This window comes from Haliotis asinina, chromosome 11 (assembly GCF_037392515.1).
Source record: "Haliotis asinina isolate JCU_RB_2024 chromosome 11, JCU_Hal_asi_v2, whole genome shotgun sequence".
Lineage (NCBI taxonomy): Eukaryota > Metazoa > Mollusca > Gastropoda > Lepetellida > Haliotidae > Haliotis > Haliotis asinina.
Genome location: NC_090290.1, coordinates 45,108,111 through 45,167,954, shown reverse-complemented (window position 1 = coordinate 45,167,954; position 59,844 = coordinate 45,108,111). Strand labels below are relative to the sequence as shown.

Below are 59,844 nucleotides of genomic sequence, written 5' to 3'. Positions count from 1 at the left end.
TGACACGTTTCTACATTTCAGTATATTTTGCTTAGTTTCTGCATTCAAATTTCCGGCTTGTGAATTACAGTCGAGCATCGTTGTGTCGAACTCTGATAACTCGATACCTCGGTTGTCTCGATATACCATCTCGGTCCCTTTAAAATCCTTCATAATCTATCATGGTTCAAGTTCTTTAACTCGATACTGGTGTCTCGATATTGGATAACTCCATATAATTGCATGGTTCCAACAAGCAAAATTACTCTTTTAACTCGACATTTACAAAGAAACTCGATATTCACATTGCACATGCCTTTCATGGGCAAGTATCCCTCTGAACGATGTATTTTTGGGGGGACGTTTATAAACTATGTCATAACAATAAACACACTAAACATGAAAGAGTGAGTGAATGAGTGAGTTTAGTTTTACGCCGCACTCAGCAACATTCCATCTGTATGGCGGCGTCTGTAAATAATTGAGTCTGGACCAGGCAATCCAGTGATCAACACCATGAGCATCGATCTGCGCGATTGGGAACCGATGACATGTGTCAACCAAGTGAGCGAGCCTGACCACCCAATCCCGTTAGCCACCTTTTATGGCAAGCATGGTTTGCTGAAGGCCTATTCTACCCCGGGACCTTCACAGGTCAAACATGAAAGAGGACCATATTTCCCCTTTCTGCGAAAAGCTAAAACTGAAAAGTCGCCCTGCTGCGAATGAACCCTCTGAACGTTTATACACAGTGGGGCATGAATGAAGGGGGTGTGGTAGCCTAAATAACTTGAGATTAACCGCTCGCTCGCTCACTTACTCACTCACTCACTTCTCTGGATACAGAAAAACACAAGAGAACACATGGTGACATCAGTGCTTTATTCCATTTATTCTAATTATACCTGCATACAAAAATAACCTGGTACATATACTGGACAAAATTAGTTAGTGATATTGGTATTTTGATGACTGATAATTTAACACTATGACAATGAATAAATACATTATTATTCATAATTTCAAAATTTACATATATCCCTTACTATTTGTGTCCAGTATATTTAGATATATTTGGAGAAATAGTGTTGGTTTTAACAACATTGATTAAACAACAAAAACAACATATGTTATTGGTAACAAAACTGAATATAGATTAAGGATGTCATTCATAAATGAATTTGAGCATCAAAGGAATTATGCACAAAAAGTAAATATTGCAGCAAGACTTAGTTTGATTGTTTCTTTATACAGGATTGCACACTTGGATTATTACTTATATTAAATACTGTCACATACTCATGAAAACAAATAAGGGAACACATGAAAGTACAAGTGTTCCTTTATCCTTTTCTACAATTTCACCCACAGTGTACTTATATAGCGAAGAATAAGTAAAGAACACTTGTATTTTCGTGTGTTCCCTTATTTGTTTCCATGAGTATATCACCAAGAAGGTGTTTCGAACTACCACAAATAGCATACAATATATACTAGTATTAGTGATAAGACTGTTTTTCATATTTTAAAGAAATTTTTCAGTCATGTTTAATTTCTGGTTAAAATAAGATGATTTCGAGCTATAAATTAATGTCAGAGAAAAATGTTTTATTCTTTTCTGAGCACCACACAATACTACTTATGACACTAACCCCAATAGCGTACACACAAAATTCAAATATATCTTTGCCATTTTACTAAACTATAAGCTGCATTGACATCCCATAAGCTTATGTAAATGATAGTTTGTGGTCTCAGAAACAGTATAAAAGATGGAATTCATACAGGGAAAGACAGAGGAAAAACCTTGTAAGACACCCTCATTCAAACACGAAGAAAAAAGAAAAAATATACTCCAAATAGTCCCTGTATTGCTAACTAACAAAAACACATAATGATCTTTTCCCTGACACCATGCATAGCATTAAGTATGGATAAAGTATAACATAACTAGGCTTTGACACCATACTTAGCATTAAGTATGGATAAAAGTACATAATGACCTTGGCTATGACACCATACTTAGCATGAAGTATGGATAAAGTACAATATGGTTTGGCTTTGACACCATACTTAGCATGAAGTATGGATAAGAAGACATAAAGGCCTTGACATCATGTTTAGCATTAGTCATGGATAAATATATATATGAAGTTCTCAAATAACAGCACAAAACTTGTACAGATAACAATGCAACAAGAATATATTAAATGTTAAAAATACTGTAGTGTTACACAATTCTGTATAAACACGGCAATTACACAACAATAATTAAATGTAAAAATTGCAAGCAACAAATAATTTTTTCAATCTTTCTATCTTTCATGGTGCCACAAAACCAACAAGTAAATATGAAGAGAAGCTGTATACATACGTACTGCATACCTTTTCATCAAAGTTATTGAATCTATTTCAACTAACCTAGATGCAACTGCTACTTTTGTCAGTGATTAGGCAGTGAGTTTAGTTTTATGCCACTTTTATGCTGTCGTATAGCTGAAGTATAGCTGGGTTCAGTCCAAAAAATCACAAATAGACAAAAAATGTTATGTCTGGAGACAAAAGACAAAGCAAATCACCAACAAACATGTAGGCTCATTCACGACACTTTCTCTCATCTGCATCTCGATATGCAGTTTGTCATGATGGAATAGTGCGCTTTATGTCGCTTTTAGAAATACTCCAGCAATATCATGGTGGTTCTGTAAGCAGCTCGTTCATCCAATGGAATTTCCTTAAATTGTTGAAAATAGCAGTACAGAAATGTCAGAAACTGTAGTTACATGAAGATATCATCTAGAATTAAATTGCATGGAATATTTGTGATGACATTCCAATAGTAATGAGCATACTGTGGGTAACATGATATTTTCGGTACAAAAACCAAATGTACCATATTTTCTAAGTGAATTTCGGTGTACCAAGCCGAAAACAAAATACTGAGGTATGAATACACCATGGTGTACTGTTTCAGCCTTACAGAAAACAAATGATTAATCACTGGCCACTTTTTAATGGGAAATCAACAAATTCCATATATGTAAATACATTAAACGGACAAAAACGACAAAGATTGTCTAAAAGACTAAGTTAAACAATCCAAAAGACTGTAGCACGCTATGTCCCATCTCCAGCTATTGCAGACATGTTGAATTCCGAGATGGCCACATGACGACCATATTGTTTTTCTGTTTGATCCTTTAAAAGCATGTAACCTCATGGACCAAATGAGTGAGGTTTTATGCTGCTTTTAGCAATATCATGGCAGGAGACACCAGAAATGGGCTTCCCACAGTGTACCTACGTGGGGAATTGAAACTGGGTCTTCAGCGTGTCAAGCAAACGCTTTAACAACTAGGCTACCCTACTGTCCCCCTTGGACCAAGCTATCATCACACCAATAGACAGAGATAGTCAGTGTTCTATGAAGTGAACTGAGCTACGAAAGGCACTGGAGCTCACCTGTACTATGAAGACAATATTCGTGCGAAGTGTTTGAGTGGCATTTGAATAGATACACATAAAGACTGCAACATTTCAGAGCATATTCTAACTCCTATGTGAATGAAAGTTGTTGAGAGCTTTATATAATATTATATTCTGAACAGCAAAAGAAGTACAAGTTTAGAAACATGTTTATGTCCTCTACTTAATGACTTCATAAAAACACAATGTTGCATTTCCTTTGCTGTTCAGTATACATGTGAAAAAAATGGTCGTAAAATCACAAGGAGAGAATGTGTTCAGTTTTAAACCATTTTAGCAATATTCCTGCAAATGTCACCAGAAATGGGCATGACCACGTGTACCCCAATGGGGACTCAAATTATACCTAGACCCTAATTATCAAATGTGGATTCCTTGCAAAGCTGAACCGTAAAGGCCCAGGGTAGAATATGCCTTCAGCAACCCATGCTTGCCAGGAAAAGGTGACTATGCCTGTCCTAAGAGGTGACTAACCAGAGGCTTGCTGACCTGCTTGATACATGTCATTGGTTCCCAGTTGCGCAGATCGATGCTCATGTTGTTGATCATGGGATTGTCTGGTCCAGACTCGATTAATTAATTACAGACCACAACCATATAGCTGAAATACTGCTGAGGGCAGCATAAAACTAAACTCACTCACTCACTAATTAACTACAATATCTATAGCTTTCACTTACATGAAGAAAGAGTGAAAATATACTCTGAAATGACTGTGTACCTTATAACCAAAACCATGACATATGTAAATGCTTGCAAAGGAAATAAACAGCGAGTGACATTAGTTTCACATAGCTTCCAGCAATATTCCAGCAACATAAAGTATGGAGTCAAGAAACAGTCTTCATACATTGCACCCAACTGGGTATGCAGCATGACAAGCCATTGCTTTAAACCTCAAGACTGCACCCATGAAAGTAAACAGGCAAGTTTGAAAATATATTGCTTTTTTAAAGAGTAAATACTGATTAGACCTTTATAACGTATGATAACAGCAACTCAAAATATGAACAAATGAAATTGGCTAAAACAGTGGAAGCTGTCTAAACTGGCACTAATCGGGACTGAAGAAATAATCCAGTTTAAACCTGTCAGCTTACAGAGCTCACAATAAATGTTCAAGTCACGTACGAGATTTTGTGCCAGTGTTGACAACATGCTGGACCGGACAGATGCCGGTTTTGACAGCCCTCATTGTGTGTACAATGAAAATGGAATATTTACTTTAACAAATTCTACAATGACCTATAATCAATAACTGATTCTGTATGAATATATTAATACACAGATTGTGATACTATTGAAAACATCAAGTACATTTGTACAAAGGAATTGCCTCAAATAGATGTGGTAACAGTACACAAAATCAACAATAACACATTCAGATATTCAACAAGACATATACCATTTGAGTCATATATTTGTTTCTGGTGTGTTCAGCTGACTTCCAGACTAATGGTGCATGGTACTGACAGGATTGCACTTGTTTTTGTCTTGTTCAAACCCCTCTGCAAGGTCCCAGGACACCACAACCAAGAGAAGGCATCTCTAAACATCAACCTCAAAACTCACTGTGCATGCAATCGTTCACATGGTGAAGACATAAGTGCTGTCCAGTAAATGCTCTAAAACGAATTCCACATTGACTAATTTTACCATACCAATACATCCTCTGTATTATCAGTTCATTCCACCTGTCTGGTTTTCCTGCATGTAAACATCATCCAAATATTATCTGGACACAAATGTACCCATTCAATGAAATGATTAACTCTCTACAATAATGTTTATGTTAAATCATGAGTTTTGATCTGTTGCAATTGTCTTGTCAAGCTGGGCTGTAGTCAATATGACACATTTGTAATATGGACACAACTGGACCCAATTCCACAAAGGGATATGCTATGACAGCTCTTAGTTTACATTAAAGTATGGGAGTCATGAACACCTTAGCAATACAATTGCTTTGAGAAGTCAAGCACTGATTGACATGGCATGCAGTTTGCATTATGACATACTGATAAAAAGACTGATGGTACCAGTCCGTTGTGAAGACAAAACATGAAAGTGACCGAGTCAAGTTAGGACATAATTATAAGAAAAGGTCAAGGATTATTTAGGGAATATATTTAAGGATTTAAGGAATATATAGTGAAAACATAAGTACCATCTCACTACCTTTATTAATCTTGAGGGACTGTGTGGTAATATTAAAGCAATATCACAAAATGGGATTTACAAACTGTAAACACGTTGTTGGGAACTGAACCAAGGTCTGAGGCCTGACAAGTGAAATCTTTACCCTCACAGCTACTGAACTGCCCCACTAAAGATCAACAAGGCTGTTTAGTTGGGCTAACATTGCACATGTTCTACAATTTTTACAGGTTTCATGATTCACAGGCTCATCCTTTGTTGCATGAAGTGTACGTAAATATAAGCTTAAAAAGTTCATATGCATAGGCGATTTCAGAAGGGGGTGCAGGAATGCAAGACCTGCTTTTGTCCAGAAAGGTTATTAACATGTTGACTGCCTATCACGAGGATACTTGTATCAATTCTGGCAGAGTCTGCCACTACGACTTATCTCATAGCTACATCAGTGGTATTTTAAAGCAAGTTTCACATGTTGGCAAAATAGGCACAAGAAGTAATCATCTCCTGCCATTCTTTGTTACTGGTTCCATTCTCATGAAAACAGGTGAATATGAACTGTGCAAATCCCTCTTCTGAACTGTGAACTGTACACCCCCCATTTCCTAAAAGTTATATCAGTCAGAGGCGTGTGATAAAACCTTGATCATCATAAAATCGGACAAAGGAATCCCAAGTGCATTTCCATTTAAAACAGATCTTCCACTTTATAAACCACTTTATAAACCACTTTATAAACCACTTTATAAACCAGACATTATCATTAGACAGGAATAGAAATGGATTGATGAAATTCCTGCAATGACATGTCCATTATCATATAATTTCTTGTATCACAGATGTGCTAACAATTTCATTAAATTTCTTAAAAAGAATTAACGATTAATCATTTTTTTAAAATTCAAGTATAAAACTTATGATACATTTCTTACATCAATTTGACATAGCATTTTTTTAACACATTTTTTTTCACTGTATTCCCTGTCATTATTAACCAATATGATGTGATCCAACCAATCAAGAATAACCAATGCTAATGCCATAATCAACAAATGTCCAAGGTCATGTTCCATTTTGAAAACATTGAATGATGTCAGATAAGACATCCTTTGATCGGTAAGCGATGACACCAGGGACAGAGTTGCCGCCTTCGTTGGAAGAAAACTGGTACTGAACTTGGTTCAGTTGATCAGCACCATGAATCAAGTCAATATCTGTGAACGGAACGATCCCTCCACCAAGAGACAACAGGACAGCATGGGGTGCACAGCAGTCCCACTTATAGATTGTCGGTCGGCTCAGCACGTAGCCATCAACATGGCCCCAGGCGGCACTCAATATCTTGTAGCCTGCACCAGCCGCGGAGTACAGGGTAAACTTCCTGGATAGTTTTTGTTTGACGTCATCTGACTCACTCGAGCTGATGATGATGCTGTGTTTGTTGGAACTGGATGGCTTGACAGAGGAGAGGCTGACACCTTTGTAACACACAGACCAAGTCTTGTCGTGCAGCCATCTATACAGAGAAGAATGAATAATGTTTTTTATGACAAAATTGATATTTTGTATTTATCCTGACTAATGCTCACTGGTTATCTTCCTTCTCCTTTCAGTGGTTAAGTGGAAACTTTAATCCTTTTGAATTCATGGAAGCAATCATAATATCACCACCATGAGTAGTCTCCCTTTTCTCGTTAAAACGGTCCCACATGACCAATGTCTAGCTCTCATAACTCTCTCTCGCCCAAGCAGACAGTTTCATGTTTTTCATATAGGTGTGGTCAAATCCTTTTTTGCTCATTCCCTTCAAACATGTTTTTTGTTGTTGTAGAGTTACCCGCTGTTTTCAGCAATATTGAGGATACCAGAATTTGCCGTCACACATTGTACCATGTGGGAAATCAAATCCAGGTCTTCAGCATGATAAGCAAACACCTTAACTACTAGGCCACCCCTCGTCTTCAGCATGATAAGCAAATACCTTAACTACTAGGCCACCCCTCGTCTTCAGCATGATAAGCAAACACCTTAAGTACTTGGCTATTCCTCGTCTTCAGCATAATAACCAAACGTCTTCAGCATAATAAGCAAACACCTTAACTACTAGGCTAGCCCTCGTCTTCAGCATGATAAGCATACACCTTAAGTACTAGGCTACCCCTCGTCTTCAGCATGATAAGCATACACCTTAAGTACTAGGCTACCCCTCGTCTTCAGCATGATAAGCATACACCTTAAGTACTAGGCTACCCCTCGTCTTCAGCATGATAAGCATACACCTTAAGTACTAGGCTACCCCTCGTCTTCAGCATGATAAGCATACACCTTAACTTCTAGGCTACCCCTCGTCTTCAGCATGATAAGCAAACACCTTAACTACTAGGCTACCCCTCGTCTTCAGCATGATAAGCATACACCTTAAGTACTAGGCTACCCCTCGTCTTCAGCATGATAAGCAAACACCTTAAGTACTAGGCTACCCCTCGTCTTCAGCATGATAAGCATACACCTTAAGTACTAGGCTACCCCTCGTCTTCAGCATGATAAGCATACACCTTAACTACTAGGCCACCCCTCGTCTTCAGCATGATAAGCAAACACCTTAACTACTTGGCTACTCCTCGTCTTCAGCATGATAAGCATACACCTTAACTACTAGGCTACCCCTCGTCTTCAGCATGATAAGCAAACACCTTACCTACTAGGCTACCCCTCGTCTTCAGCATGATAAGCATACACCTTAACTACTAGGCTACAACTCGTCTTCAGCATGATAAGCAAATACCTTAACTACTAGGCCACCCCTCGTCTTCATCATGATAAGCAAACACCTTAACTACTTGGCTACTCCTCGTCTTCAGCATAATAAGCAAACGTCTTCAGCATAATAAGCAAACACTTTAACTACTAGGCTACCCCTCGTCTTCAGCATGATAAGCATACACCTTAACTACTAGGCCACCCCTCATTTTCAGCATGATAAGCAAACACCTTAACTACTTGGCTACTCCTCGTCTTCAGCATAATAAGCAAACGTCTTCAGCATAATAAGCAAACACCTTAACTACTAGGCTACCCCTCGTCTTCAGCATGATAAGCAAACACCTTAACTACTAGGCCACCCCTCGTCTTCAGCATGATAAGCAAATACCTTAACTACTAGGCCACCCCTCGTCTTCAGCATGATAAGCATACGCCTTAACTACTAGGCCACCCCTCGTCTTCAGCATGATAAGCAAACACCTTAACTACTAGGCTACCCCTCGTCTTCAGCATGATAAGCAAACACCTTAACTACTAGGCCACCCCTCCTCTTCAGCATGATAAGCATACACCTTAAGTACTAGGCTACCCCTCCTCTTCAGCATGATAAGCAAACACCTTAACTACTTGGCTACTCCTCGTCTTCAGCATAATAAGCAAACGTCTTCAGCATGATAAGCAAACACCTTAAGTACTAGGCTACCCCTCGTCTTCAGCATGATAAGCAAACACCTTAACTACTAGGCCACCCCTCGTCTTCAGCATGATAAGCAAACACCTTAAGTACTAGGCTACCCCTCGTCTTCAGCATGATAAGCAAACACCTTAACTACTAGGCCACCCCTCGTCTTCAGCATAATAAGCAAACACCTTAACTACTAGGCTACCCCTCGTCTTCAGCATGATAAGCAAACACCTTAACTACTAGGCCACCCCTCGTCTTCAGCATGATAAGCAAACACCTTTACTACTTGGCTACTCCTCGTCTTCAGCATAATAAGCAAACGTCTTCAGCATGATAAGCAAACACCTTAACTACTAGGCCACCCCTCCTCTTCAGCATGATAAGCAAACACCTTAACTACTTGGCTACTCCTCGTCTTCAGCATAATAAGCAAACGTCTTCAGCATGATAAGCAAACACCTTAACTACTAGGCCACCCCTCGTCTTCAGCATGATAAGCATACACCTTAACTACTAGGCCACCCCTCGTCTTCAGCATGATAAGCAAACACCTTAACTACTAGGCCACCCCTCGTCTTCAGCATGATAAGCATACACCTTAACTACTAGGCCACCCCTCGTCTTCAGCATGATAAGCATACACCTTAACTACTAGGCCACCCCTCGTCTTCAGCATGATAAGCATACACCTTAACTACTAGGCCACCCCTCGTCTTCAGCATGATAAGCAAACACCTTAACTACTAGGCCACCCCTCGTCTTCAGCATGATAAGCAAACACCTTAAGTACTAGGCTACCCCTCGTCTTCAGCATGATAAGCAAACACCTTAACTACTAGGCCACCCCTCGTCTTCAGCATGATAAGCATACACCTTAAGTACTAGGCTACCCCTCGTCTTCAGCATGATAAGCAAACACCTTAACTACTAGGCCACCCCTCGTCTTCAGCATGATAAGCAAACACCTTAACTACTAGGCTACCCCTCGTCTTCAGCATGATAAGCAAACACCTTAACTACTAGGCCACCCCTCGTCTTCAGCATGATAAGCAAACACTTTAAGTATAGTATTCCCAGAAATTATTGAGAATCATGTTGCGTCATGTAACTCATTACGTTTATTAACTTCTGGCGTTTTACTTACATAAACATGTTAAAACATCATCCTTTTACAGTCTCAGTCTTGTTTTAGTACTTTGTTAGACCTCCTCGCTCAGCAATGCATGCCTGAATACGCCTAGGCACACTACCCATCAAAGTTTGTAGGTAATCGTGTGACAGGGTATCCCAATATTGGACCACCTCGGCCTTCATATCTTCAATATTTCTCAGTCCCTTTTGGTTTATTCTGTCCTTCATGACTCCCCACACATTCTCAATAGGGTTTAGGTCTGGGCTGTAACTGGGCCAGTCTAAAACTTGAACATTTTCGCCCGACAACAACTGTTTTGTGTAGCGCGCAGTGTGTTTTGGGTCATTATCATGCTGGAAAATCCAATCATCTTCATACAATGTTTGTGCTGTCGGAAGAAGGTGACCATTTAGAATGTCAACGTATCTTTCTTTTGTCAAGTTTCCCGTGAAAACACACAATGGCGTCACTCCGCGAGCCGATATGCCACCCCACATGTAAAACTTCGGGCTATGTTTTGGTCGCTGGTAGATAGGTTTGACAGTATCTTTGGTCCAAATTTTCACACAATTAGGGAAAAGCCAAACAGAACTTTCATCCGAAAAGAAAACATTATCCCAATCTTGAGTTTCATGAACCCGACACCAGTTTAAACGTTTTTCCTTTTGTGCATCTTTCATCAACGGCGAGGGAATTCCACGTTTTTTCACCCAATTAAGTGTCTGTAATTCCTGCCTAACTGTTTCATTGCATACCTGAGGACTTCCTCGGCTAATCATTTCATTTCTGATGTTCTCAACACTTTTCAATTTGCCCCTACTCACAATCTGCCCAAGTCTTCGGCGATCCACAACACTGAATTTCCTAGGCCGACCTGCCCCTGCTTTGTGCTCTATCCCGGTTCCTGTTTGAATATTCTTCAAAGTTCTGTATACTGTAGACAGAGGAATACCATGTCTACAAGCTAACACTTTAGCATCAGCCTCACCCCTTTCAAAATCATCTAGAATGGGCTTTCTTTTCTCTCTTGCTGTAAATTCTGCCATGTCAACACAGGAAGCTGTCTGCTCAGACAAGGGAGATAACTCTTGACGTAATGAGCTGCCTTCTAAGCCTTCAAGAGTTGTCTCCCTTATTTAGTATGCTTAGTGCATCATGAAAGCCCTTTTTCCAATCTTAGCATCATTAGAAAAAAAACAAAGATTTTCTCAATAATTTCTGGGAACACTGTACTAGGCTACCCCTCGTCTTCAGCATGATAAGCAAACACCTTAACTACTAGGCTACCCCTCGTCTTCAGCATGATAAGCAAACACCTTAACTACTAGGCCACCCCTCAGTTCCACACATGATCAATAGGACTGACTCAAAGTCTTTTATCAATTTCATTTTCTGATCAAAAGTAATTTCACAACATGCCTGCTGGGCTGGCTTTACCCAGCTGGAACAAGGAGTGACCGTTGGTGTTCAAAAGCCGTCTCCTATTTAACATTCCTCATAAGTCACACATGTCAGCTCACTAATTACATATACAAGAACACCCATACTGAACTAAGGTTAAATTAGCTTTATTGGCAACCATGTAGTTTCAAAGCAGGATTGGACACAATACACATCTGTGCAATTCCTTACCATGTGCCAGTTTAGATGGCGCTGATTACTGCATAAACATATTCAGGCAGCTCATTTCATGGCAGTGTCTGGAACTGACAGCTGCCATATTACAAGATTTTGCACCAGTTTGGTGAAACTTGTCAGACTGGACAGTTGCTGGTTTAGAAAGTTTCCATACATTTATCATACATGTATAATTATTTCACATGCCATTGTATGTTTGACTTACTGCTGAGTTTCTGTATCCCATGATGCAAAGGGCTGGACACAGACTCCCGCTATTGGCTGGCCAGACTGTTTGTCAAATGCACCAATTAGAACAGTGACACACTGGAGACCCTCATCAACAATACCGTCGTTGTTGGGAGCTCCAGTCTGGCCACGAATGAACTGAGCAGTAGAGTCTGTAACAGAAGACAGTGAGTGAATGAGTGAGTTTAGTTTTACTCCAGACTCAGCAATACTCCAGCTATTTGGCACAGGTCTGAAATAATCCAGTCTAGACTGGACAATCCAATGATCAACAGCATGAGGATTGATCTATGCAACTGGGATATAATGACAAGTGTCAAGCATGTCAGCTAGTCTGACCCCACGATTAGCTGCCTCTTATGACATGTACGGGTTACTGAAGACGAATTCTAAGCCAGATATTCACAGCTTGAATCGCACACTGCCATCCATCCATCCATCATGGATCATAATGTCGATCAATGTCACGCTGACAAAATACTGTGGCTCACAAAACACTAACACAAAATGCAAAGAACTTAACTAACTAAGGTTGACAACATACTTCCCTCCCTTCAGACCGAAAAATATTTTTCATGTCAAAATAGAATATCATCACCATCAAAGGTACTCTCCCATTTCCTCACTTGGTTATGCTCTCAGATTTCCTACACCATGTTTAATAATTACTGACTTGAAATATGTTTTATTCAACATTTTAAGCGCCACTCGTAGTATTCAGATCGTTTTTTGCCTCCATTACCCCTGCCAGCTTCCGGTTGAACGGAGTGACGGAACAAGAATAAGCAGAAATTGAAAAGAAATACCATATTGTCTAATTTCATTATGAACCTGTTGGAGTTTATTTGTCTTATTTGTTGTCTCTAATTTTAGAATTTTTGTAACATTTATTCTACATAAAACACTTCTGGCGTAAAGGGCAAATGAAGTAGGGGAGGTAACTGTAAGTATTCCATATGGAATAATACTCTCCTGTTCCTTCACTCCGTTGAACCGGAAGCTGGAAGGGGGAATGCAGGCGAAGAACGGTCTGATATACCACAGAGTTGCACTTAAAATGTTGAATAAACAATACAGTGGAAACCGCCTAGGTAAAAATAGCTTAACTAAACATACCAGATAAGTAAACATTTTTCTTTGGACCCGTCAAACTTCTTCATTAATTAACACTGTTTGAGTCCGGTGCACTAAAATCGGATAAGTAAACAATACCGCTTAAGTAAATAATTTTTGCAAAGTCCCTGGAAGTAAATTACTGAACAAATGAGACCGGATGACTAAATTAGCGATCATAATCCAATATGAGAGACATGTGTCAGTCACTCATGTAATTTACTGTTCACCATAGCGCTGGAGATGTAAGAGCACAACCCAGTGTGGACATGGATATATGCCTTTGATGGTGGCGATAATGCAATTTTCTGAATAAAATTGATGTTTCATACTTATCCAGCTTAATTGCTTATCTCCTCCTCCCTGGCGAAGGTAGTGGAATACCTGAAATCCCTTGAAGTTCCCTTCTAAAAGGAGTGGACGTTAATACACTCACCCACCGGTAGCTTCCAGACAAACTGGTCACATGTCGTCATGAGTGAGAATAAGTATAAAATATATATAACTCAATTTTATTCAGAAAATTACATATTTTTCCTTATCCAGACTCATGCTTAATTGCTTACAGAATCCGACAGAAACGGTGTTGAGGCAGGCCACGTTGGATTCTGCTTGCTGTCAAAATTACGTCCAGTATTTTCCCCCCCTAACGGGAACATGTAGCGGCGATAATTCAGTCCTGTTCTTACAATATTATTAAAATCTAAATATTTTAGATATTTAAATACTTACCTTACCATAGGTCTTATGCATATTACCTCAAGCTTCGCTAGTAGAGATCAGACAGACGTTGATTCGCCATTCCCTGAATGGCTACCTCGTATAATCTACGGATGTAGTCACGGAAGTGACGTGATCTCCCTACTCGCGGGAAAGCGAGCCATCCCAAAATTCACTTTTACTGGCAGCAGGAAAGAAAGGTCCGATGAGTCCAAAGTGGGGAGGAGCATCCAGCGTTGGGAGGGAGTCACCGCCCTATGGTAAGGTAAGTATTTAAATATCTAAAATATTTAGATTTTAATAAATTTTTAACTTACCTTACCATAGGTCTTATGCATATGGCTTCGACAGAGAGGACGGTGGTGTGGACTCCGGAGGACCTTCACATCTTCAGCAGACCAAGCACATGCACAGGAGACCCGGGAGACCAATGCCAACGTCACAGGGCAAACCTGGAAACAGGACAAAGGATAACCCAAGGGAACTCCAAAGAGAAACCGACGCACCCAGAGGGTGAGGTTAATCTTAAGACCAAAGGTAAGAACAACACAATTACCTAATGGGCGGAAGGCTGGGTAAGTTGCTGTGCAACCACCAACGGGCCAAAAGACTGAAGCCCCTCCATGTCCTCGACAGCCAAGTCCCTCAGGTAGTGTGAGGCAAAAACGGTGGACGACTTCCAAAAACAACCCTCCATAATCCGTGGCACCGTACAGTTCCTGTGGAGGGCCATAGTGGACGCCAGGGCTCTAATTTCATGGGGGTTGTTCGCCGTCGGATGGGGGAGTTTCTTGGCATCGTACGCCGCCAGGATAGTCGCACGAAGCCACAGAGCAATAGTGTTTCTATTAACTTCCCCCTTGCACGATGAAGAAAAAGGGATAAACAGTCTCTTTCGGGAATGTCTCTTCAAGGCAGACCTCTGGATGTAATATCTAAGGGCCCTGACTGGACACAGGAACTCCTCCTCCGTATCATGTCGTCCGAGGATGGTCGATAAAGGCGGGATGGAGAACCGTCTATCTGGTTGCCCGGGAAGCTGATTCTTGGCAATGAAGTCCCACAGCAATCCCAAGTGGACTCGACCATGCCTAGCTTGTTCAAAACGCACTTGTGTGACATCCAGGGCATGAATCTCACTAACTCTAGCTGCCGTAGCTAGGGCAAGTAAGAAGACCGTCTTCCTGGACAACAGCTCGAAGGAAGCATCCTCTAGGGGCTCATATGGGGAGCCTCTCAAGTGTTGCAAAACAACATTCAGATCCCAAGCTGGAGGGCGGAACTTGACCTTCTGGTCCTCCAACTTGAACGCCTTCAGCAGGGCAACCAGTTCTGGAACTTTAGAAATCTGACGATCCGTCTTGACCGCCAAGACGGAGTTCAACGCTGACAAGTAGGTACCCAACGTACTCCCTTTGAGATGCTTGGAATTACGTAGAAACATCAAAAAATTCGCCACGAACTGTGGGGAAGCTGTCATGGGATCCTGTGATCTCTGAGCACAAAAGCTTTCAAATGAGCGCCACTTGTCATCATAGAGGGATCTGGTGGATGTCCGATGAGCTCGGGTTATGGCATTCGCCACATGCAAGGAATAGCCTTTCGCCCTTAATGCCTTCTGTAAATGGTCCAGCCGTGCAGATGGAATCTCAGCGGATCTGGATGGAGTTGTTGGCTGTGCGGATGACGAAGGAGGTGTGGCCAATCTGGAAGCTGAACCGGATCTCCGCTGACGAGGCGTCGCAGATCGGGGAACCACGGTCTGGCTGGCCACCAGGGCGCGACCAAAAGCAGTCTCAGGTTCTGTGTCTGCTTGATCTTGCCAATCACTTCTGGGAGAAGAACGGGTGGTGGAAAAGCGTACGCGTCTAGACCCTCCCACGACAGAGATAGAGCGTCGACTGCCCAAGCCTGTGGATCCGGTACGGGAGACACGTAAGTTGGTAGCTGATGGTTGAAGCTGGTGGCGAAGAGGTCCACCAAGGGTCTCCCGTGGCGAAGGCAAATCTGACGAAACACGTCTGGATGAAGCATCCATTCCGTCGGTGAAGGTCTGCCTGGGCGCGACAACGCGTCTGCCAGAATGTTCTTGCAGCCGGGTATGTGTCGAACCCTGATTGTGATCCTGTTGCTGTCTAGCAGATCTGCTAACACGAACATCTGGTCTAGAAGTTGCTTGGACCTGGTCGTGCCCTGATTCCGGATAACCCAGACGACTGTGGAGTTGTCCGACGCCACCAGGAGCTTGGTGTTGGACAAAATCGGTAGCCAGCGGCGAACTGCTAGAATGACAGCTTGCAATTCCAGGTTGTTGATGTGCCACAACCTTTCGGCGTCGGACCACAGCCCTGAGGTCGTTCGGCCCGCCAGATGGGCGCCCCACCCTAGTAGAGACGCATCCACGAACAACTCGTGGTCGTGACTGGAGTCTTCCAAACAGACGCCGACGCAGACATTCGATTCTACCATCCACCACCGGAGATACTGATGTAGATGTGGAGGTAGAAGAACCCGTGACTTGAGGTCGTTCATCTGGATGAATGGTGACAGAAACCTCTGTAAGGGCCGTAGCATAAGGCGCCCTCTGAGAGTAAGATCCTGCGCCGATGTCAAAAGACCCAACAGAGACTGCCACTCTCTGAGGGTCATGGGTTGAGAGAGACCTCGATCCGCAAACGCCAGAATCTTTAGCCATCGATCTGGAGGGACCCTGACAAGATTGTCTTTTGTTAAAAATAATCCCCCGATGAAGGTCAGTTCTTGAGTTGGTTCCAGATGTGACTTGTTGGTGTTGACCATCCAACCCAGTTGATGCAGCAGGCGGGTGGAGAAGTCCAAGTGTTTGCGTAGCAGTAGAGGACTGCCGTGGTTGAGAAGGCAGTCGTCTATGTATGGATCGAAGTCCACTCCCCTTAGATGAAGAAACCTGGTAACCGGAAGCGTGATGCGTGTGAAAAGCCACGGGGCCGTAGAAATGCCAAACGGAAGCACCCTCCACTGGTAATGTATTCCGTTGAAGACGAACCTCAGGTACTTCCTGTGACGCGGATGTATGGGAACATGTAGGTAAGCGTCCTGTAGGTCCAGACTGGCTAGCCAAGCCCCGGGAGACAATTTGGCTCGAATCTGCTCTAGGGACGTCATTCGGAAATGAGGAGGGTCGGCCAGATACTGTCTGTTGAAGACCGCCATGTTGTGAATCATGCGCATCTTGTCGGAATCTTTCTTTGGCACCAGGAAGATGGGTGAGTAGAACCCCGGGGAGCGGTGGGGTTCCAGCACTGTCTCTATGGCTCTCTTGGATAACAGAATGTCGATATTGGACTCTAGGAGAGCTAGTTGGTGTTGAGGATATATCCGCGACTGGGGAGTAGATGTCAGCGGTGGAGTCTCGACCAATGGTAGTTTGTAGCCGGACTTCAGAATCTTGCTTACAAACGGATCCTCTAGGAATGACCAGTTGGGCCAGAAGATCCCTAGTCTCCCACCTACTGGAGTCGGATGGACAGGTACGACTGGGGGTGGGAGGTCCCAGTCGGAGACATCCACGGCTTCAGCGACCAGAGTAGGGGCGCTTGCCTCTGCCTCGCCCTGGCATCGAGGGGGTGTCCCGGCTGCGCTCCTGGGGCTTCCGCTGAGTGTCATTATCCTTGGTGCGGCCCCGTCCCCTCCCAAAGGAGGAGCGGATGGATTCCCTCCTGGGAATATAGCGCTTCTTTCCACTTCCTCTGGCTCTGCCACGAAAGGCAGAACCAAGCGCCTCAAAGGTAGACAGCGCGACTTCAGTGTTCGTTAATTCCGCGTGCGACTTGTAAATATCTGGAATCTTGTCGGCGAACAGAAACTTGGAAGTGAAGGGAGCCCGAAGTAATTGGCGCTTAAATTCCTCCTGCCAATTACATGTATCCAGGAAGCCGGAACGGCGAACCGAAGTTGTCATAGCCAACGCTGCACGTAAGTGACCGAGTAAGTCATGAAGAACTTTGCCCTGCCACTGGAAGATCGTCGTGAGATGATCCACCCTGGAGGCGTTGTCTTCTGATAGGTCTGCTGCAGCCGCTGAAGTAGCTGAGGCTAACGCCGAAATGGGTTTAAGCATACGCTTGAGTTCCGTGTCAATAGCTGCTAATTTGGAGTCCTGCACTTTATAAGCTGAGAGTGAAGAACTTGACAAGCGCTTGAGTGAGTCGTCCTGGGCTGCACCATTATCTGTGAAGTCTAGGCTGTGGATCTTGTAATCCGACTTCCTTGACTTAGACGCCTTGATCGTAGGATTCAGAGACAGCTTGGCAAAATCCTCGTCCAGGAGAGACACTGCCTCCGCCACCATAGGATGAGGTGGAATTAGTAGTTCCGGGGACAAACGGATGGACGCCGGATTATTAGGATCGACTGACGGAGAAGGACAGTCAGGTAGCCTGTCAGCAATCCACTCAAACACTGCCGATAGTGGTAGATAGGTGCCATCATCCTCGCCTACACCTGCCTCTTCTTCATAGTCAGGGCAGAAGTGTTGCTCCTCCAAATCTTCCCAAGAGACTGAAGTCGATTCCCGCCGCTGGGTGGAAGAGGTAGAAGGCGTCCGAGTAGAAGAATCCTTCAGTGAAACTCGCGAGGCCTCTGGTGAACGTGAACGCCGGGTTCTGGAAGAGCGCCGAGGAGATCTGGATCGCGAACGGAAGCGCCGTCGTCTAGGAGAGCGTGAGCATGAGCGCGAGCGCCGGCGCCGACTACGGTGAGGAGAACGGGAGCGCCGATTCCTTGGAGATCTGGACCATGATCTGCGTCTCGAGCGCTCAGCTTCTAAGCGCCGAGCGCGCTCCTCGTCTAGCTGACGTTGTAGCACCTCTTCTCTAGATAGCGTGTGAGAGATCCTGGGGATCCGGTAAGGCGCTGGCGGAGGCACAGGAGCCGGCGTCTGAACAAGCGCTGGCGTAGGTATAGGTGCTGGTATTGGAACCAGTGAAGGTGTCCCCATCAAGGCTGTAGACGCTGACGTGAGCATAGGCGCTGACGTAGGTGTCGGTGCTGGCATAGGCGTAGGCGTTGACGTTGAAATTAGTTCGGGAATCAAGGCAGGCGCTGACATGGGCGCTGGCACAGTAGCTGAGGTCGGCGCTGGCTCTCTAGTAGAAGTGCTGGGCGTCAGGAGAGACCGTAATAGCCTCTGAACTTCTGGGTGCGCTAAGGCGTCCGGACGGGATAAGTCAACAAAGGCGTCCGAGCGAAGTGGCTCCGGAGACGATCGAACCGGCGTCGTAGATGAGCGCTCCAAACCAGACGTCGGCGTTGGTGCTGTAAAGGTAGGCAGCTCCGGGTCGTCCTGTAAAGAACCTAAAGAAGAAGCTGGGGAAGACATTCTCCTCTTCCGCTGAGTAAACCTCTTTCTACGGACAGCTAAAAAGGTCTTGAAATCCGCCACAGAAAGACTAGTACAATGCTGACAGCGGCTGACAAGGGAACAGGTCTGCGATGCACAATCCGGACACCAGGGGTGGGGATCCTTGGCTGACTTCTGCCCCTTGCAGACAGTACAAAACTGCCGAGTCATACACAGTTAACTGCAACAGATAAAAACATACCCGAAGCGTGAAATAAAACAATAACGCTAGAGGTAGAAACGAAAAACACCCCTACATAAAAAATGCAGCAAAAGCGCACCCCCAACCTAAAGTGGGTACGCCTGTAAGCTCGCGACAGCGACGGCTAGCAACCAACATGGCTACCTGTGAAACATGCCACGTGGGACAAAAAAAACACATGAAAACGGCAAAAATCGGGAGGAAATACCATACAAAATAGCAGAACAGATGGAGGAAGTATTCCTGACGGAATAAAGAACCTCCAAGGCCGCCATGACACCTCACAAACAACGCAGGAAAACCCACATCGAAGTGAGAAAAAGAAAGAAACATTTACAACACGAGGTAGCAAGGTAAGTGAAGTTAAATTCAATTTAACTAACCACACACCTAGGGAAACAAGACATACCTACCTGTTGAACGACAACTTTATTCAACACAATAGAAAACTCCGAGCGAAACAAACACGTCTGATCAGACGAACGCTAGAAGTAAAAGTGAATTTTGGGATGGCTCGCTTTCCCGCGAGTAGGGAGATCACGTCACTTCCGTGACTACATCCGTAGATTATACGAGGTAGCCATTCAGGGAATGGCGAATCAACGTCTGTCTGATCTCTACTAGCGAAGCTTGAGGTAATATGCATAAGACCTATGGTAAGGTAAGTTAAAAATTTCATCTGTAAATTCCGGTGGGATCACATCCAGTCAAATTTGTCTTCTGAAAAAGGCTTCATTGACTGGAATGTGATGGAAGTAACTAGAGTCCTGCTAGTACCAAATGCAACTAAATGTCAAGATATTCTAATCAAGACTAGTTGCGACCCTTCTTCATGTACAAGTATCTTCATTATGAGTACAGGGTCCTAATCACTCCTGCCCGTCTGTTCGACGTGCGCATGGACTCTCACCAATAGGATCTATCCACGTCCTCTACTCACCAATAGGATCTATCCATATCCTCTACTCACCAATAGGATCTATCCACATCCTCTACTCACCAATAGGATCTATCCACATCCTCTACTCACCAATAGGATCTATCCATATCCTCTACTCACCAATAGGATCTATCCACATCCTCTACTCACCAATAGGATCTATCCACATCCTCTACTCACCAATAGGATCTATCCACGTCCTCTACTCACCAATAGGACCTATCCATGTCCTCTACTCACCAATAGGATCTATCCAAATCCTCTACTCACCAATAGGATCTATCCACATCCTCTACTCACCAATAGGATCTATCCATGTCCTCTACTCACCAATAGGATCTATCCATGTCCTCTACTCACCAATAGGATCTATCCATGTCCTCTACTCACCAATAGGATCTATCCACATCCTCTACTCACCAATAGGATCTATCCACGTCCTCTACTCACCAATAGGATCTATCCACATCCTCTACTCACCAATAGGATCTATCCATATCCTCTACTCACCAATAGGATCTATCCAGATGCCCATATCCTCAACTCACCAATAGGATCTATCCACGTCCTCTACTCACCAATAGGACCTATCCATGTCCTCTACTCACCAATAGGATCTATCCAAATCCTCTACTCACCAATAGGATCTATCCAGACGCCCACGTCCTCTACTGCCACTTCCTGTTGCTGAGACTGTAGTGCTTCATCCACAGAAACGTCAACCTGCTCGTGAAGAGTCTCCGACAATATGGTCGCTGCTTTCTCGTTTCCATCCAGTACTTCTTCTGGAATACAAACATTTGTGCCAAACTTTGACAATACAATGGAATCTGTCTATTACTGACTTGGCTTGGACAGACACATTTGTCTGGATCTTAAAGAGTCCGTATTGGACAAATACTTCCATTACCATAGACCCTCACACAAAAAGTTACCCCACTTTGTTAAGGACAACCAACAACTTGAATAGATGTACATGTAGTTTTCTTTTATTTCTACAATACACTTATACTCAGTATATTTATACTTTCACTAGAAAAAGTCTGTTGACATGGTTTGCTTCTGTCTCAGTAAGCTTCTATGAACATGGTGTTTTCAGTCTTGTCTTCCAGCTTCATAAGATGAAGAAGGATATCAGAACCACTATTCTATGAAAAATGTCTAAAATGCTTCACCATTTTCAAAACTTTAACATGAGTCAACACAGGTGGATCCTGTTCATTTTCAACTTCAACTTCCTCATCCGTCAGTGCCCTTGACAGCTGATAGCAGCTAACTCTCCCACACTTCGTCACACAGATTCTCAGTTGGAATGTCAGAGCCAAACAACACAAATTCACTTTCACTGACATTGTCATTTTTCAGTTTCTTGGGCAGTATGAAATTCACATTTCTGAAAGCACTAAAAAATTGCTGAATGTGTCATCTTGTCAAACTTTCCGCTGATATACTGCATGGTATTGTCACTTAGATTTTTTAAAAAAAGATGACAGTAATATTCATGTTGCCATAAAGTATCTGATACACTCTCTTAACTTATCTTGTATTTCTCCGTCAGATCTTCCTGTTTTGATGTCAATGACACGTCAATAAGTTTCACTTTGCCAGCAACTGACAAATCAGTCTGCCGACCTTTCGCTGGTTGGTTTATTGTAACTACAGAATGAATGTGAAAACAGCAAGTAATCAGTCATTAATAAGACTGCAAACGGACACTGAGTTAAGTGACACTAGTCAGTTTGTGTTTAATTATGTGAACAGAGGTAACAAATAATTGTTCTCATAGCAATTGGATTGGTGGGACTATTAGTTTAGTCAACTACATGTGTACGTCTGGATTTCAAAGCAAAATTCTCCTAGTACTTGGATTGGTGGGACTATTAGTTTAGTCAACTGCATGTGTACGTCTGGATTTCAAAGCAAAATTCTCCTAGTACTTGGATTGTTGGGACTATTAGTTTAGTCAACTACATGTGTACGTCTGGATTTCAAAGCAAAATTCTCCTAGTACTTGGATTGGTGGGACTATTAGTTTAGTCAACTACATGTGTACGTCTGGATTTCAAAGCAAAATTCTCCTAGTACTTGGATTGGTGGGGCTATTAGTTTAGTCAACTACATGTGTACGTCTGGATTTCAAAGCAAAATTCTCCTAGTACTTGGATTGGTGGGACTATTAGTTTAGTAAACTACATGTGTACGTCTGGATTTCAAAGCAAAATTCTCCTAGTACTTGGATTGGTGGGACTATTAGTTTAGTCAACTACATGTGTACGTCTGGATTTCAAAGCAAAATTCTCCTAGTACTTGGATTGGTGGGACTATTAGTTTAGTCAACTACATGTGTACGTCTGGATTTCAAAGCAAAATTCTCCTAGTACTTGGATTGGTGGGACTATTAGTTTAGTCAACTACATGTGTACGTCTGGATTTCAAAGCAAAATTCTCCTAGTACTTGGATTGGTGGGACTATTAGTTTAGTCAACTACATGTGTACGTCTGGATTTCAAAGCAAAATTCTCCTAGTACTTGGATTGGTGGGACTATTAGTTTAGTCAACTACACGTGTGCGTCTGGATTTCAAAGCAAAATTCTCCTAGTACTTGGATTGTTGGGACTATTAGTTTAGTCAACTACACGTGTACGTCTGGATTTCAAAGCAAAATTCTCCTAGTACGTTGATTGTTGGGACTGGTATTTCAGTCCATAATCCATAACTGAGAGAGTCTGGATTATTAAGCAAGCTTTTATCATAAATTTAGAACAATTTTGCCAGGAGTCTGGATTGTGGAGAAAACAGCATTGCACATACTCCTGATATGACAGATTCCACTGTTGCTAACACAAAAAATTCCACAAATTGCTATAACCCCTACGATTGTTGCAGAACTAGGTCAGTGTATGGCAGTTACTCATAAATCATCAATTACTCCACTGAATCAGCTCCTGATTGTGACTCAGTATTCAGTGTTCACGTTAATGCAAAAACATAATAAAACAACACAAAAAATATTTTGTGCATGTGTTTTGGATGCACAGATTCTGATCTACATCATTTTAAAAAGCACGTTAAACTGCAACATATAGACAAACAATGAATTTTACCGTGATTCAGGATTGTACTGAAAGCTTCACCCGCAAAAGATTTGGACTACATATTTATAACTGTTTTTCTGCACGCACTCATACAAAACCTACCACAATCACTACTGGAATGATCTTTCTTATGCTTCTCCTACCAATATTCCAGCAATGTCACTGTGGGGGACGTACAAAATGGGCATCACACATTCACACTGTGCCTATGTGGGCACTTGCACCCAGGTCTTTTGGGGAATGCTTTAACCAGAAGGTAAGCCTCATTCAAGAGTGGTGGTCTGCTGGTTCAGAAATGCCCATTAAGATCTATGAAACTGTGGTACACCAATACCCCCTAAAGAACAATGTTACGAAACACAGTCTAGAGTTAAGCCCTCTTAGTGCTAAGATAGTCGAAAGTGCCATATCTTAACATTAACTTACGACTATCCTTGTGGTAAGAGAGCTTAAAAATTCTAGGTCCAAGAGCATTGTTATGTGATGAATAACACTGCCAAAACATAACTTACAAAAATAAAATTGTTGTTTTTCTGTGGGATTGAGCTAAGATGTACAACAGACTGTTACCATGGTTACTTACTAAGTAAACTGGCTGTTTCCTTTGGCGTTGGACACAGTTGCACGACCACCGACTTCCCGTCTGTGTTGGTGAAACAGTTGCTCTCCTCACCGTACACATTCTCCTCCAGACCTGGGAACTAGAATATGTAATAATAATAATGTGTACTTCTGTAGCGCTAAATTCAAAACACCAAATGCATGCGCGAAGTGCATATGGACAGCTTATTATTACCCCAGATAACCCAAGCTCCTGTGAGGCGCTAGAAGGTTACAGCCACATGACTTATCCCACCAGGTACCCATTACAGAACAGAGGCATGTTTAAACAAATACAATTGCCAATTTGCAGTTGGAATATGTCATTCAAACTGGTATGTAAATATATGGTCGAGCAAGACTCACTCAATTTTTTCCCCTTCAAACAACAATAAGTGGTGGTTTTTGAACAATTAGAAAAAATTGGAGACATAATTTACATTGAAGATGTACACTTCCTGGCTCCCATATTCAACATCATCATCCATACTCAATAGGGGCCATGGTTCAATATTTTAGCTGTCAAGTGTAAACATTTGAGTGAACATTTGTTTCTTTGGTGGTGAACAGGGTGGGTGAACTAGGGGCGTGGTGGGCGAACTGGCGAAAGCGCCAAGCTAGTGATCCAGCGAGGTTGAGGTGTCAGGATCAAGTCCACCTGTGACTGGGTGTAAAAACCTTGGAGTCAACTTTGTGCGCAGACTCTTTCAGTGTTGTCACAACCCCTAGTGTACAGTACACCACCCTGTGCACTTAAAAGATTCCACGAATCCGCTGGTTTATAACCAGATGGTGGCCACATGAATACATGCAAACATCCAGTTGCGGGTACAGCAACGTGCATTAAACTTGGACAAAGTACTGTGACTATGTGTCCCAGTCCACCCAGCTGTGAATTGGGTACCTCGTCAGGATGAGAGAGCCACAATAAACTTGGTGCGCTTAGTGGCAGCAAGAGTAATATACTCCCCAGGGAGCTGTGATTGATAATATGATGTGACGCAGAGACAGACATCCAGTGATCAATGGAAACAAATACCAGCGCCTTGAGCAAGCAATAGTTGCATGGATGTGTGCACTATATAAATATCCTGTAACAATAATAATAAAATGATTTCCCAGCATGTAAATAATAATAAAATGATTTCCCAGCAAGTAAGTAATGGGTTAAGGTCTTTTGAGTGAGTGAGTGAGTGAGTGAGTGAGTTTGGTTTTACGCCGCTTTTAGCAATATTCCAGCGATATCACGGCAGGGCACACCAGAAAATGGGCCTCACACATTGTACCCATGTGGGTAAGGTCTCTTGAAGATCCAGGTCACAAATGAGCTTCAGTAACCCTTGCTTGTCATACGACATGACTGACACGACTAGGTGATTAGGCTGGCTGACTTGGTTGACACTTGTCATCTTATCTCAACTGCATGACACTGATCACTGGGTTATATGGTTCACACTCAAGTATTTACAAATCCCTCCTAGTGTTGGGAATTGATTGATTTCTCACATCTGACTGCTTCATCACCAACAAACAATCATCAAAAATATTTTAAAAATTGGTTAGCGTCTTTGTCAGATTTTCTTACCCAGTTTGTTATTACAGATAAGTTTAACATGATGAAACTTGATAAATTAAAGTGATGACTAATATATCATGAACAGAAACTTCCTGGAGTCTCCCTAAGATATGTTCCATTGTCAAGTTTTTCAAACACTAAAACAGAAGTTACAAAATTATTTGTGTTAGATTATGAGAAAAATGGGATCGACTCCTTTTGATCTTTTTTCTCTTAATGCTGACTCAGTGTTAAGTTGAACAGTGCGGCTAATGAATGAGGGGAGGTAACTCTGACCTGTTTCTGAAGGTCATACTGTCATAGTACCTTTAAGCTCAAGTCATGGCGAACCATTTCCTGGATAAGTACATCTGCAAGTGTCTTGAAATCCTGGATAAACCTATCATTCTTTTCTTTTCCTTCTTTCTCTTGAACCAATAATTGAAGCAGTGTGTTCTCAGCTCGAACTATCTTGGCTACCTTGGCTCCTTTCTCGGCAGCGGCAATCAGCGCTGCCATGAAGTCACACAGGAGCATGTTGGATGAGCTGCAAGAGCAGAACAAGGGCATTTGGTCACATTCTCATCTACTGGCAAACAAGGATAAGTTGGACTAAGGCAGACAAAGCATTTACGAGTAGTAGGCAGTGCATGACAATGAGGAAACAAATTTGGTTTGTGAAAGGTAGATCAGATGGAGGCTAGTGCATGTGTAATGCATGATGACGAAATTAATTCTGCAGGCAGCTGCACATGTTCTGCTCATAAGACTCTCACTCATACATGCTTATACCATACATATGGGTCAAATGTCAGGTAAAAACTTGTCCTTGTTTGCAAGTAGTAATAGTATGCCTTATCAATGAATCAGTGATTTTCAGCTTGAACATATAAATGGTTGTGTTTCATAACTTCAGTCTTTTAACCTGTCACTTGACAGATCTATTATCAACTAGAAGTCAGTCCTCATTCTGTTTTCTGTGATAACCATTATTATGATGTAGTCATGCTGACATTGATATTTTTTTAGAAAATAGCTAGATATAGAGCCATTTTAGGCAACTTATAAAAACCCATTAAATTTCAGATGTAAATAATTAATTCAAAACCCTTGCATACGTAAATGCGAGGATTATTAATGATTTATTTCCGCGTCAAAGGTCCTGCTGTTTTGGATAAAAAATTAATCTATTCGGCAGATAAAATAGGCACTCAATGACAAAGAGTATTCAAGGCATGGAAACTTTATATCCTCTATATTCATCATTTTGCACAAAATAAAGTTTAAATAACCTACATTGTGACCAACCCATTGTCTTAGATCAGCTAAGTAAGTTCTACACAGACTGGAGACTCGCCAGGACCACAGAAAAGGGAAAGAAAGCTAAAGTTTGGAAGACATCATTGTGAACCGCTAAACTATAACCTTCATCTCCACAAATACCTGAGAAAAGGCAATATGCCTAAGACAGATTTACATCATAAGCGTATTGACAGATGTGATTTTAACGTTTCATTTGTAACCACTGCTCGGGTTTAACATTGAGTCGTACTCAGTAATCACATTCAATCATATGTCATTTCATAAACAAGCAAATTTAGTGGCATTACAGCAGTAACGCAACATCAATCGGATAACTTGACCAATGAATGTCGCAGACAGGATTATATATAATTCATTAGTATGTCACATCTGTCTACTCAGCCAACGCGTCATTCCGTACCCGTTTGTTTGGAGTTCCGGTACAAAAGAACAAACACATGTAGGGTCGTACTTGTGTCGGGCGATAAGATAGTGTGTCACTGTTGTACAGCCGGAAATCACAACGACAGCGATAAGGGGATTAACTTAACTTATTAGCTCCGGCGTAACGTTGTTACCCTAAACCTGGCGTGTGGTGCATCTACACACGTATACTGACAACACTCAGTACTTATTGTATATCGGCCCAGACCCACCAATGCCATTAAAATGTGCAAATCATTTATAAAAGTCGGAAATCAACCCTTGGAATTGACAAGTGATTGCGCATTACGTCATACGTGTGGACTACGTCAATAATACATGTGTGCTATATCATGTATTTTGGCTAGTCGTATGTTTAACATCCGGAAACGTTTAAACTGTGAGAACGCGTTATAAACGATTTTGAAAACATTATTATGAGGGAGAAATTATAAAAGATACATTAAAACGTACTATAAATGGTACGGGAGCAGGAATAGGATTCCAACACTGCATCGATAGGAGGCTTCAAGCAAATACCAGATGTTACATTGTTTTGGGGACATAATACGAACATACCTACTACTGGTTGAGTCACGGGAAATTAACACAAGCCTTCATTGATAATAAATTCTGAGTATCACAAAGAAATACGTACGATAGATACATTTAACCGAGTTTTCAACATAATTCCCGCACACATAAACACGGGTTAGCACACAATACTAAACTTCATCCAACTTACGTGGAAGTCATTCTCGTGACTGCATCATTCAGTCAACAGGACCCGGATCGAAACAGTGATCAACAACATCAGCATCGACCTACGCAACTGGGATACCATGACATGTGTCAACCAAATCAGGACGAGTGACCTGATCCCGTTCGTCACCTCTCACGAAAAGCAGCTACTGAGGACTGGTTCTTCTGTTTATCAAATGACCATTTAAACCTCTAGAGCAAATAGGTGAAAATGAACTCTGTGCGGTAACCCCGACCCCTCTCAAGAAAACCCCTATCTGAACTTAACCCCTGTCCACTAGTTCACAAATGTAATGCGTGGTTATATATTTAATAACATATACGCACTGATTTCTTTCAGTTATAACTAATCTATGACTTAACTGAATAGTTTAAAGTCTTTATATAAATTTGTGTTTGTTTCACGCATCGCAAAATGTTCGTTGTTCCTGGCCTCAATCCACTGCCCCGAACGCAACAGTGGCTGATTCCCACAATGCATTGCTTCATTGACAGGGCTTATGGCGCTTTTGGCAATGCACACTTACTTGCCGTGCAGATATCGTTCGAATCACGACATTTGTCGTAACATCTGTATTTCAAAATGATAAAATCGTGACAAATAAGAGTTCAGAAAATATTCTTTCAAATATTTTAAAGCAATAAGTGAGAAAATACTGAAACAGCGTCTATAAACATTGTTGTGCTGATACAGCATATTGGATTCAAAAGTTAATGAAATCTCATTAGACAGAACCGTATCAAATGGATTGAGCCGAAGTTGATATGATCATTTTATTTCAATGATAACGATGAAGGAATCTAATCGATTTTGCGTTACTTAACCGTCCAACTTCCTCATCGTTGTATCGTTTCACATTGTTTCAACGAGTTGACGACAAGGCTTCTGTCCGCCATTGTTGGCCCATTTGCAGGCCTCGGACGATGTGAATATGTCGAGGCAGAAACGGAGAGGAAAACATGCAAGCCCATTTTACGACGATGAGTATGATGCCAGATCATATGCCCATTTAGTTCCAACTCAGCAAGCCAATTACAAGAAGAAAAAGAAGAAGTCGCGTCACAAGCAGTCAAGAGAAAGGGAGGAGAAGAAAAGTGCGCCCGTCCCGAAGCCATCACTTGTAGCATCGAGTTACGATGATATTAGGTAAGGATATGTGTTTTAGCAACAGTACATAATGTTTGTCGTGCTTGCTTTCTTAAGGTGTGCGTTGATTTCACGCAATAAGATATTATTAAACAGTCTGTTGAGTTGAATATTACCAACGAAAAAGGTCAAGGTCACTTCAGGCAGTTCACGTGGAAATTTGCCATGTGAAATATTCTTGATTTGTTTAAAAATACGCATACAGCGAATGTCAATAAGTTGTGGTGTAAAGCGACATTATCGATATAAGGTTTTCAGGCTGAAAACTGATGCATTGTCATACCGAAAAATATATTATGGGCTCCAAAGAGACAAGCCAACTTGTAGTTCCAGAAAAATATTCAGAACAATGTACCTAAAAAGTCTTGCTGATGTGAAGTCCCTAACTTTTGGCCAGTAAATAGCTACTGGCATTCAATCAATAGACATGGTAAAAGTGAGCAAATTTCACAATCCATACTTGTGTAAAGCATTCATATTGTTTCCATGGAGACTGATTAAAATAGGTGATGAGATCTTGATTTATTACTTTGAGCTTTGACACGCATCAACCTTTCGTTGTGTTACCTGGTGGTATTATGATATCAATCACTGAATTTACAGGTAGTTGTCATATAACTGTATATTTCTAAGTGTTGTCTTAACAACAGAAAATAAGCGAATTTGAAATATTACAATAGATGCAAGTGCCAAGGTGTTAAGAATCTTAAGTGGACCCATTTAAAGAATTTCCAGGGTTAGTTGACAGTGGTTACATGAGTAGTCATACCACCTGTGATCAAGGTGAGAGAACTTTATACAGACAAGAATGTTTCCACTTCAACCAACAGTTAGGTTATAAATGTGTTTCAAGTCCTGAGACATAAGCCATTGTGCCGATAGGTGCCAGCACATTTTCTGAAATCAGCAGACAGGGGCTGCAATGATTCACTCAGACCAAAATGTTTGATTTAGGATGTTGGACCCTCAAATCCTTGATTCAGTCATTTTCAGTTCTGAATACAAGTAAAATTAACAGGACTCGTTTACCTCCCAGAGTCAGCTTTTTTATCATCAACATGTCTTACAACCATAACTATGCATCAAACCATCGATAAATTGTAATTGCTGAGTCTCTGATAGCAATTATCTGATGGTACTATTTAGTAGAAACAAAAAACTATAGATGCATTGTGTGACTGCTAATAGTTCAATAATTAAGTACAAATTGTTGCAATGGAAATCAAGAAACATTAATGCCCCAAATCTTTGACAGGGCTCCAATTTTTTAACATCAGGATCATGCATTCCTTATTTATTCAATACAGGAGTTCTGGAAAAACTTAAGATAACATTTAGAGCACTGAAAGAAAACCGGAGTACCAATAAACTTCTCTTTCATTTCATATATGTGCACCTCAACATTGCTACTCTTGGTAAAAGAGATAAAAAAAAGTCAACAAAACAAAACTTTTCACATGAATATGTGTGCAAATTATTAGACCATACCCCATTGCTGTAGTGCATATCTGATATGTTTTCTAAATTATTTCCTGTCATTTCGTGTAGATTTTATATTCGTACATATACCAATATGGTCGTATCTGGTCCTGCTTTGAATAGCAAAAATCACTGGTCACTTGGACCAGTGCAAACTTATCACTTTGTAGCCCTGATGAATTTTTGCTAGCCAGGCACCACAGGACCTGTGTAATGTGGCGCACAGTAATATCTAGACATTTCACACATTGCCTAAGTCAGTTGTATTTCACTTGCACACACACATGCTATAACAGTGATCAAGTGTTATGTACAAAATACAAATGTAAAAAAATTAAACTGACTGAAATTGTAGCAATAATATCAGGTTATTATTTTGTTCAAGGATTATATCAGTACTTACATAAACGAACGGTATCCCATTCATCTGCAGCTGACAAAGAAATCTGTTCCATATCATTTTTCTTTTCAAGATCTCAAGGTTAAACTATTAAAGAAAGACATGGGCACTTGACGTGGTAGGATGTGATTGTGCTCAGTATGTACTGACTTTTTACATATCTGCTATGTAAGTATAAGAGAAATTGATCTATCAGCATGACTAGGGCTGGGACAATACACTGTCATGATACAATATATATCATAATACTTTAAAATATGATACAATACATATCACTAGACATACACCTTGAAAGAATGGCTCATTATCAAGATTTAAAATGATTTATCTTAAGGTATTTGTTTGTAACAATAACACTATTGTAATTAAGAAACCAGAGTCATCAGAAGATGACTGACCCACACACACCCCCACCCCCATATTGGGAAGAACAAAGCATATTTGGAAGAACAAAGCATCTGACACTTAAAGTCCAGTTTGATGTTTCTCTAGACTAATTATAAATCCTTGCCATGGAAATGCCATGAAAAACAAATGCCAATATTCTGTAAATAGCAAAAGGCAACACTTCAGGTTCTGGATCATACATCTGCCAAGTTCTGCTGAAGATGTTGAAAAGTTTTTGAGTTGTTCTCTTGAAATGAAACCCACCCCTCCTTTTTGAGATTAAGGCGAAATTGTTTCCATGGAAACCAAGAAACATAATATGACAAAAATCTGTAAAAAAAACAAAGGCATCATTTTACATCCTTTTTGATGTATGCACCAATTTTGGTTGAGAGATAGTGAATGTTTTGGGTTTTTTTTTTTGAGTTAAGCCCTAGAAACAAATGATTACAAACAGTCAGACAGCATCGACTAAATCCCATGGGGATAAAACGTTGTTTTGTTTTGTATCAATTCACCAGTCAATGATATGATAGCTGTATCAAATATAAATGCATCATGATGTATCATTGCGTCAATGAATCGTCCCAGCCCTAAGCATGAACCTGCAGTTTTATTTTCATCAAACTACTGTTATGTTGTAGTTATAATTCCATTGAAAGATATTCATGCTTTTGGTCAGTTGATGCAGCTCGGTTTGAACAGAGTAACTACCCACAAACCTTAAAATGACTTAATTGTATTGTTTTGTTACCAGTAGGCATATTTGGGGTGATGGGATGCTATAGTGGTTCAGGCATCTGCCATCTCAAGACCAGGGTGTGATTTTCCCAAAGACAAGGGTGAGATTTTCCCAAAGACCAGGGTGAGATTTTCTCAAAGACCAGGGTGTGATTTTCTCAAAGACCAGGGTGTGATTTTACACACAGGTCCAATGAGTGAACACCATGTCTGGTGTCCCCAGTCTTCATATTGCTCTATTATTGCTAAATGCAGCATAAAACGGAACTCATTCACTCATTAGCCTGATGTATTTTGAGTGCAGTATATAAGTGTTTTTCTATAAATAGTACAGATTAAAACATCAGTTTGTCTGGCAAGATGCAAGTAATCCAACACTGATAGATGTCTGTGTCTAGTTTAAATTGAAGTTCTACTTATGTCAGGAAGTTTGAATTTAAGTTGCATTTGACAGTTTGCCAAAAGTGAGAATGTAGGCACTTAAAAGACTCTGTAGACTGTATGATGGTGCAGTTCAAGTTCACTTGGGAATGAGACAGCTGTAGTAAAAATGTAATTAATTAAATGTGAGTCAGAATACATTCAAACTTCGTAAGTCATGCATGAGATGCATTTATTGCTGGAACCTTTAATTCAGGAATATTTTGCAGATATGAGTTCTAATGTTGACTTCTATACTCTTTTACTTGTAACGACTTTAGTAGACTTCAGTGATGTGAAACATTTTTGTATTGTGGAAACATAGTCATTGTTTCAATATTATGATAATAAAATAATAAAAATGACTTTATATAGCAGTGCTGAAAGTTCATAGAACATCTGCTTCCCTCATTAAGAGTAAGTCACATAAGTCGCTAGTGTAACCTTGGTTCAGTGTTATAGAATGGGAGTTAAGATTAACCTTAGTAATGGATTGTTTGTGAAAGGGGCCCCTGGTATACCCTCCACATCATAATATTTCTGTAATATTGGTGTAAAATCATCCCCACGTTGAACTCTTGTCTGTTTCAGTTCGGATTCTGAAGTTGAGTTGTCAAAACGTGCAGCAAGATCTCCCGGTAGAGTTGGTCCCAGTCGCGTGTCCGACAGAGAGAGGTCCCGAGGGGGACGTGCAGAGTCCCCTGCCACAGCAATACGTGCATACCTCAATGATAGGAGTCAGAGTAACTCTCCAGTCATGAGGGACGAAAGCCCACCGTATTCGGGCTCTTCAGCTCGAAAGTCAAACAAAAGACCCAGGAACTATTCTCCAGAAAAGATGCGCGAATCTTCGAGAAGCTACCGTGAATCTAATTTAAAGCATCAGGAGCACCCAAAAGCTTACTCCGGGGACATGCCCAAGGCGTTTAGTGGAGGAGGGGCATATAGTGGGGGTCGCAGTATGGACTACAGTCCAAAGAACACAAGCAAGCGGTATCGGTCGAGAAGTCCAAGTCCTTACAGCAATGCAAGATACGATCGGAGGGAGAGAACCCCTCCTAGGTTAGTATCTTTATGGAAATCACATATATTGTTAATAATTGTTATTTTGTGATGTCTCGTTAAATTCTTGTGGAAGATTATTTTTCTAAATTGGGTTAATTGCTTGTATGGAAAGAATTCTTGTCTTCACATTCAAGGACTTTAAAGAAATTGTGGCAGACTGAACTGAGAATTTTTAGAGAAAAAAAAATACTCTGCATGTTCAAAGTTTTGTCACTTTCTTCTGTTTACCATGCTTTTGTCAGTGTCATGGAAAAAATGTGTACAGGTGTGTTTTGATACTGTGTACAGGTGTGTTTATGATACTGTGTACTAAGGGAGGTCATTGTTTGATGATATTGATCATGTGATGTTGTACAGTGCTTTTGTCCATTACAGGGAGTACAGTAAGAAACTACATAGTCATGAAAGTAAAGTTGGAGGACTCTCTAGGTGGGTCCAGATATTGACTCGGCTGTGTGGCTTTTTGCGCACAAGCTTGTATAAGTGTTTCTAAGCTACCTTTGACTTCATGCTGAGTGTCTTATATACATGTTCCTTACCAGGAATAGAAATTGCAGGAGGAAGTTTTCATTGCACAAGAGCCCATGAAGATCAGGGTTAGAATGCAGTGTTCAGCAGCCTGTGCTTGTGAGAGGGTTTAGTGATGTGGCTCACTGACCTGGTTGATTCATGTCATCAAATCCAAAATGAGTAGATTGATGCCTATGTTGATAATTACTGATTTTTCTGGTACAGGCTTGTTGTGATAAAGCTGGAAAATTGCTTTGTGTGGTATAAACAAGTACTATGCAAAATAGTGGTAGCAAATTAATGATACCAAACGGGTGGCTTTTATCATTGATCAAACTCGCTACTAGTGCTATTTGATCACTGCTTTCAGTATGACAATCACATGCACTAATGTTGTGGGAAAACCATTTCTGTGTATTGCTTGAAGCAGTGTCAGGTTTATGCCAATGACAAAACAACAAATCTTGAGAAATATGTTAGCCAATAATAGCATACCTTTAACATTTGCCTTCTTAAAAACTTTTTGAAAGTATCTTGTCCTGACTACTTTTCCCCCATCCTCGATATCTCCAGGGTATACGTTCCGATAAGTCTCCACTATACCCTGGACGCATCTACGGCTCTGCCCGATAAATTTATTACCTCCCTTTGTTGGCTCCGCCTTCTCACAGTAGCCAATCAGCTAGGCCGCCGTTATAACCGAGCTTGCCAGTGTCAACAAAGGTAGCGGTCGCAACTGCGAAGGTTTGCTCTATTATATGGTCTCTGTTCGCAGTGCGTCCCAGATTTTAGGGAAGTCATACAAACAAATTGACAGGTCCGAAACTTTAAAACAACATGCAAGAAAGCCTTCTACCTCTTCCAGAGAACCTCTGCATGGTTTCTGTTGCCAAGTATAATCGGTTAGATAATTAAAAAAACGAACGTGATTTGTGATTGGTTCGCTCAACTTCCCAGCGTAGACACCTGATTGGATCAGAAGACAGTCAAGGGAGGTAATAAATTTATTGGGCAGAGCCGTAGATGCGTCCAGGGTATAGTGGAGACTTACCGGAACGTATACCCTGGAGATATCGAGGATGCTTTTCCCCTTGCGCAGATATTTCTGATATGATCATAATAATGTAATTATGAAAGAATAAGTCAACATGGTATTTGCTGGACTATTTATCAAGAAGTGATAACAAGCAAAGATAGATATCGGTAAATCTACTCTATTATCTTTGTGAAATGTGATGGGAACATTTTGAGCAGACATGTAGTAAAATCCAAGTAATATTGAAGTATATTTGCAGTTACCAGAAATTATCTTGTAGCACACAGACAATGTAAGTAAGATACCATTATTTAATTGCCCAGAATGAAAACTGACTTGTCCCCAGCATTGGACGATGGGGCTTTGCTCAACAATGTTCTCAGGAGAGGTAATGGGGTAACAAACTAAGATGCTTCACTACTTGCGGGACATCATTTGCAGAAAAATGAGTTTCAGAATGAGAAGTAGGCTAGACATGCTTCCAGCAGTGACAGAAACATCTCCCTAACATGTAATTATATCAACAACAGGAAAAGTATTAAGTGCACTTGCTTAATGGTGTAACAAAAGTGCAAAATACAGTACTGGACTACTTTTAACTTTGCTAGTACCTCAATGCATATGACCCGTGAAGATATGGGATAGAATTAGGTCTCCAGCAACCCATGCTTGCCACAAAAGGTGACTATGCTTGTCATAAGAGGCGACTAATGGGATCGGATGGTCAGGTTCTCTGCCTTAGTTGACACATGTCATCAGTTCCCAGTTGTGCAGATCAGTGCCCATGCTGTTGATCACTAGATTGTCTGGTCCAGACTCATCATTTAGAGACCACAGCCACATACTTGGGATATTACTGAGTGTTGTGGAAAACAAACCCTCATAGATGCTAAGTATGATGCTGTGATGGCATCACCTGACAGCTTTAGGCCAGACATGTCTCCTTCAGCATAATTCGCACATCACTGAATACGTACTAATTAATGCGTAACAGTTAGTGATAATGTGAAAACAGGAATTTTTAACAATCACACCTTCTGTTATATTTCCTGGACGGCTATCAGTATCTTAGTCTCCATGAAAACCAAGGTTATGTAGTACTGAATTGGGATACGACTATCCAAGTTTAACAGTCGCTTGTGATATTTATTTCTTATTTGTTTCCTTGATATTGCCTTTTAATCTGTTGTGAAACCTATCTTATCTCCAGTTCTGTTTACATAAGTCTTCTACATACATTTTCCCCACTATCCCAGTTGGGAAGGCACTATTCCTCCTGACCCAAAACAGGCTGATAGGTTAACCCAGTGGTGAAAGCTTTCTCTTATCACACCAAAGACCTGGGTTCAATCCCCCAGATGGGTACAATGTGTGAAACCCATATCTGTTGTCCTTGCTACGGTATTTATGGAATATTGCTAAAAGCAGTGTAAAAACTCACTCACTCACAGTCTAAGTAAACTTAGCCTCAGTACTTTTCGTTACACTCCACTACTGAGTCTAACAAAACCTTATGGGAGGTTGCGTCAGGTAACCTTTGAGATTGACCAGTGAGAACACAGCTTACCAAATCGTGCAAGTGGACATAGGCACATACCTTTTGAACTTTTTATCTTGAAAAGGTCGCTCAAAGGTTACCTGATGCGACCTTCTACAAGGTTTTGTTAGACTCAGTGGTGGAGTGTAACGAAATACACTGAGACTAAGTTTACTTACTCACTCACTCACTCACTCACTCACTGATCCAAAACCTCTGATTACAGTTTGGAAGGTAGTGGTGGAAAAATATTAAATATCCCCATTGGGTGTATCATAACTTGTATTGAATCTTGGGTCCAGTTACTGGACCTGGGAAACATTTCAATTGTAAATTACACATTAACACATTTGTGTATTTTCAAGGATAATGACTGATAGTAATCCAAATTGTCTTGGCGATGCATTTGGTGATGGATCAGAAGAATTTCGAATGAACAGACGTGGATGTGCTATTACCATTTGTGTACCATAATTGCTGACTGAAGGTTGAAAATGATATTGATGAAGAGCCAAGATTGTGAAAGTTGACTTAATCATGTGTTTAATTAATATGCCATGGAATTAAAGGCAAAGGAGTTTGCGCAAGCTAAAATGATGTCATTTGCATTGGCAGGAAACACAAGTCATCGCGACGGTCTCCTGAACGGGGACTCAGCCCACTGTCAAGGTATTCCAACAAGAAGCACAACAGTCGTTCTAAGGCTTACAGCAGTCATTCCTACAGGAGGGACTCGGTCAGTCCGTCCCCTAGTCCATCGCGAAGTGGCTCGTCTTATTCCAACAACAGAAACAATCCTCACATAGAATATGCCTCAAGCTTAGCGGCCGAGTTGAGCAAGCATAAGCGAGCACGCGAAAATAGACGGACTCGTAATGACAGGCCAATTCAATCGGATGTGAAAGTGAATCGTAGTGAGAGCCCAATTGTCATTCCGTCATCACCTCCAGAACAGATGCCAAAATCTAGACATTCAATAACACCCCCTCGAAAGAAGCCCGAACGGGCTTTAGGACAGATAGAGGAAAACATTGTGATAAAAGTAGAGAATATTAAGCGTGGTAATGAGCATATAGAAGAGCGACGAGTTGTAGAGGAGAGTAGGAGTGAAAGACTAGAAATGAGGATGGATGAGAGAAGTGTACGGATGCCAAACCCAGAAGAGAACCGACGCGCCTACCACCCAGGATCTCTGACAAGACTGCCCATGCCACAGTTGTCACCAGAGGACAGCGAGAGTGAGCGCAGTCGCAGTAGAAGCCCCTACAGGTGTGTACATGCTGGTAATAGTGAAGAGTTCAGTTTGTTTTAAGCTTCCCTTTAAACTGGTCATGACTATCCGGGTTTGAATTGTTCTTCAGTAATTTGTTAGAGGCGACTAACGATATTGTTTGGATAAGCTCACTGACTTGGTTGACACATGTCATCGTTTTTCAGTTGTCTAGATCAGTGCTCATGCTGCTGATCACTGGATTTTCAGTTCCAGACTGGATTATTTACTAGATTGAATTATAAAGCTGGAATATTACTGGATGTAAAACCAAACTCGCTCACCGTTCAGAATTGTCTTCAGTTCCTTTCAAAATTGGTCTTCAGCAATCCTTGCTTTTGGTAATAGATGCTTTCAAATGGCTGGTCAGACTCACCAAGTACTGTTAGGGGAAAAAACTGTTTTTATGCAGTTACTTTGTATCCTTTCAGTTTACACAGTCGGGAATAGTATGTGTCGAAATAACCCACATCGACCTAACTTCAGGGTACAATTGGGCAAAACGTTTTTAAAAAACATAAATAAAGGGGCTGTAACCAGTAGATCCAAATAAAAATAGCAATTTGATTGCTCAGCCAATTATGACAGATCGTCAACTCACCTGGCATGAAATGTGTGTGCTACCTATACTCACAAGAGGCCATCTCAAATATATATTATGGTTTTTCATGTGTTTGTGAATGTCTTATCAGTTGATTAACATCTTATGCATCTTTCTTTCATAAAGTTTATGTTGAGATATGCAGGAGAGGAGGATACCAATAGAAAACTGAACATTGGTTGCATGATCACTTGAAGATCAGCAGGACTGGATATTGTTTATAAATTGTTATTTCATGCGGTTTACTTCCCCAGTTTAATTCTCCTAAAGGATTATATCATCTTTGTTTATATCTCTGTCCCTCAGCCCAGAGGGGTAGTATGCATTGCATGTGTGTGTGTGTCCATGCACATTCATCTTTTCCTGACCAGCACTTAAAAACAGTTCTCTATTTCTTCATCAGACATGTCACATAGATAGATCTGGTGGTGTCCTGGTCACTTTTGGAAGTTTTGGAATTCTGAATAAAATAATACATTTTGCGCTTCCCTGGCAACAAGTTTGACCTTGAATTTGGTGGGTGTGCTCTTTTCTGGTTCAGAAGATGACTGTTCACTACTTCTTCATCAAACTGGGCACAAAGATAGGTTTGGTGGTGTACTGGTACCTATTAGTAGTTTTTGAAATCTGAATAAAATGTTTCTAGTAATTGCTTGTCAATTTTGGCATCAACTGAATTTGGTGGTAGTGCTCCTCTCTGGAGCAGAACTTACCATCCTTTTCAGTACTCTCCTTCCACTTTGAGATATTCAGGCCAAAACATTCGGTATCATCAAAACTAGTAGACATATTCTTGAAGAGTATATTGCCATTGCAGGGGACATTGATGACTATAAAGTCTCCTGTCCCTACCACAGAGACATTACTTAGTTTAAGAGAATTTCTCTGAACCACATTTTCCATACTGCCCAGCCCCTCTATGCAATGCTTAAGCCTTGTATGAAGCAAGCTATATTTTCTAAGGTTCGGGAATCTCTGCTCTCCAAGGGGTTCCTTTTTAATTTAAATAGGTTCATTTGTTGCTATCAAAATTATATATTTTTGAGACTACTCATTTGTCTACTATGTAAATTGTAGGTAAAAATTTTAAAAGAAGCATATTGTAGATAAAAATTTTAAAAGAAGCTATTTTCTTTTTCTGACAGTACTTTAGATTGATGTTTGCCTTTTGTGTATGATTTGTGTCAATCACTGGTTTAACGAACCCCCAGATGTGTGCATTGTTGCTGTAGTATTGCAGAGGGCACTATTAGACAACAAATTAAAGTGTAAACAAGATGGTAGTGGTTGAAGTATAGATTTTCTCAATATGTTTGTAATGTCCTCTCCAAGGAGTCCGATCATCAGATTTGCATCATGTCTCATATCATGTCAGGCAGTGGTGTAGCCTTGTATTTAAGGCATTCACTTGTCTCAGTGAAGACTCAGCTTCAATTCCCCACATAGGTTCACTGGGAGAAGTCCATTTCTGGTGTACTCCATCGTGATATTGCTGAAAGCAGTATAAAACTTGTATTCTTTCTCGTGTTCTGTTCTAGTTGTATTAAATTATAACCACTGGAACTAGTTCTGCATAATATCCTTTCTATGTTTAATCAGTGACAAATCGTCAGTGTAGATAGTATCAGTTTAAGAACAGTGTGAAGTATGGTGACTGTGAATTGGACCACCAAAGAAGATTGCCTTATTATTGGGCTGGCATAATTGAAAAATGATAATCAGAAACAATATTGATGGGACAAATCATTAAAAATTATCGAAAGGTAAATTGTGGTGACATATAGTTTGTCTACTCACTGTATGCACAATGTTATATCTTTCTTCATTTGTTACTGCTTAATAATGTTCAGGAAGCCGTTTTGCTAATTTGTCGCGAGAGTATCGGTGACTACTCAACAGCGATACAGAATTGGTTGATTTCTTTCAAACCTTTTAGCATCTTTCGTCAATGTTACTTTTCTGTCAGCTGTCAGTCAATAGATATTTAGTCAACAATTATTGATTTCTATGATCTGTCAATTTTTAGTCCCACCTCTGTACCTGGTAGCTGTGATGCAATTACGTAATAGCAGTATATTCCAGGTAATAACACTAAAGCTTTAACTGATGATATTTCCTCTGTAAGCTGGGCTTGGATGATAAAATACTTCCTTCTTATACAGTGAGCGGCGGCTTACCCCACCTCCTGCACGTCCACGGGGAATATCAGACCTCCCAATGCCCCCTGGGATGGATGAAAACTTCCAAGATGATGATGCAGATATGGACATCGAGCAGGAGGATGAATCAAAACCTGATGATGCACCTGCAAAATTCAAAAGGCCAAGGTGAGACAGAATTGCTAAAACCTAATGTCCATGGATTTGAAACTGCCATCATGGTGTGGTAAAGATGATGTAATTTTTTCACTTAAAAGTCACTTTTAAAAGATCTGGATAGTGTGGACCAAGGTAGATTTCAGGTACCCCATGCTTGAAGCTGTCAAGGTGATTGACCAGTGTGGGTTACCAACACCCCATGTTTGTCCCAGTGGATATAACTTGTTACTTCAGGTTCCCATTCCCTCGTACTTTGTTACTGTTGGGGTAAATGGTCAGAACAGGTTCCCAGTACCTCAGCTTGTCCCAGTGGATATAACTTGTTACTTCAGGTTCCCATCCCCTCGTACCTTGTTACTGTAAGGGTAAATGGTCAGAACAGGTTCCCAACACCTCAGCTTGTCCCAGTGGATATAACTTGTTACTTCAGGTTCCCATCCCCTCATACTTGTTACTTGTTACCCCTAAAAATTGTATGTTTAAAACCGACTCTTTTGACTGATAGGTGGACATGTTTTGTGTGAGTGACAGTAGAGGATGTCTCTTCCTTATGTTTCAGACTGTGTCTTCAAAGGCGGACAGATGACAGAATCAAGGGAGATTGGGGAGAGAGGAGTGTGGAGCTCTTCAAGATACTTGAAATCATTGGAGAGGGGACCTACGGCCAGGTGTATAAAGCCAAGGACAGATTCACAGGTACACAGTGCATATAACTGTACCAAGACACATGTGGCAACTCCCTGCTCGTAGAAACCATAGGTCAGGTATCTGTTGACCACAAGCAGAGCAAGATTGTTGTTATCCCCCAACATTGTAGATGTCAGTACCATGCAACATTTGCTGAAAGCTAAAATAGTTAATGATGTGTGTAGTATACATCATATATAATTCTTGTATGTGTTATTGATATTGTGATATAGCATACTGTGACGTAGTGCGATGATGCTTACCATTTAAATCTGTGTATGAATGTTTCATTTTAACTGTAGCTGCTCATGCTTCAGTTAAAAGACAAATTTGAAAGCTATTGTATGAATACTTAATTGATACCCTGATGAATTATCGATCTAATGGTATTCTGTTTTGTGGATGTATGGGCCCCTGTTCTTGCAAAAGCACATGTCTGCATGAACTGATAAGTTAATCAGTAGTGATGTTGTAAGTTGGAATGAAGCATAATGGTGATGGGGCATGTTGTTAGCATTGTTACAATTGGAAGACTGTTAACCCCCACAACACGTTTGGGGGGGGGATGCGCACTGTCTTTTCCGGAGTAGAACTCTAAAACCGTTCAATATTTCTTCACCAAACGTGACACATAAATTGCTCTAGTGGTGTACTGGTGCCTTTTGATAGTTTTGGAATTCTGAATAAAATGTTTTTGGCGTTTCCATGGCAACAAGTGTGACGTATACTGAAGTTGGAGGTAATGCTAGGGATATTGGTGACTGTGTCTTCTTGTTTCCTTCAGTTTGGTTTCACACCCAAATTCAATGGCCACATATTCCCCCTGACCTTCTCTCTGATGAGGGTCTGCTGTGAAATGTTAAGAGCCGATGTTTTGGGATTGATGACCAGTTTTAGGTAACCAAAGCATGGAACAGATAACCATTGACCTTTCCCTACTTTTGCAGATGACTTTGTGGCTTTGAAGAAAGTGCGCCTAGAGAACGAGAAGGAAGGGTTTCCAATCACAGCTGTCCGTGAAATAAAAATTCTGAGACAGCTTCAACATCCAAACATTGTAAATCTGAAGGAGATTGTGACAGACAAGCAAGATGTGCTTGACTTCAAGAAAGATAAAGGTTTGTGCCTTATACTTTGGGCACTCAGGATCTCAGAGTTGTGCTGAGTTGTCTCCCTTTGGTTTTCCAGGCATTTTTTTGTTTACTTGTTGCCTTCAGCAATCCAGCACTCTCTCTGTACAGTTAGGGTGATACATTGGCCTTTCGGTGTAAGCATCTGGTCGTCACACGGATGATCTGGGTTATGTACGAGGCCCATTTCTAGTATCCCTGACAGACATTGTTGGAATATTGCCTATAGTGTTGTAAAACCACACTTACATGGTCACTCCTTATTACAGATAGTGTCGTTTTCCAGCTTCATATGATTTCAGTCAAAGTAAACATAGTCTCAGTATTATTCGTTACACTCCTCTGCAGAGTTTAACGAACCCTAGTTGGAGGTTGTGTCAGTTAACAATCACAACACAGTTTACTAAATCATGAAAGGGGGCATTGGCACAGACCTTTTGGACTTAACCTCGAAACGGCTTGTACTCGAACGATTCAGAATGCTGTTTTCAGGATGATTGCATCCAGGTTCTCCACATTAAGCGCTCTACAACACTGTCAGTAGTGAGTAAACAGTTAAAGATGTCAGCATGCGGAAATAATAGCTAAAGGTAACCATGTCCTCAGAAAGCTCTAAGCTTTTATACTGCAGGTCAAATCTCTGTTCTATGCAGATTTTAGTTTGTCAAGGGATCCAGTATCAATGACTGGGGAATTTTGTAAGTCCCGCCAAACCCTAAACAGTAGCCGTTGTCTGTCAGGTTAAATCTGTTCGTCTGTCACACATTTGATTGGATGGTCATTAGTCTCTCACAGATTATCTCACCTACCTCACCTAGGCTTTCTTAGACATTACACAGACTTAAGTTTACGCAGACTGCTTACCTGCAAACTTACACTAAAATACAAAATATATGTAAAAAAAAACTAGTCTTATTGTGCCTGTTGTGTATTTGTTAAAACTCAATAAATTTGTTTGTACATACATATACAGAAAAATGTCAAATCTTGAATAGGTAAAGTAACAGAGCTGTATTGAGAGCGCCTATTTCCACACATATATTTGGCAGTGCAGTCTTTCCTATCATTTCTCATCTTACTGATCAAATATAAATAGCAAACACGGTAACCAACATTTAAACTTTGTTATGTTTTTACAATTGATGGAAAATCACAAATTATGAAATTGAGTTTGAGTGAGGTGGGTATAGTGTATTTGCTAACTCAAAGGAATTTAGGATACCCAGTTGAGATCAAAACAAGTGTTGCACATAAACAAGTTCAACTGTCAATCACATTAACATCTTTGAGTGGCATTTTTTAGCTGGTATGATGAAGAGGAATGTTATATTTTATGGATAGACTTCTTTATTGCAATAGATGTTAAGTTTCGGGTGTAGACCGTTATCAAAAACATTATACACAACGTAATAGAAAGGAATATTTACATGAAAGATTTGAGTTTATACAATTTAGAAGGTTGATGTACAGCATCTTTGATTGGCATTCTAGAATTTGCATAGATGAAGAATGAGGACTATGATTTACAGATATACAAATTCCACTCGCATATCATCATTTGTTAAATAATTCTGTACTTCAACCCACTTTCTTATAACAACACTCTACTGGCTTCCAATCTGCTTTACCATAGTCCTTATTAACTTCTGGCTTCCCATCAGTTTGTGTACATAAACCCCATTAACTGTATAAACAACTCATTGTCTTCTCATTTATTGTAACAACAATTCATGTATATATTCACTCCACAAATTTATTACCCTGTACCATTTGCTTGACAACCACATTAGTATCTATGTCGAAATGTTGCACCCACAGAATAAAAGAAGTTGTATATCCATAAAATCGTAGTCCTCATTCTTCAGGTTCATGTACAGTGTGATGACATCATAAATAGTCGTGATGTACATAATTGCGATGAAGTCAGATTTGTAGGGACAGTTTATATTAGTTGCAGCATTGTGATGAGGAGTATTTATAAAGGATTTTATGCATCCCATATTAGTCAGAGGCTAGATGGATAAAACACACACAAAACCTCAATACCCCTTAGCATAATGCTACAACAAATTTGTTTTTCTGAATGTATAAATCTCACATTATGTAAATATACGGTCAATGCTAACATATTCATTCTGGTGTTTTACAAACATGGTACTGACTAGTCAGTCCAAACCACTGGTTTATAGTTCAGTAGATGAATGATTTTTCCATGGTGCGAGGGAAAAGTGATTTTGTCTCACTTGTAAAGATTTATATCACATTTTCAGGGATGGCAATTTTCTGCGAATGATTTAAGTACGAATCAATCAGTCTTGTAATCAGTCTATATTCGAGAAGAAATTATTTATAAAATATCAGAAATTCTCTGTAACTTCTTTAGATACATTGTTGTGCCCCTAGACCCCACAGCTGATTTTCAGCTGAAACCACTTTCACCTGTTGCCATCCCTGCATTTTCTGCAAAGAATGAAGACCCTGTGAAATGTCCTGGTTTCCCTTGCAGGTGCCTTTTATCTGGTGTTTGAATACATGGACCACGATCTCATGGGCCTGCTGGAATCAGGCTTTGTGACCTTCAAAGAAGAAAATATAGCATCATTTATGAAACAACTTTTGTATGGTTTAGATTATTGTCATAGAAAGAATTTTCTTCACAGAGATATAAAGTGTTCAAACATTTTGCTGAATAACAGGTTAGTGATTGTCTTTCCTATCATTTTTCATTTATTGAAAAAGAGTTAAGCTGTTTTCATGATGGTCTATGTCACCAGGGATGGGATTGTAACAGTGTGTTCCTAAGCTAGTTCTGTATCGTATCTTAGTGACATGGTCAATTTGTAATATTAACACTGATTATTAGACAACACTCATTCAGTTTATATCATTCTCATGAATTATTGAAGATTGAAATTTTATTCTTTTATAGTTCTTTGTATGTTTGGAAGTATTCATAGTGTTCCCAACACGGGAATATTGCTAAAAAAGAATCTGTATGAAAGTAGTCTGCTTGCTGCTATGACCAAGAAAATGGTGTAAAACAAACTGATTCCTTTCAGACAGCATTTGTGTCTTCCAAGTAAATAATGAAGTAACAATGTGACTCATCTACAAGTTTTCAATATAGAATTGGGACATTTTCCAGTTGTTTCATGTTGTGTGTTGAATGTAAACTCAGTGTGATCAATGTTGACTGTTGGAACAGAGTACTTATACTATGTGTCTTGACAGAGGCCAGATCAAGTTGGGCGATCTTGGTCTGGCGCGCTACTACCACGCTGACGACCGTGATCGCTTGTACACCAACAAGGTGATCACGCTTTGGTACCGTCCCCCAGAACTACTCCTTGGAGAGGAGAGATACGGTCCACCTGTTGATGTTTGGAGTTTGGGGTGAGTTCTGATTCAGGTATAAGATGGTGGGTAAGAAATTGGTTTAGTATTACCTGAAGCAAAATATTGCTGAGTTTGTTGTTGCACAACTAGCAAATGAGCAAATAGACTAGTGTTATCACAAAAGTATGTTACAGTAGATGACTGTTATTGCAATAGTTGATTTACTTCAATAGTCATCCTTGGATGTCAATGTGTGACAGGTGCATAGTTGTTCTTAATGGCATGATACGTGTTTCAGGTGCATCTTGGGTGAACTGTTCACACGTAAGCCAATATTCGCAGCAGTGCAAGAGTTTGCACAACTTGAACTGATCAGCAAGACATGTGGTTCCCCTTGTCCTGCCAACTGGCCGGATGTCATCAAGTTGCCACTCTTCCATACATTCAAGCCAAAGAGACAATACCGCCGAAGACTCCGAGAAGAGTTCTCCTTGTAAGTGATAGAGAAGGCTTATGTGAAAAAGCCACAAGGCCTAGCAAAGTTATAACACTTAAATAGTGACATAAATTTGGTGGTAGAATGGTGGTTGTGAGTAAGGCCATTTATTTAAGCCATAATCACTGAGATACCATGCTGCATTTGAGAAGTGATACCCATCTCGTACATGTGTCGACTCCTAGGCATCCCATCCTTGCCCTATCTCCTAAATGCAGAGTGGGAAACAGGCAACAATAAGTACAAAGTAAATTGGTTGAGTCTGTTCAGTTGTGAAGTTTTGGACAGTACATGAGATACATATCCCTGTTGTTGCCTATCTTCAGCCTGTTCAATGTAATTGTTGGGTCTCAGTAACCCATGCTTGTCATTTAAGCGGTGACTATCCCAGAGGTCAGACTCATAGAGATGGCAACCTTTAAGCTTTGGGTGTAATTATTATGATTTCAACCAACTAATTACACCATTCAACTTGATATGCGAAAATTACGCTATTCTACTGGTAATAGGAAAATGAATAAAGTGGATAAAATTTCACAAGAAAGTGTTTCATAATGCACTCATGGCCTTGCACCAATAGAAATTACTTATCCTCAGAATTGCACTCATTTTATTTAATTTGTTAGGAATTAAAGTATCTTGTGTAACTTGACAATAAGTTTTGATGCATAGTTTTACAATGATTGGCGACATGTATTTCTGTCTAGAATATTCCTTTTGTGAAAACATGTACGATATCAAAATGACCGGAAGACAAGTATTACATTTTTTAGGTCTACATTACTCTTTTTGACATCCAGTATTACACTTTGTCCCAAAATAGGGTTTGCATCTCAGGACTCCCACACCAACTGAGTTGACACACATCATAGATTCCCAGTTGTGCAGGTCAATGCTCATGCTGTTGGTCACTAGATTGTCCGTTTCAGCAGGAATTAAAAAATTGCCTGATTCCCAGTACAAGTCCGTTTTGGGTTTTTTTGGGGTTTTTTTTTTCGTGCATTCAAATAACAGTATCTTACTTGTCCATGGGCTCCTACATAATTTCCGCCCACAGCTTTTAAACTGCAAATAAGCTTGAATTTCATTTGATATCTGCTCCAAATGAAGCGATTAATTTTCACAATGATAATAAAGTAGGGTTAACTTTCTTTTTGCTATTTATCACATTTCAATAAATAGTCCAGTTAACATTAACTTCAAATACCATGTTGATTTGTTCTTTCATAATTTCGTCATCATGATTATATCATACAAATGGAAAATTGGTCAGTACTAGTTACTTTCTTAAAGTCGCCCTGTGGCATTAAAACAAAAAAACCAATTGAGCCCATGTTTAGACTTCATTATTTTCAGGCTGTTACCATGTTGCTTGAATATTGCTGAGTGGGACTTTAAGCAACAAACGATGTAATTGTTAATAACTGAGGTGACATAAGTTAAACTGCTGGGGGTCTCTCTATCAGAGAAATTTGAAATTTTCTTATGTTTTGTGTTGCAGCATCCCGAAGGCAGCTCTGGACCTGATGGACCACATGTTGGAGCTGGACCCATCGCGGCGCTGTACCGCGGAGCAAGGACTGCAATGTCCCTGGCTCAGAGACATCAATCCTGCTTCCATACCCCCTCCAGAGTGAGTGTGCATAGGCTTTAATGTCTCACATTTGCTTGTCGCAAGAGACTGCAAATTGGATATCATGCTCAGACTTGCTGAATCAGTTGACATGTCATTGCAGCCCAGTTGCGTTGTTTGATGCTTGCTTATGATGTTGATCACTGGGCTGTGTGGTCCTGAAGCGATTTGTTTAAAGACAGCAACCATATAGGGAGAATATTGCTTAGTGCGACTTAAAACGAGTAAACCCACATAGCTGCTAAATATGATGTTACGATAGCTTCGCCTTACAGCTGAGTAAGTTGTGGCAAGGTTATAACATCACTCAAAAGCTGAACATGTACAGGGTGATCGCATGATGCAACATATATTCAGTGTCACGTTTTGGTTGTCATCAATTGAATATATCGCTTCCAGAAAGAGGTATTATAAACTGATAATTGAACTAAGGAACCCCGTCATATATACCAGTGTTTCCATTGCACTATTTTGTAGACGTGTTTTGTAGACAGTTTCAGGTGAATCAGTTTGCTGACGATAGCTGTAACTTATTTACTTCTCTTCCTCAGCTTGCCAAGAGACCAGGATTGTCATGAACTGTGGTGCAAGACAAGAAAGAAACAGTTACGAGAACAACAGCGCAAGGAACAGGAACAAGGCGGATCCGCGTCCAAGAACACACCCCAGCAACCACTGCGGCAGGAAAGAGGAAGGGACATGAACTCTTCTGGGAGAGCTGCAGATTCAGGAAGAGGGGACCGACGCTCATCTCTCAGTGACAGCAAGCCTACAAGTTTGTTTGGCAACAGTAGCTCAACGAAAGACCAACACAGTATTCCTGGACTGGAAGCAGCTGGTAAGGACAAAAACTCTGGCGCTGGGGATGCCTTGCCTGCTTTGGAGCGGCAGAGCTCCCTGGAAGCTAACAAAGCAAATGCAGCCAAACTGGCGCAACTGATCCAGCTTGCACAGGGAGACATCAGTGTGTCACAGATAGCGAAAAGCTTGAATATTAATGTGGACCAGCAGACTTCACAACTGTTGGATAATCTGAAACAGCAGCTTCTAATGGCTGCACCCCCTCAGGGTAAACAGGGTGTAGGGGCTGTGAACTCCCAGGGGGGTTATGGCTCTCAGCCTGTTGACATGTACAGCCAGGCAGGAACGGGTCATGGGTATGGAGGCGGGTATAACTCTGGGGGAGGCCCTTCTTCATTTGTGTCCCAGACCTCTGTCGAGGAAAAAAGCTCCTCTGATAAGAATGCTGGGGTGAAGGCAGCTTTAGCTCAGCTACTTGCCCAACAGGGAATAGGGGTGATGGCTGGATCAAAGGTGATGGGGGGTAGTGATTCTGACAGTAGTGGGGGAGGAAGCTATGTCAAGAGTTCGTATGGGGCCTCAGAGTCTGGGCATGGGTATGGCCAGGGCTATGGTTATAGTGTTCCCAAGTCGACAGTTCCAGGAATAGCAACAGATGCACTCAAGACTGATACTCAGGTTAGGAACACAATTGCTGTCACAAACACGACCTCATCTACAGGAGGTCCCCCAATTCACAAGCAGTTCAGCTATGGGTCAGATGATTCCAAAGGAAGCGCTTCAAGTGAGAATTACGGCTACGGTTCACAGGGTCCTGCTCCCACTCCACAAGGGATGGATGGTTCATCAAACTCCATCAAGGCGAAAGTTCAGGGTTACTTTGACCAGTACAAAGCCCCCCCTCCAGGAATTCCTCCAGTGAACACAGCCCTTCCTCCCCCTGGATTCAGCCGAAGTGGGTACTCCGTCCCCCCTCCAGGACCGAGCGTTCATCACCCTAACCAAGGTGCTGGGAACATACAGTCAGGGCCCGCACCGATGATGCAGAGCTACCCTGGACCCCAGGGACAATATCCTGGGCAAGGGAACTGGAGATAATACAGACGACTCTTGGTCAAATCAAAAGTTTATTCCATGGCAAGGCAACTGAGGTTGATTGCTAGCATATTTGGGGTTGTCATGTTTTGGAGGACGACTATTGAATATTACAGTTCCTAGTGCAGAATGTCAGGGAATGGGTGCTTGAGATGACTTACAAATTAAGAATATATGTTCAGGTTGGATATCAATGTCACGATTTGTAAATATGCGATTTTTGTGATTCACACTGTTCTGGTACACATGAATATTTTGCTGGTGATCAGCACCCAATTGTTGCTGGTCGTCGGTAAACACCTGCAGTGAAATTCCTGTTACTACAGGAAATCATGAAAAGTCTTGTAAATGATTCAGAATTAGGATCATCCCGTTACTTCACAGCTCACAAGACATAACCTTCACAAGTCGATCGATGCAGTTGAAATAGCAATGATCGATTCCTCTTGACTGCAGGCTACTTCATGACTAGTCCTCTGTGGTGGGACGTTGATTATAGTGTACACGATAGTGGTTACTGAACGGCCATCAGTTGATCATGTGCATTCAGCTTTTAAGCATATTCATCAGGATTTAGTCTATACTCTTGTATCAAAGAATGTATTTCCTTTGTTTACCATACAAGATTATCTATGAAATGACCATTGTTTTGTTTATGCTGGACTGCCATGTCTTTGGTCCATCGATCTTGCATGAATATCGTGCCAAGAATTAAGCAATGAACAGTTCACCATGCTCTGATCACTGAATATAAAGTGTCTAAGTAAGGTGATAATGTACATTTGGTTGACATTAAGTTGCCATGTGCTGCTAACAAGTGATGTATTTTCCTCGTGTACCAGTTTTTCGGGGTGGGGTGGAGGTGGGGAAGCCATGATCTTAGGTTTTTCGAATATTTGGGGCAGTTTCATGAGCTACTTGTCCGAAATATATTGTTAACTTGTTGGATATGACACTAAGTGTTGACATGTATCATACCAGAGTTTTGTTGTGAAATGCAACCTTTGAGCTAAAGTGATCATAACTCACATATCTTAACCAACTTACGACTGGCATAACACTAAAGTCGCTTTGTAAAACGGCACCCTGTTCTCTATCAATAAAAAGGATTGGATATGAATTTGGAATTGTTTGTTACCCTTCAATTTTCTCAGTTCATAATGTTTTGGTGGCAAAATTGACCTGTAAAAAAGGAGAATTTTTATGTAGTGTTTAGGCTTTCTTTCTTTGCTTTCTTGAAGCACTAAGATACACTTTGTTTATGGAAATAGTCACTTTGGTTCTGTTTGTAAATGGGATTCGCTTTTCATGTTCTTAACGTTTTATAAATTGAACATATTAGTAAGAACTTTTGATGACAGTAGTGTTGTATATTAAAGTTTTGGGGGGCACAAGATTGTAACCCTTTGCAGTAAGCATCGGTGATCCCAGGAAACTTTATCACTGCTGATTTTAGTCATAATTGAGATTTGAGATAGATATGGAACAAATTGGATATAGGTTTGATGCATCAATAAGGAAGCATTCGTTTCCATAGGAATATGATAATTTCATGTCGCACATTCCTGTAACTTGATGAATTGCATCTTTATTCATAAATCTGGTACATAAGCAGAAAGAATTCTCACAGAATCGGGTTCTTGAATATTTTGTGCTCTTTTGTTTCTCTCATTTTAAGTTTGATCACATTTTCATTCATTCCTTCCTTCTGTTTTACAGTTTTAGATGATCCCTAAAGAAATTACATATTTAATTGAATTATTAAAGTTTATCTTGGATAGATCACGGGTGGTAAATAAGCTGATTGGATACTGGTTAATTTCGCTTTTTTTATTGTATTGATAGCTATGAGTGTTCTTTCCGGTAAGACCCTCTTCGCTGTCAATTTGCCATGCTTTTGTGAACAGTGTCACATGATTGATGTCTGTCAATTATGACTCGGTGACATTGTACTATGAAGCAGCTGAATAAAAACATACTTGTGAGAATAGTGTTAGTCGTTTTTGCTTAGTTTGAAATTTGTATTTACTCTTACCCACATTATTTTCGTGCTTGTGAAATTTTGTAGATCAGAAATAATGTCCAATTGTTAAAGTCTTTGGTCAAGTGAGTCTAATGATATAGATATGGTCATTTATTATTGTACTAATGTTTGATGATTATTTGTCCATATTATTTGCTAATTTTCATATGTGCTGTGTAAGCATTTGTGGGTATGTTTAATTTGTTTACGTAATATGAGAAGGGTGTGTGTGTGTATCCAAAGAGGATTTATGACCACTTAAGCAATGATTTCATTATTCATGCCAGGATCTGAGGTTCAAGTCCAGATTCCAGAATTTTAATCTGTGGTATGTCAGTATGTCGTCAAAGTTGTCAATCTGCACTGCTTGGCTTTGACTGAGATTGATGCTCATGGTGTAGATCGATTGATTGTCTGGTGCAAACTCAGTTATTTACAGATCATCGCCATTAGCAGGAATATTGTAGAGGACAGCATTAAGAAACTAACCACAGACTTTCCACTTGTTTAAGCTGATCTGTTAGAACTAAGAATACAGTTGAAAACACGAAACTAAGATGGCTCATTTTTATTTGACCATGGTTAATCATGGTAGGTTTTGTGGACTACTTAAAGAGGTAATTTTAGTTTACGCTGATGCACAAGAAGAGAAGGCTCGGAGTGATTTAGAACAGAATAATTTCATTATCAATATGCCTCCAGCCCAAAATGCATAACCATAACTTGATAGGTAAGTTGTGCACATGTCATGCACATGTACATATGTGAAGATCCTGATTAGAATAGGTATTCAGCAATGCATGCTTGCCCAGACTCGATTATTTACAGAGCATTGCCATATGCTGATAGCTGGAATATTGCCAAGTGTGGCATAAAGCTGAACTAGCACACTCGGTAAGGTTTGTGTCTTATTTTGGATATCGGTGTGCATCACATAAAATATACAAGCTGTTCATTCATCAACAAAAAGACAATCTGACATTAATATATTTGACAGTTTCAACTCCTTGTTTCAAACTACAACACAGAAATTGGGCATATTTAATTTTTACACATTTATGGACGTTATTTGCCAAGGGATTTGAATAAGTAGTCTGCCACCTTTCTTGATTATGAGGGGCTAATTTGTTAAATAATGACCTACTTTGTTATTAAAAAAAATGGGTTTCTTATAAAATAATTGGCTTAATTGAGAAAGTAATGGTAGGACTTTAAACTCGTGTGCCGTTGAAAATCACACCCAATTGTGGAGGGAGAAACTAAGTGCCCTTGAGCCGCTTAGCTTTATATCGGCACTATACAAATGCTTGTATAGGAATAATTACAATATTTAGCTGTGTGGTGGTCATTTGTAATAATTGTGTCTGGATCAGGCAATCCAGTGATCAACATGAGCATCAGTCCATGCAACTGACATGGTTATCCAATGCAAAGCCAGCCTGCACTGATAACACCCTGAACAAGCCACACTACAGTAGACCCGATTATAACAATATGATGGTATAACAAACTATAACAGTTCAAACTGAAGTTTATAGTATTTGAAACTCAAGAGGTGGTGTGGTATCCTGGTGGTTAAAGCTTTCCGTCATGCGGAGGATCTGGGTTTGATTTTCCTCATGGCTACAATTTGTAATGCCCCTTTCTTATGTCCCCGTTGTATTATATCTAGAATAATGCTTAAAGTGGCGTAAAACTAAACTCACTCTCCATAGATCTCCTAGGCTGTTGAATTGCTACCCTACATGTGTCCATATTTATGATTGATGTCTGACACCTTGGCATTGTAACCTGAGTGCTGTTCTACAAAGCAGTCTCAATGCTTAGGTGACTGTACCTCAACATAGATTTACCACTTGCCTAGTGATAAGGTTGCTTTGTTTAACAGCACCCTGGTCTGAACACAAGTTACTATGTCTGCGCTGTCTGCACTTGGGCACACAACTCGAGAGTTATGTCCCTTTCAAGTTCAGATTCACTGGCTTGGGTTTTGGCTTCAGTTCAATTTTGTATCTGCCCCTGTCACTTCATGTAATATTTCAAGGACCTATTGCTTAAGGATTTCTGTCCATGTAATGACATGATGCATCTGTAACACTTTCTAACACGGTTTATGAAAGGACAACTGTTTCCACGTTTCAGAACAGTGAGTCTGATGTAGGGTTAAGATAGTAGAAATACAGTTGTCAGTGCAGGTTTGTTTTCATATTTTATCCAAATTATTAAATACATTAGGAAAGCCTTTTCGCTTTTTTGGTTAAATTGATTTAAGCTTGTCAGATGGAGAACTTGGATTAGGTCATTTGTGATAATTAAGACAATTTGTGTTAAGATGTTTTACTCCAGAATAGATTGTGTATTGTCAAATTCATGTGGATTGTTTCAGCCATAATAGATATTTAGTCTGTGTATTTGAGAAGACTACAGCGTGATAACCATGATGAGAAGCATGGACATAGTTCATGAGACATTTTCCAACATTTCTGATGGTCTACTGTGATGTGTGCAAGAATACCTCTTTTGAGAAATGAACATTCAAGGTTGAACCTTGTCAGGGTTGATCTTCAGCCTTAAGTGTAAAGGAAAGACTTGCAGCATTGAACTGTTTGTGGGACCTGTGACGACGAGTGTGATAACATTGACTGAACTTTGGAAGACTCCAAGATTCAAGAGAGAATTCAAGAACTTTGACTTGTCAGAGAAAGTCTCTTTTCTTACAGAGTCATCAAGTCGTGATTCGATTTTTTTGTTTGTTCGATTATTTAAAGGAAGTATTGCTTCCACTGAATGTTCAAGATGTAATGGCTTACAAGAGGATATAAAAAAGTTTTGAGCCTTCCATATTTATACTGGACAAATAGTAATGGGCAGGGCACCTAACGTATATTAGTTTCCTAGCTACATATTTCAGGATGATGATTTCTGTGCCCCCCTCCATGATATTGCTGAAATATTGCTAAAAGTGACATAAATCTCAGTGGGTCAAGAATTTACTCTTTAATGTTTTCAGTAGTTAATGTGTGGCTTTCCACTACAGAAAACAAGTTGTACACTTTTACTGTTAAGATAGACAAAGGTTGGTGGGTAGCATTATGGTTAAATCATTTGATTGTCACACCAAAGACCTGGGTTTAATTCGTTGTATGGTTACAATGTATGAAGCCCATTTCTGGTGTCCCCTGCCGTGATATTGGTGGAATATTACTAAAAGCAGTGTAAAACCATGCTCACTCACTCGTAGCTCTTGTTAGGCAGACACATGCAGGACCGGGGTAGAATAGGTCTTTAGCTACCCATGGTTGCTGTAAAAGACAACTCAGCTTGTTGTAAGAGACGACCTACGGGATCAGGTGGTTGGGCTCACTGACTTGGTTGGCATGTCATCGGTTCCCAGTCATGCAGATCGATGCTCATGCTGTTGATCCATGTAGTGTCTGGTCCAGCGTTGATTATTTTCAGACCACAGCCATATAGTTGGAGAGGGGAGACCACTTGTTGGTTGGGCAGCCAGGTATGCGAGTTGCATGTATGAAATTGAACTTCCACTACACATGCTTGATGATTACTCTACTGTTCTACCAGCAAGTGGACCTCCTAGAAAAGTATTGAAAGGTGACAACAATATAATGATTGTTAAACAGCTTTTTCATACTGATGTCCAAAATTATGAGATATCATTAGCGTTGGTTTGTCAGTTTCATGTGACTGTGCAGATTGTGTTGCATTTTCTGTTTGTAAGCAATTCATCAGTCTTGAAAGGAAATAAGACTCTACATCAGTTTCTCATTACTTTTTATTACATTGTATTCTCTTTTTATCATGTATTGTTTATTTTGTTACATTGTATTCACTTTACATCATATGACCCATGAAGGTCCAGGGTAGAAAAGGCCTTCAGCAACCCATGCTTGCCATAAAAGGCGACTATGCTTGTCGTAAGAGGTGACTAATGGGATTGGGTGGTCAGGCTAGCTGACTTAGTTCACACATCATCATTTCCCCATTTCGCAGATCAATGTTCATGCTGATCACTTGATTGTCTGGTCCAGACTCGATTATTTACAGACTGCCATCATATAGGTGGAATATTGCTGAGTGCAGTATAAAACAGAACCCACTCATTCACTCATTGTATCATATTCTCTTTATGTCTTTGTATTCTCTGTATCTTCTTTATGTCATTGTGTAGTCTTTATGATGTATTGTTTCAAGCTGTTATCAGGTGTAGGGTGCTTGTGAACTTGACCAAAGACTTGTTGTTTGTTAGAGTATTGTCTTAGTGGTTTTCAGTATAGGGCCGAACACCCTGATGTGGCACTCCTTGAGAGACTTGATAACGACTGTGTTCATGTGGTAAACTTGAATTCGAACTCATTCAAGTTGCAGACTGGATATTGTTCCAATGATGGATAATGTATTCTGTGTGGGGAAATATTCATTGGAGATGGAGTGTGTTAAATCTGGACTCTGGACTAAGGAAAAAGAATCTAAATTTCCGAAGAATATTAGAAAATTCGAGGACGAAAAAAGCGATTGTGCATTTCCTGCGATGGTTCTAGTGTACGAGGATATCTGGGAATAATTGAGACGGTCCCCATGCAATCAGCAAGCGTTTCTGCTGCCGTTAAGTTTGTCCCGAAATAAGGTGGGTTTGATGTATATGCTGAGTAGTTTCTCTCATCTGCCTTTTTGCGGATGTCTTAAAATAAAGACATTTATCCCTCTTAACAGCATGAAGGATGTGTCAACTTGACTAGAACATATTTAAAGTTCATGATCATTGAGATTTCACTTTCTGAGTAAATGTCTTAGAAATTGGTTCATTTGATTTTTGTGTTAATTTATTTGCTAAATAAGTCACATTTCTTTTAAGATAAGGGACTTTTTTTATTTTCGTTATTGTCAATATTAGTTTGATGGGGGTATTTTATGTCCTAAAAACTTAAAAGTCAAGTTGACATTTTCTTAAACGCGTTTATAGGCCTCCCTGGAGCAGCTCTGTTGGTCGTGAAAGTTGATCACTTCAGATATGATTGTGCTTCCCAGAGAAGACTTTGTAAGCTGTTACATTGGCCAATTTAAAAGTTATTGCCAATTTAAAGTTGATATTTTTTTAAAAAAAACAAAATTAATATTGCTGTAGTGTTGTCATAATCTTGTTAAAAGTTGCCAAATCATTCTTACTAGCTGAGTGAATTTCATACTTTACAACATGAAGTCTTCTATTATGGAAGCTAATTATTTCTGAATAGTGACCCAGTTGGGTCGATTCCTACCTGCTTAGCAGTTCATTCTTGATGCTGACAGACACATTCAAAAAGGAAAATGTTACTTCAGTTTCAGTTTCAATGAAATCTTTACACTTTGTACATCAAAAGCAATTTTGTTGAAAGTTAAATGTGTCATGTTTGAGCATCTTGAATAACTGGCAAGTCAGCCTCCATTTTGGACCGTCTGCTGCTGATGACTCTGGATGTACCTGCTGATGGTGTTGCTGCAGTGAAGAGTCAAGGTAAGTGGAAACACAAAGCACAACATCCATCATCACCGCAGGACACAGAATGTAGAGAGGGAGGGAAGGAGGGTGGATCTGGGACTTACGTAGGCAGCAACAGGCAACACACACACAGGGTATTACCTACCAATAACTTCAATTACAGTGAATGTCATAATCTGGATATGTTTCTGATTTGCAAGGATACTACTAATGTTAAGGTGGATGGACTTGCCATCCTTGTTATTTAGGAAGGGTGAGTGGAGAGACATCCTAGCCTAGGCAGGAGGAGGATTGTTGTTGATGGGAAGTAGTGATGGCCAAGGCAGGATAAGGAATGTTCTCAGTGGGGAGGGCCAAGGCAGGATAAGGAATGTTCTCAGTGGGGAGGGCCAAGGCAGGATAAGGAATGTTCTCAGTGGGGAGGGCCAAGCCAGGATAAGGAATGTTCTCAGTGGTGATGGCCAAGCCAGGATAAGGAGTGTTCTCAGTGGGGAGGGCCAAGCCAGGATAAGGAATGTTCTCAGTGGGGAGGGCCAAGCCAGGATAAGGAATGTTCTCAGTGGTGATGGCCAAGCCAGGATAAGGAGTGTTCTCAGTGGGGAGGGCCAAGCCAGGATAAGGAGTGTTCTCAGTGGGGAGGGCCAAGCCAGGATAAAGTTTGTTGCTAATGAGGAGTTGTGATGGCCTAGGGAGGATGAGACTCTTTCTTGATTAGGAGACATGATGAGCAAGCTAAGATAAGGGTTGTTCTTAAATGGGGTGTCATGATGGCCTAGGCAGGGTGAGGCTTGTTCCTGATGTATGGGGAGATATGTTGGTCCAGGCAGAATAAGGCTTGTGCTTGGAGAGACATGAGAGCCTAGCCAGGATAAGGATTGCTCTCTGTAGGGAGATGTGCCAGTCAAGCCAGCATAGGTGTTATTTTCCAGTTTGACTAATAAGGATAATTAGTTTTCCATCCAGAAGGGGTATTTTAATCAGAATGATTGTTTTGCCAGAAGAGAGTTGGATACATGATCTTCAGTTTGAGAGACATGCTTGCCTGTTGAGGAAGGGAGTTCCCCAAGTAGTCTGTTGCTCTGTCTCAAGGTTAACTCTGTAACAAGGGGTGTTGGTGTTAAGGTTGCACAATGTGTAATTGTATCCCATTATTGGCCACAGTTCTGTGGTGGAGTTTATAATTACAGTCAGTTATTGATTGATTACTCGGCACTGATTGTCTATTGGTGTAATCACTACCTTCAACACACTTCAGCATGATGTTGAGCCTAATCGCTCTGGATTGTTTACAGTGGTAGGTATTTGTATCTGCACCTATATCCGTGCATTCAATGCTCGCTCAAGGTGCTACAGAAAAGGTGAATATATGTTTATCGTATACATTACGTTACTAATAGTTAGAATTATAAAAGGAAGAAAGATATAAGAGAAGGCTATGGAGAAGTAATGGGCTTTCAGAAGGGACTTGAAAAAGTGCAGTGATTCAACACATTTGATGTCAGCGGGCAGTGAATTCCAAATCAATGTAGCGGTGTAGGTAAAGGTCCTCTGACCATAGGAGACAAGTCTGACTTTGGAGACTGTAAGTAAAGTGAATAAATTTCAAAGCCATTGCTTAAAACATGTTCGGGTAGCCTTTTGAAATGTTTTGCAGTAACTGAGGACCTTGCATGAGAATATTGAGGCACTCTATCTCTAGTTCAGCGGGGTTTCTGGTCAAAACTGTTGATAATCATAGACATTTGAGATTGACATTTTCAAAAGATTGTAAATGGTCAGACCACATTGATAATATTGTAGAAACAACTTCAAAAGTTATGTCCTCTCTACAAAAACTCGAATTTTTATTACCGTGCTGTGTATTAAATAGAATTTATGTAATATTCACAAGACCTCGTTTCCAATACACGTGTGAGGTATGTTATGGGTGTGCTCAGTACCAAGCGAATAGATAACAACAACTGCTATTAGAAGCGGCAAGAATTGTAACAGGTTTACCCCAACATACTCATCATGAACATCTGTATTATGAAACTGGTTGGGAATCTTATTGCAGAGGGTAGGAGAAAGCGAAAAC

General features: G+C 40.6%; 2 protein-coding genes across 4 annotated transcripts; one reads left to right on the top strand and one right to left on the bottom strand.

The window, feature by feature from the left end:
* Positions 1–6,327: 6,327 nt before the first annotated feature.
* Positions 6,328–27,717, bottom strand: LOC137256041 (inositol polyphosphate 1-phosphatase-like). 2 transcript variants are annotated; one of them, XM_067793704.1, is made up of 6 exons: positions 27,395–27,717; positions 25,999–26,218; positions 24,100–24,217; positions 21,059–21,205; positions 12,043–12,217; positions 6,328–7,135 (listed from the first exon to the last, which is right to left on the bottom strand). In XM_067793704.1, exons 2-6 carry the CDS (start codon positions 26,206–26,208, stop codon positions 6,682–6,684), a joined length of 1,104 nt encoding a protein of 367 aa, XP_067649805.1. In that variant the 5' UTR covers positions 26,209–26,218; positions 27,395–27,717; the 3' UTR covers positions 6,328–6,681. The 2 variants fall into 2 exon arrangements, with proteins under 2 accessions (XP_067649805.1, XP_067649806.1); XM_067793705.1 differs by having other exon boundaries at positions 27,630–27,681.
* Positions 27,718–28,623: 906 nt separating this feature from the next.
* On the top strand, positions 28,624–52,235 carry LOC137256035 (cyclin-dependent kinase 12-like). Of its 2 annotated transcripts, XM_067793693.1 has the most exons (12): positions 28,624–29,305; positions 33,324–33,794; positions 34,173–34,226; positions 37,496–38,149; positions 40,914–41,078; positions 41,629–41,765; positions 42,704–42,874; positions 45,393–45,582; positions 46,118–46,279; positions 46,521–46,715; positions 48,220–48,351; positions 48,903–52,235. In XM_067793693.1, the coding sequence occupies exons 1-12, from the start codon at positions 29,091–29,093 to the stop codon at positions 50,248–50,250; spliced, it is 3,894 nt and encodes a 1,297-aa protein (XP_067649794.1). In that variant the 5' UTR covers positions 28,624–29,090; the 3' UTR covers positions 50,251–52,235. The 2 variants fall into 2 exon arrangements, with proteins under 2 accessions (XP_067649794.1, XP_067649795.1); XM_067793694.1 differs by lacking the exon at positions 34,173–34,226 and having other exon boundaries at positions 28,639–29,305.
* Positions 52,236–59,844: the final 7,609 nt, after the last annotated feature.

Excerpts from the sequence above, each read along its gene's own strand:
- LOC137256041 (XM_067793704.1), bottom strand. The coding sequence starts at position 26,208 with ATGCTCCTGTGTGACTTCATGGCAGCGCTGATTGCCGCTGCCGAGAAA. Across the intron at positions 21,206-24,099 it reads GGAAACAGCCAGTTTACTTA|AAGAAGTACTGGATGGAAAC; the intron begins GTAAGTAACCAT and ends TTTGTATTCCAG. Across the intron at positions 7,136-12,042 it reads TGGGATACAGAAACTCAGCA|ATGGCTGCACGACAAGACTT; the intron begins GTAAGTCAAACA and ends TTCTCTGTATAG.
- LOC137256035 (XM_067793693.1), top strand. The coding sequence starts at position 29,091 with ATGTCGAGGCAGAAACGGAGAGGAAAACATGCAAGCCCATTTTACGAC. Across the intron at positions 38,150-40,913 it reads CGCAGTAGAAGCCCCTACAG|TGAGCGGCGGCTTACCCCAC; the intron begins GTGTGTACATGC and ends CTTCTTATACAG. Across the intron at positions 42,875-45,392 it reads TGACTTCAAGAAAGATAAAG|GTGCCTTTTATCTGGTGTTT; the intron begins GTTTGTGCCTTA and ends TTTCCCTTGCAG.